At 41.8% G+C, this 72,089-nt stretch overlaps 3 protein-coding genes and 2 long non-coding RNA genes across 7 annotated transcripts in view; 1 reads left to right on the top strand and 4 right to left on the bottom strand.

Annotated features, from left to right (window-relative positions):
* Window positions 1-537, top strand: part of chrm5b (cholinergic receptor, muscarinic 5b) — a 23,773-nt gene extending 23,236 nt beyond the window's left edge. The window contains exon 2 of the mRNA XM_026143507.2: window positions 1-537. This exon is cut by the window's left edge and continues 6,707 nt beyond it. The gene's annotated coding sequence lies outside the window, so the exon portion shown is untranslated.
* Window positions 1-5,009, bottom strand: part of emc7b (ER membrane protein complex subunit 7b) — a 6,920-nt gene extending 1,911 nt beyond the window's left edge. Inside the window, exons 1-5 of the mRNA XM_026143511.2 lie at window positions 3,561-5,009; window positions 1,944-2,063; window positions 1,711-1,849; window positions 1,015-1,095; window positions 633-778 (exon numbers count right to left, since the gene is read on the bottom strand). Coding sequence (XP_025999296.1) covers window positions 633-778; window positions 1,015-1,095; window positions 1,711-1,849; window positions 1,944-2,063; window positions 3,561-3,793 — 719 coding nt within the window. The 5' untranslated portion in view covers window positions 3,794-5,009. The remainder of the gene's footprint in view (window positions 1-632; window positions 779-1,014; window positions 1,096-1,710; window positions 1,850-1,943; window positions 2,064-3,560) is intronic.
* katnbl1 (katanin p80 subunit B-like 1) lies at window positions 4,473-10,337 on the bottom strand. Of its 3 annotated transcripts, none has more exons than XM_026143510.2 (10): window positions 10,149-10,337; window positions 9,478-9,602; window positions 9,302-9,339; window positions 8,295-8,559; window positions 8,054-8,169; window positions 7,907-7,957; window positions 7,413-7,502; window positions 7,026-7,130; window positions 5,616-5,709; window positions 4,473-5,058 (listed from the first exon to the last, which is right to left on the bottom strand). In XM_026143510.2, exons 2-10 carry the CDS (start codon window positions 9,589-9,591, stop codon window positions 5,026-5,028), a joined length of 906 nt encoding a protein of 301 aa, XP_025999295.2. In that variant the 5' UTR covers window positions 9,592-9,602; window positions 10,149-10,337; the 3' UTR covers window positions 4,473-5,025. The 3 variants fall into 3 exon arrangements, with proteins under 3 accessions (XP_025999295.2, XP_025999294.2, XP_080145850.1); XM_026143509.2 differs by having other exon boundaries at window positions 9,478-9,605; window positions 10,149-10,335; XM_080289724.1 differs by lacking the exons at window positions 9,302-9,339; window positions 9,478-9,602 and having other exon boundaries at window positions 10,149-10,335.
* A 38,565-nt stretch (window positions 10,338-48,902) lies between these two features.
* On the bottom strand, window positions 48,903-49,803 carry LOC145420322 (uncharacterized). The gene is made up of 2 exons (XR_013901617.1): window positions 49,424-49,803; window positions 48,903-49,343 (listed from the first exon to the last, which is right to left on the bottom strand). It is a non-coding gene; the product is annotated as an uncharacterized LOC145420322 (long non-coding RNA).
* A 4,076-nt stretch (window positions 49,804-53,879) lies between these two features.
* Window positions 53,880-54,996, bottom strand: LOC113011428 (uncharacterized). The gene is made up of 2 exons (XR_013901616.1): window positions 54,856-54,996; window positions 53,880-54,065 (listed from the first exon to the last, which is right to left on the bottom strand). It is a non-coding gene; the product is annotated as an uncharacterized LOC113011428 (long non-coding RNA).
* Window positions 54,997-72,089: the final 17,093 nt, after the last annotated feature.

Genomic DNA, 72,089 nt, shown 5'->3' with positions numbered 1-72,089 from the left:
CTCAGGCACATAATGTACAGCGTGTGAATTCTAACCATACAGTTCACCACAATTCATAAAATGAGAAAGTCACGTGTTCACTCAAAGAAATGAATGGTGTGAAATAAAAACACAGCTGTCATATACCATGGCAATTTATTTATCTAGGTTTTTAAATAAGAATTTATCTGCCTTAAAATTCAATTTCTCTTCATTCACAGTCGTATTACTGAAGTTACTTAAACAAGAAAATCTCTGAATTGTGTATATATGCTCTCTTTCAGGTAGTGGAAGTAGCAGCAGTGGAAAATATACAATGGAGGTTTTAGCACAGAAAAGACTGATGAGTAGTAGGGTCACCTGTAGAAAGTATCGCGCAAATTAAGAATAACAGCTTTCGCAACAAATGTTATCAGTGCAGTATGAAAAAAAAAACCTAGGAAAAAAAAAAAAAATTTTGCTCAGTTCGTAATAGCATATTAGAAATCCAGATGTGCTCAAAACATCTAATATTAATGAAATCTGTACAATAAACCCAGAGAGAGAGAGAGAGAGAGAGAGAGAAAAAATGACACTTTAAAACCTTGCTTCCATGACATAAATCAAGCTTTTTTCTTTTTAGGTGGATTTTTAGGAGGCATGTACAGTACTACCTCCTCTTGGCAGCTGGCCTGGTGCCTTTGCTGCTGCTGCCTGCCTTGCTGGAGCCTTTGGAGCCAGAGAAGAGCTTGGTCATGAGCTCAGAGACATCAGGAAGCTCAGGGTTGGGGTTCAGCATGTTCATGGACTGCTCCATTTCCTGTAAAGAAAGGGAGGCAGAGAATGAACAGCTGTTTTTGGAGAGAGAAAGGCTGTGTACAGACTCAATGTTCTCTCTGATGTTAAAAATGTATCACAATCAGTCACATCTGTTACAGTTAGCACTTTACCACAATAAGCAATTCAAAAGGAGACAAGGATAGGGTTAGGATTTAAAACATCACAACGTCTGTTGTTTCTTCTATTTAGCTCAGAGACACAGCACAATGAACATACCTTTCTCATCTCTGGGTCATTGGTGTTGACCACTTTGGGTAGCAAAACAATGATAAGCAGGGGCAGAACCATCATCATAACCTGCAGGAGCAACAAAGACATTAAATGACATGTAACAAATTCAGATGCAATCTTCTTTGACAACTTGTTTTTACAGTTCCTTTTTTTCAACGGTTTTATCTGTCAGCACAGAAGCCCAATATTCTCTTTTTGAGTTTGTGGGCCATCCAATCAAGAAAAAAAGTTTGGCATAAGGAAAACGCAACCTTAAAAAGGAAAGGAGCTAAAAAAAAAAAAGAAAAGCAAAAAAAAAAGCTTGTGTCAGACAGTGGATGGCCTGTACTACCCGGGATAAATCAGGTTTATTTTCAACTCTGATTGATAGAAAGCTGCTCAAGAGTTCATAAGTATAAAAATATGCAGTAGAAATGAGTAAAAAAGGTCACTGTAAGGAATGGAAATGTGACTTCATGGTCATGAAACTTCTGTTCATTATCGTCAATATTGTGCACCAGCTTATCAAAATTAATTAACATCTGTAGTTCTCTAAATGGGGCTACAGCCAATGGACTCTAACAGTACAAATGGTAGAAAGCATATGTTTAATCAGAGTATTAGGATAATGGTGGGATCCTAGGAAATGTTTCTTTTGTGACATACACATGCAATTCCCACTTAATCAACGCATTTTCTTACCATTGGGTTCATAAGGAAGTCTGTCCAGCCCCAGGTTTCTCGCTTCATAAAGTAGCTGTGAGGTCCACTACTCCTGATCTGAAGAGGGTACGGCTGGCGAATTACCTCTGACGTTTTAATGTAATTCACAAGTCGCGCTCTGTGAAATCACACATTGCTTCAGTGGGTCAGAGTTGCCACAGGCCAACCGCTAATTTTTGCAAGTTTTGTGTTTTTCACTATAGTGGCCATACCTCATTTTACCCTTGGATGTGATATCAACACGGACAGCTTCAAATCTATAGGTGGGAGTAACAACTTCAACAACATACGACCCAGAGGGGACATCGTTCACAGCAAAACTCCCATCGGTTCTGTAACAAAAACATAAAGCAATTTTTTCAAGACAGCAGCTGCTTATAATTTAAAAAAAAGGTACACCTATATTAGTTCAACCTAAAGTTCGTCTAAAATATTAATCCTGAAATAAATGGAGAATGAACTAAATAGCAAAGTATTATCAAACTATCTTACTAAAGCAGAAATACAAATGGTTAAGACAAATAAATAAACAAATGTGGTAAAAACGTTAAAGGTCTTGCCAGTCAATAAAAATTTTCAATTAAATATCTGAAAGTGGGACATCTACAAAGGTCACCTAATTAGGTGTATAAGTATCTAAGAATTCAAGTAGTATGCTTATTAAGTTGAAATTTGAACTTAATAAGCAAGTTAGTTATGCTTCTTTTCACGCGCAAATTATGAGTTTCTTATATACATGCATTGTTACATTCTGTGATGCAAATAACCTATTAAAAATAAAAATATAGTGATAACTCTATGAATAATCTGAGACTTATTTTTTTTAAATACATTTTGTTATAGTTGCATAGTTAAAAGTGACTACTTCTATACCCTTTATGTGCCTGAAAAAACAAAACAGTAAACAAAATTTGTCTTCATCAAAATCATTCCTTTGGGCACAATCTATGTACATAATTTGATATACTAATAGAGCCAGTAGGGATGTAACAGTGAGACACATAAAACACAACACTACTAATGCCACTACTTCTTCTGCTAATAATAATGCATTTATAAAAACAAGAACCTTAGAATCTCTTTCTAAGTGTGTTCCATCCAATATCCTTGAATTTATACTTGTATCACAGACAAATGTATGTATTAGCCATCATTTATACTCGCATCTTTGGTGAAATACACTACTGTACACTAGTCATACAATAATTAAAACTATTGCTAAGACAATCGATTAAACCCTTGTGAGCTAAGAAGAACACGAATGATTATTTTATTACGGATGATACGGTAACATGGTTAAAGATAACAGGGTTAAATAACATGATATATTATGTTTATTTGTCCATTACTACACACGTGACAAATAAATACTATAGAACATGCTTAATAATATGTTTGAGTATGTGTGTAATATGTTATAATATGTTCAACACACGTTTGTGCAGCAAACCAGTGCTAGTACTGGTGTTTTCTCATAAACATATGCTAGCTGTGGAAACATAATAGATTATATATACACAAGTCTCTTGTGGACGTTTTGTGTTGTGGTTACCGCTGCAGTAGGACCAAAAAGGCCTCATGTTGAAATGAAACGCTAATTGATTGACACTCGGACAAGAGTTACAAAAGGAAAGCTGTGCATGATCTACAACATTTGGTACCTGCCATCTGCCACAGGCAGATGCAGTCGTTATCGGGTTTGACTTCGAGTTTGACCCTAACCACCAGCTAGCAACGGCTAGGTGCTAATGCTACTTACGTAGCATTAGCACGTATTGTAGCACGTACCATGCTAGCTAGTTATCCAATGAACTATGGATATTTCTTACCTCAAAAATCCCACATGTTCTTCACCATCTACTAGCACTCTAGCCGTGGAGACCCAGTCTTGTGTTTTCACTCCGGGAACTATCGCTCTTCCTTCGATTTTGAACCGATCTCCGTTAGTCTGCGTCGACATAGCTGCGCCAGGCCCCGCTTCCATTTCAGTAAAACACCACCCTACGACGAGTACAGACTGGACGAAAGCCAGTAGCAGCGGTATTCTTTCCCTGTGCCACATACTGCCTCGTCTTTAATAAACTAAAATCGTTTTTCACCGTTTCTCCACCAACATGCAGTCAAGAGCTGTTTAGCGAAGGAGCGGAAGCCTCGCTGAATCAGCTGTCTCTGCGGAAAATGACGTCACTTCAAAAAAAACCTTTATTGTACAAACCAGAAGCGCCACTCGCTCGTTTTTGCACAAAGATTCCCTTTTATTCTTAAAACTCAAAATGAAACTCATTGAAATTTTAAATCGAACTAGGAGGCAGAATAAGTATTTTCCTTGAAGGTTTCCCACGTCAGTACATTTTTTTAATTTTGAAAAAGACTAAAAAAAATTATAAAATAGATCCTTTTTTCCGTTTAGCAATGCAGCTTTGAAAACTAATCAATTTTTAATAAAGATTAAAAAAAAATAAATCACGAGGTCAAATTAACGCTGCAGGAGCATGTTTAAAAACTCGTTTAGCCACTTTAACTTGGTGAGCAAGATCTTTTTACTTTTATTGTTACTTTGGCATTCACTATTCCAAAACGGTATTTTCAAAATTTTAATGAGCTTAGCCAGTTAAAACAATAAAAAACAAACAAACAAACAAAAAAACAAAACAAAACTGTGGTCTTATTTCTGCTGCAGTTTAACAGGACATCATCCCAGTACCATTTGATAATCTGAAGACAAAAAACAAACAATAAAATTGCATTTTTAATTTATTTAAAAGATGATTAAAAGAATCACTTGTTTTTACATTTTACATTACACAGTCAAATGTCAAAGGAAGAGGCAAAACGAAAAAACAAGAAAAGCAAGCTCTAATAACTTAAGACTGTTGCAGATTCAAGCTCCTTCTTTCGGAGAACTCAAGATGCAAAACATCAACAACATCCACAAGCGCATCTGCATTCCATGAAAGAGAGTGGTGTAGTGAGAGACAAAGACCTTGGCACTTCATAGAGCGAAATTACACCCAGTCTCATGGAGGTCCACTAAACATGCCCCTCAAAAAAGACAATCCACTTCAATGTGAAGCAGTCATTTGCTGTCCAGGAAGGCTCTCTTCGCCCTCCCTTCAGAGGTTCCAGCTCAAACGTGAGGGAAGTGTTTGAATTGTCAAGTTCAGTCCCAGTTAAGAGGTTTGAGTTTGAAGTAGCAAAAGTAACTGGTCTATTTCTCTTGCACCATTATCAGTTCGAAACATAGTCATGATTGACTGTAGTGGTCACATCCCAAGAGTGCTACATTGACAACTGTCAGGGCAGCTGCGACAGATAAGCCTCGATGCCCTGCAACACAAAGCAGAGATAGCACATGAAAAGTCGTCAGAGCTAGTAAATGCAGATAAACTGGATCACTCAACACTATTAATTTGATGCTGATTTGACATTTCAGCTGCTACAAACATGTAAAAATTAGTGAATGCATTTCCTTTTAAAAGATTTAATAAAACAAATCTTTTGTGGTTTCATTTTCTTCTCCTCCCACTATAAAACAGGATGTGAAGACTGAAAAAAGATCAACCACAAAAGCTTATGGTGGATCTGTGTCTTTTCTTTTTAGGATGGGAGTGGTTGGCTGAATCCACCTAAGATCAACAGAAGGTGAAATAACAGCAGGAGCACCTGTGGAGCCTGAAAACAGTTCTGCAACAGAAATATCAGTGTGACAAAACACTCATTTCTAAAAACGTTAATGCAGCTCTATTATATATTTTCTATTTACTTTTAACAAGAAATCAATGTGGTGCTTTAGTATAAACAATCCATACAAAACAGTAGCGGTCTTCACTCTGACCTATATCACGATGGAAAAAAAAAAATCCCTTATGAGGGATGGTTCTCACCTTTGCCAGCTCTCCCGTAGTTCCTGGAACCAAACATAATTGGGTTCCTTCCTTCCACAAGTCCTTTAGCCGCTGCTTCATGACTTCCATGTTCCTACAATAAACACACAAACATTACTGATGGCAATGACTGATAATGATATATAACCTTAATTAGCTATAGTTATTATTCATTCATCACATGACTGTAATTATTTGATTATTTATTTATTATTTTCTCACATTCTGTATATTTGCATTATACCTATATTGGTATTATATTAATGTCCTGTGCATATTGATGATATCTGATTTCTGGTTAGAGGTTAACTGCATTTGGTGCCTTAAACTTGAACTTGTAAAATGACAATAAAGTTTAATCTAATCTGATTTAATTACTGATCCAATACATGGAAAGTGCAAAAGAGATGCAATCTTGGCACAGTCTTCGTGGAAATGTTTAAGGATACCAGTAGGGCCTGTGCGATATGACCAAAATCTCATATCCTGATACAAGTCATCTATTGTCCCGATAATGAGATAAATCACAAAAATTTAACAGTTTCTGTAAATTCTGTGAATCTCGGGCAGCTCGACTTGCGTGAAGTGTTTCCAGCTGGGAGCCGTGTACCTGGAGTCGAGTGTTTTAACGATGTATGAAACTATACATTTTTAGACATAAGTTTTAACAGCCGCCATTTTCTTTGGGAGTATTTATTACACGGCGTGCTGCGGGGAAAAGCCTGTTCTAACGTTTGAGTCTAAGGTTTATTTTTTAGCAACTGGCGGCTCTTTTTTAATTCTCATCAGTAAATAATCTGCTCTTTCACGTGATTCAGTTCATTTTGAAAAGTCTCAACAGGATCTTGAGCTTTATTGTGAAAGGTTTATGTGGAAAATAATAAAAGCAGACACACGATGGTTTTACCGTCGTTGTTGCTAACAACAACGCATAAAAGCAGGCACTCATCCGTCTATAGTGTGGTTATTTAAAATATAAGAGAAAGAGAGAACTTTAAGAAGTTAATATAGCCACTACAGTGACCATCAAAACGGTGAAAAAAAAAAATCCAGCATAAGGGCGTGGCTGCCTGGATGACAAATGTTTAGAAAATGAAAGCAAGCAACAGGATGTTTCCTGTGACAACACAGGCAACTAGCATGCCCGAATTCAGCAGATTATATTCATAAGATCGAAACAAAAGTGAATAACTAAAAACATTTACTGGATTTCAAATATTCATCTTAAAAATTTAATATCTGTTGGTTTTATCCCCATGCATTCTTTTTTTCTTTAAATTGATCCAACTTTCCAAGATTTATTTAGAATTACTCACCAGACAGTGAAAACTAGAAAAATAATATGATTTTAAACATCTACATTGAAACTCTGGAGGTTGCATTAGGTTTATTAAAGCGCACAGGGCTCACCTGTCTTCTGCACAACTGTCCTGCAGTCTTTTTTCAGTTCTAGAAAGTTCTGGCCACCATTTCCTGATGACGGATTGAACCCAGTGTAAACCCACAGTTATCTGTCTGTCAGAAAACAAAAAACAAAAACAGTTAGTTGAATCCAAAATGTTATTACATATGAGATTTAAAGGTCAAAGGAATTTCTCGACTCCTTCAAGAGGCTTTAGCTGCTCTCTCCTCTGTTCATTATCTATTTATCAGACAAGCTTAAACTTCCCGGAGGAGAACACAATCATCTTTAGGTTTATAAACAACAAATCTAACTGCTTTAAACTCAGCACACCTTCATATAATGATTCATAAGAAAAAAAAAGATAAATATTATTAGAATGAATTGCCACTTACTCTTCATATTTACTGGTGAGGATCATTTTGACTTGGGGCATGAGGTCAACACAGCAGCCAAGTGACAAACATGGTGCTTCTGTTTGAAGGCTGATGAGAGAGGAGATAACACAAGTTCAAATGAGGTGATCATCAGCAATCAGGCATGAAGAAGAAAAATAAGAAAAATGGCCAACATGTCCACCGCAGAACAACAGAAAAATCTAACAAGCTGTCAGAGCTGCACGAGGTTTGGTTTTCACTAGGCCACCATGCTTCAACAGCTCCATATAGGTATCATGGTGCGACTATGCATGCTTGTATACTGCAATTTCAGAATTGTTACCAAAACATGACTATTTCCTGCTTTACAAATTATTGTCTTACAAACTGTACAATCTTTGTAAATTAACAGCTGACTGGACGAATGTGCAGCACGGTCACTGGAGGTAAAGCTGAAACACTAAAAGCTAAAATGTAAATAAACAAAAAAAAAATAAAATAACATTACTTACTTGTTTGTTAAGACAGGTAAGCAGTCAAGCAGCACACCTGTGTCTTGAATTCTGGGAAACCACAAACATGTGATGTGAAGATGACAAATTGTGAGTAATTACAGAATAAACACAACCATCAACCAACAGTAGCCACAAGTGTTTTACCTTATTAGGTAGGCCACTAATTCACTTGCACTTTTTCGCCATAGTGTTAGGGCTACTTTAAGTCGAAGACTTCTTCCAAAAAGAACCTGGGTCATAGCTTCATGGTCCTTTGATAGCTATGTATAGACAAACAATGAAAAAAAATGGAACTCAGTGTTTTCAGTGTTGCAGTTTTCAATCAACAAGCCTTCATATTTCATATGAAATAAAAACAATCAGTGGCTCGAGCTCTGTTTCTCACCTCAGCAAAATCACTGTACTTGGAGCTGGCCCCCGCCATCTTGGAGGCCTCTGCAGAGTTCACCGGAAATCCACAGCCCCGGACATCATCGGAGCAGGTCAGCTCATTTTCCTTGTTGGCCATGCCGGGGTCACATAAACGGCCTACATCTGATGATCTGCGGTGCAGCTTTACGCCCACCTCCGCCAATCCACAACTCTTTCTTTTGCAAGATGTCGCCCGCTTCACTTTTCCTGGACTGTGTACTCTGTAATGCACCTGAAATCTGCCAAATGGAGAAGTTGAGATTGGCCAGATGCAAAGCAGTCACAGGTTAAACCCCCCCCCCCCCCCCCCCCACATAAATACAAATTAAAGCCACCATGATAACGGTTAATGGTAAATGAAAGATGCTTTAATGGTTCAGTGACTGGTTGTACATCCACACTAACATGTTTTTTATGTTGACATTTGTTAATTTTAAGACCCCTAAACATCAAGACTTTGTTTCTGCCCCTCCAGTCAACATCATTTCCCAGACACCTATGTTTGCTTCTTTATCAGTCATAATTATGAAGCCAAAATATCACAGCCACTCTCACATACGTTCTATGATTTCGTGCTTTTCATGTGTATCTTTTCCATGGCGTCATACAGTGACGGCTCCCAGTAGCCTTCTAATATGTTGCTGTATTTGCTTTGCGACAGCTCCCTATTGTCACTGATCCAAGCAAACAAAAAAAAAAAAAAATCTCTGGTCTTACTATTTGCTTTTCCTTCTTCAATATATTTTCAAAAAACAACTAACCCACTGCTTCTTAATTACACCAGTACACAGACCCAGTGTGGGTGAATGGTTAAGGTAATGTGTTTACAGAGGGTTTAGTACAAAAGGAAATTTTACTTTCATATTAAAACAGCTTAAAAACAAAAAACATATTAGTGTGGATGCAAGGATGATCTGTGGGAAACAGGCAGTGAGTGATCATAATTTGATGAACCCCCTCAGATGTGGATCAGAGACTCACCTGTCTTTATCTAATTCTTCCTTATTAATAATATCCACCTAAAACAAAAGGATAGGGGATGAGGCCACTACTGCTACAATGCCACTGAACTGTACTTCACAGTCACCAGGATTTAAAAGACACATGGGCAGCTGTTTACACAATTAGTCATAGTATTTCCCATTATATCCTTATACCTGCTTCATATTATTCTCAGCAGAACTAGGCACGCTGGGTCGCAGAAAGCCATTGGAGTTTTTGTGGTTGACCTTCGGGACTGCTCGTTGCCAAACATGCTTACCAGCTGCCATAATAAGGAACACTGCTGGAGAAACAAATTGGAAAATAATTAAGAGGCTAAGGAGCCAAAAGCCAGGACTATGTTGTGGCACAACTATGAATAGGCCAGCTAAAAGTCAAGAGCATACGCTCCCAGATGTAACAGTTTGACTCAAATTAGCTCAGTGAAACAAGATAAACTAAACCAAAATGCTCAATTTTAGTTTCAAAGGCGTTAGCTCCCATTAGCTCGTATGGCTGAACGTCGCAAAAACATAATATGCTGTAAACGTTAGGGCTGTAAGTTTGCTGCTTTGCAAGTGTCAAAATAAACGATGACAAAAGAGGTGTAAAGTTGCATTTCGTGACGCCTCCCATTAAAATAAATGTCTATAATCTCATTGTAATGTCTAGGTTAGCTTTAACTGTTAGCATTTAGCTCAACTCACAAGACAACACGGGAGACGTAGAAAGCAACAAGCTGGGCCGCTAGTGCGAGCTAGCTAGCTGGTTAGCCTTGTGAACGTATGTCTTCGTCAAAGATAAAGTTGTCACTTTTAACATGTACGCCCCGGAGTTGAATACCAACCGATTCATTTTGTGAGATGTTACGATCGCTCCTCAGATGTGTAAAATCCAAAACGTGAAAAACTGGTTAAACACTAAAGCAACTCCCTCGATGCACGATCGCAAGCGTTTCACAGTTTTACCATTCAAATGAATACACCGCCGGTGCGTGAGGATTGTGGGATTGATTTTGGCAAAGAAAAGCTGCAGTTTTAGCGACGACTGCCGGACATTACAACACAAATTTGTGCTGTGGCGCCACCTGGTGTCAAATAGTGTGATACAAGAATGCAGTCTTGCAGAAGCTGAAATCTTACACCACTAACTGTGAAGTACATATACTTCTTTTTAAATTATTTCCATCCTTAATGAGGATAAATTTAGAAAAAAAACCAATGTAAATAAAAAAAAAGAGCTTATAGTATACTGTTGTTGGGTTTACGTTACATTTTAACAATCACAATGGAAAGGGAAAAAAACCCTGAATAAATGTGGCATTTTTCCATCTTTACTCAAACCTAAAATCTAAAAATACTTAACTTGACATCCCCAGACCTGTGTAGAAAGGCTGGAACCACTCATGACATTAAAAAAATATATTTTTTCTTGAAAAACTGGAGAAATTAGCAAGTTCATTTCAAGTTTCACATTTTGCATAACTTATTTAATTAGATTTTACCTGTATTTACCTGTGTAGCATGTACATTTCTGAAAGCGTCCGGACTCCCACAAACAAATGTGAATCAACACAAGCACTGCTTTAGTTTAGTAAAAGTAAATGCATACATACTGTAAAAACTATAACAGTCTCTAAGACTGTAATTTTCCTTAAAAGTATGCCAAAAGTGTAACTTCCAACATGGCAGCCAGGATGATGGCCCAAAGCCCAGTTGAAATAACACAATTGGTATCTCCTCATTGTATGGACTGCGTGTGCGCTATATTTAGTGAAAGGTGGGTTATAACCATTCTACTATATGTTTAAGCCATGGTTCTATCGGCGAGTCAAAGCCTAACTTTATTTATACAGTACACATTTTCCTTATGAACCAAGTTTTATTTGCGACTATGCACTCAATCATTTTCCACTCCATTGATTAAAAACAGATGACTTTTCTGAGGTGTTTTGATGGCCATGATTAGAAGTGTATTACTGGAACATCCTGACCTTGCTTTCTGTCATTTATGAGAAATGCAGTTGAACCTGTTATCCATTTTTGCATAGTTGCAAATTGTTGCAACTATGCAACAATTTGCAACTATGCAACAATTTGTTTTTCTGCAGATGTCACTACATTATACATTGTGATTAGCAAGCCAAAGTAAAAGAAAAAAAGTGGCTATAAAAACAGGAAGAAGAGAGGAGAGAAGGATGAGTATACACCACTTTGGATTATATGACTGTTGTCACTGACTTTGCTGATGAAGTTCTGATTGCTGAGCAGTTTGTCTTTGTGTTTTGTTAAAGGATTGGAACACTATCACCACTTATATGTTAAAAATATGCATTCATACTGTAGTCCATTTGTTATATATCTAAAAGCTGGTCCACTGGAAATTGTGATTGAATTCTATAACTGAAAGTGCTTGTTTGTTATGATGAACTCGTCCAGTCAGTCTGTTTGGACCTGCGGTTAAAGGGCTTCTCTCATTTGTTCCATGGTTACAGACATTACATTTGCCTTTATGTTATTTCGCAAAGCTCAGTCTGTTAACCGTGACTTAACCTTACACTTCTTGTTAGTTTTAGTTGCTGTTGATGTAAGGTTGCTTCTAGTTAGTTCCCTTTTGTGTTCCTTTGTGTCCCAGTCTCATCTGTGTTCATCCTTCATCTTTCTGTGCTCCCTGGTCCTTCTGCGTCCCTCCCCCATGTCAAGTTAATCGTGATTACCCGTTCTGTTGTGTCTTCCTGTTTTATTTTGCTAACTGTAGTTCTGTGTCTTGTGTTTTGTTTACTTCCCCTCCCTCCTTATGTCTGTAGTTTCCAGCCACTCTGTCCTGTCTCTGTTTCCCTCTGTTCATTGTTGCCGTGCCCCGTCTGTTTGTGCATTACACAATTGATTTCATGCTCCGTCCTTTGAGAACTACAATTGGGTCTGCCACACAGCCATCACATGACAAATAGGTGCTGCACACAGGCTATTCTCTGTGTTTTTTGCTTAAGATTCCTTTCACAGTATGCCTCATTTTAGGCTGCGCGAACGCTTGGTTCTTCTGTTATTTTAATAATTTTAAAAACAGGGAAAGTTTCCTGGCACATGCCGGCTTCACTGAAACTCAATGAAAATGCCAAGAAATACAAAACAATTTGAAGTGATTGAAAAATTTATGTCTTGATGGAGAGGTAATTTTCTTGGAATTGTACTGTCTACGTAGGCTCTGAATGGTCATTGAAAAGGTGAATGAAAATAAAAAACAATGCAAATAACTCACTATGGCTGGTGCTGTCAACCACTCAGGCACCACTCAACTCCTCTTGCAGTGGCACTGGAAACAACATGCTCCACAATTACAAGGAAAAGGTGTAAAAGACTGGAAAATCTCTAGAAGGTATAATAGGTTTGTGAAATGTGTAGAATGCATGCCAGCGCACACTGAAAAGCCTGCAATGGTCCAAGAGTCTGCTAAACCATCTTTTGCCCAGACAGCCACAAAAATTAAAATGCCTGGTGGCTGTAATGGTTGATCATGTCTAGGAATCAAAGCGCAGCTGCATGTACCAACCCAAACATACCAAATCTTGGAAATGTTTTGGTTTGTTTTCATTTTTGAGAGAAACCGAAATGAATGTTCTGTTAATGGACATGAACAGCCTCCAAATAAAATGTTCCCGTTGTCTGACAAAGGCTTTAAGTAAATTTAGGCAAATCTCTGGTAAATTTCTTATATACTTGTAGTCTAAAAGATTCAAATCCTCTTTAGGTATCCAACAAAAGCTGTCAATATTCAAAACAATAGTGCTTTTACAGGCATGAGAAAAGAGACTAAGAATTGGATCAGATGTGTTGTTTTGACAGTTTTCAGACTGAATGCTAGCTTAAAGCGTTGGCTGAATGTAGCATTTGTGCTGCTTTATGCTGACTCTTGTTTGTCTTCTTTTAAATAACCCTGCAAACCTTTGTGGCCCCACATGGCCTCTGACTTTTGCTCGAGGCAAAAGTAAATGGCACAGTAACAAGTCTGAGCTTTAAAACGGAAGGATTTGCATTTGGTGGATTTGCATTAAATCTTCGGAAACTTTTAGGGTCTTACTAGCAGGGAGAAAAGCTCCTTCAAGTATCGACCCATTGTCTTGTCACATTTGATTCTTATCAAATAAGTATCAACGTAGGCAAAAGCTGGAGATAATTCTCTAGTTTGCAGTGAATATGTAGCTGTCTGTGCTATTGCATCCACGCCATATAAATTACACAATGGTGGTGCTGTAACATAAGAGCAGGGCAGTCTTGTGAGCAGATGTTAGCTATTAAAGAGACCATTGTCTCAGTATGAAACCAATTATCATGCAGATGTTTTAGCTTAAAGACAAGGCTGATTTGATTATTGTAACTGAGCATCACCAGTAATGCAATTTAAGCCTTAACAAGTTAGGGAGGCATTCTTTCTTTGATTATTTGAGTGAATAAAATGTTATGCAGAAGCAAAAACAATAAAATTTGCAGACTTACGATATATCCTAAATATGCTCTTTCCTGAAACCAATTATTTATACATTAATCCACATTTCTCAAAAAAAAAAAACCCTGAACTAAATTATTTACAGCAGCTTCACTCCATGAATCTGTTCATTTAAATCATTTTTTACACTGTGAAGGTTTATGAATTGTATAGGATCAGTCCACAGAGAGAACTTGAAAAGCCACAAACTGTGTTCGTTTCTGTCCTCTGGGCCTTACTGTAAACATCATTTTGGAAAAATGAGTTCGAGATAAACATGTAGCACTAAATCAGATTTTCTCAAACAAAAGTAACCACCCACAAAGGCAGTAAGAGTATTATGAGATTTACATTAGCAAGGAGGGATTTACATGACAAGGGTTTCTCCAGACAAATCAGACTGCTTGTTAGAGTCTGTGGGTGTTAGAAATTTAAGCTGGAATTTGCCTGAAGTACAGAAAAATACCCTTCATATTTGTGAAAGGCTAAATCTCTCTTAGCAGGATGTGCTTATTGGTAAGAAGGAGGCTTGCAATAGCGGAAATCTTTGCAGTTAGACACAAATGGGACTACACGGGGAGACTCTGGCTCAAATGCATTCCTGGGCATCAATTAATGCCCTTTTGTGAAAAGCTGCTGGATTTGTCTTTTACACAGATGGTGTCCTTGTGCAGCAGAGTGTGGCACACCAGGTTATGGCATTAGTTAAATGGGCTTGTAACTCCCAACTTCTTAATTTTCAAAGTGAAGGATTACTGTTATGATGAAGTATATTTTACTCTAAACCCCACCACTTGTCCTACACCTAACCAAGACGTTTTAAATGCCAAAAAAAATCTAAGCAGCAAATGGAACCAAAAGTAAATTCTGAGTAAAATCAAACAAATTGGTAAATGAAATAAGTGACAAAATAAAAAGCTTTCAACTGGATGTAAATCTTGGTTTCCTTTCCGGCGAAAGGCTCTAAACAAAAATGAAATCTCTTGGCAGGAAAGGCATCGACTGTGGCTGAATTGTTGTTCTAAGGATGACAGTGTTTGTCTGTCTGTGAATCACTTTGACCGAGACTGAAATAATAAATAACCTGATATCCATGAACTTTGGTTCATGCTGCCAAGAGGATGAATGCTAATAAATTTTAGATTAACAGTGGTTTATCTCCTATCTTTTTCTCCAATGTCATCAAGTGGTTAACATGTTTGGTTTTTGAATGAAACATCTCTCTAGGACTGGATAAACATCCTGACGTTTTATACTCAGCCTTCTCACATTAGCATTTGCCTCCTCAGGTAGCTTCAAAGCACCATAAGGCTGCACAATGGGTTAAAACCCAGGTGGGGTTTTCTATACAGACTTTGCGTGTTCTCCTAGTGCAGGGTTAGTATTATTGTTTGCTTTAATCTGTAGTAAGAATCAAGACATAATTCATTAATGCCTCAATTATATTGGCCTAAAGACCAGTCAGTGACCTCCTGGTAACTTCTGGCCTCTATGGAAAAATGTGAATTCTCTGAGTGGTTGGTAAGTAGTTGCTGGCAACCATTAGAGGAATTGTGGTGCAATGAGGAATGCTGTGCTGGACCAAAAACGTATTTGCAATTGTTTTGGTTGCTAGCAGGTTGCTACGGTCGGTAGTTTGATACTGATTTGTCTGAAAACACTTGCAAACTAATAACTAACACAACAACCAGTCATCAGCCAGGAGGTCACTGACCACTGACCAGTTTCTAGACCTGTGTGGCTGAGGCCTACTGGCACTAGTCTTCTTTGCACTGTAGGGGGATGGATAGGCTGGAACAAAAAATTTGCATAATATCCAATGTCTAGCCACGTTTATCTGTTTTACATTCAAATATCAGGTTAAACTATGTAAACTATGGCCTGCGATAAGAACGAGATGTGATATTGTCTAAACAGGGAGATATAGTGGATATTTTTAGACAGTTTCCTTGAGACATTTATAGAATGTTGCACTTGTCTTTTGCATGAAAAGCTGATTTGCTTCTTGCTGGAGACATAGGTCACACCATGCTTTTTCACTGCACGTGTCCTAATTTTTTTCATTAAGAGGAAGAGCTGGAAGAGGAAGAATTGAAAACTGGAAGTGTCAGTTTCAGAAATGGTCAGACAGCCTCTTTGAAAACATACACAATTATCTATGAGCAATCAAAGTCACTTTAAAGCATAATAAAAAGTAACAGTGAAAGTCTGCAAAGTAATCTGTTGTTATCTTATTTTGTCAAGTGAGAAAGAGGCCATGCTACTGAATACACTACTCCACAAAAGCCCTCAGATCAGGGAATGGAAAAACTCTGGCTGCTGGCCTTGAATTTACTTGTAGCCATCAGAGCTTAATGTTAGTAACTGTGTTCAGGTTATGTAAGACTGTTTTGAGAGGTGCTTCACACACAGCATCTCTGCTCTCACAGCAGCTCTTTGCCCCAATGAAGAGTTCAGGGTCCCCATCCACAAACCACATCAAAATGATGCCAGAGATGTCAGGAATGGAGTGATGGTGGTAATTTCTACATTTTTGTCACATGATTCAGTGACAGATTCCCCGGACAAAGTTTACGAATGTCTCAGGCAAAGCTCTCAGTGCTCTGACTCATCAAGTGAAGGGGTGACGTTCCCAGGAGAATTCTAATAGCCCCTCAAACAAATAAAATTCAATCTCAGATGCTCTTCCTTATAAGTCTATATTTACACCATCCTCAAATCTACTTCTTAGGTAGTGAAAGAGCATATTTAGAGAGATAGAAAGAGACACGCTGATGTCATTTTTACTTCATTATTAAAGCAATGATACCTAATTTGGTGTGGGACTGTTTCATCCTTATTCATGGACTTCATAGAATAGCACTTTTTCAATTCCAATTTTATCTTTCAAATTTTAAAGATGAATAGTTAAAAAAAGCCTTTAATCTACAAAAAATATATATATATATAAAAAATTTGAGTAGTTCTACATAAATGTTTGTAGAAAACGCCCCAAACCTTTGTGATTTCCATTCTGCTTCTCAATCACTGGCTTTCTCAAGGTTTCTACCAAAACACATGCATCAAGTGTCTCAGTTTCTAAACAGCCATAGGAGGCAACAAAGCACAAGTTGCATGTTTATTTTACGGTATAAGAATAAGTCATCATGCAGCCTGTCTGGATTTGTTTTCTGCCAAGTTTGTTTGCAATTTTAGGCTTTAGTGCTGATTTATTTGAGCCTTTAGTCTGCAGGGGAGGTACGTTTGGATGAGTGGCTGAGTTGGGACATAGGTTGCAGATCTCCATGTAGGTGGCCCTTTACAGCAAACAGATGCCCAGGGTATTAGCTCTGTCATCTGTTGAGAGATCATTCCAGCACTAGATGGCAGTGCGTGTCTGTAACTGCAGGACATCTGGGTGGGCGTCTTGACAGAGAAGGTTTGCTGCCAGCTACGGTGAGATCAGATCATTCATTCCACCTCAAATGGTCTCACAAAGATTTTTTGCACAGTCACAGGACTGCCAAAGTCTGTTCCACTGAAGCCACAACAATTATGCAAAGAAAGTCAGTGAGTGCACAGAATGAAAGAAGACGCTCACATCATAAGACATACTGTAGAAAAGATGGCCTGATGTTCTGTCTCACATGATTTATTAGGCTTTAAGATGCCTTTTCTGGGGTTTACACCCCAACAGGTGGTGTTTTTAAAAATAGAAAAGCTTTTGCTTGAAATTTCTTTATGCAACCATAAGTGTTTTTTTTGCAGGGGATTTAATAGATCAGAGTCAGATTTCATTCATCTGAGCTACCTAGGTGGGAAAACCTGAGTGTAGTGAAGTGTTTGTTCATTCATCTGACTCCATATGATCAAAAGAAACATTTAATTCTACATTCTCATTGCTCACTCTTACTATGTACACACTGTGCACTGTAATTATGTTGCTGAATATCAAGTGCTTTGAAAGCGTACACCCACATGGGTGTTATTTAAGGCGGAGATTAGTGTCAGGATGACATTTGGGGGAGCTATGAAAAGAATTTAATGAATTTAACAAACACTAAGCACTTATAAGAATAGCTGAGCGCCATGTGGCTTGTGCACATGCTGTCCACATAAATTGAGTGCAGGTGAAGCTGGCTCTGAAAGCAAATCACTTCCTACGTGCTCCCATGTTAAAAAGTCAAACTTTAGAGCAGAAATAAACACATATTAAGCCTAAAAGTTAGGAAAAGATAAGGTGACAGGTGAGTGCTGACACAGTCTGGTAGGCCTCAGCTAATTCAAATCACTCAACTGGACTTTGAGAGGTTTTTTTTGGTGTCAGTACTTTTTCAAGGAGTTTTAATGCAGTAATATAATAATAAAATAATAATAATAATAATACTGTGGTTTGTTGACTGGTTGCACCAGCATGCTATTCTTTTTTGGTGAGCAAAAATCAATGTTATTCTATTCATCCACTTATCCTTTTCAGGGTCGCGGGGCACTGGAAAAGTCCCAGCTGTCATAGTGTAAGAGGCAGGGTACAGCATGGAAAGGGCACCAGTCTAACACACAGAGACAGATTCGCACAATTTAGATTGTTGCCCATAGGAGACTCCTCCTGAGGGAGGAAGCCAGAGTACCTGAGGAAAACCCACGCAAACACGAGGAGAACATGCAAACCCCAGCCTGGTGGTGGAATTGAACTCTCAACCTTCTTGCTAAATATGCGGCAACAGTGCTAACCACCGTGCCATCGCACTGCCACAAACAGATGCCCATATTTAGCATTATTCACCTAATTATCATCTGTGCATCTGTGAAGCAAACACAGTCTATGGTAACAGCTGTCACTACCTTTACTGTATCGCTCCACCGTCTTTCCCCAAATATGTTTAGTTCTGTTTCTTTCTGACCAAAATGTCAAATCTGAGCGCTCAAAACAACAAGCCATAAACTCTGGTGGATGTCATGATGGTTACTGCTTTCTTTTGTGTAAAGAGTTTTTAGAAAATGATGTCTTAACACTCTCACTCCCATCAGAGTCATGTCTAGAACTGGATGTTCAGCATCATTTTAATTTTAAACCTTCCACATGTTTGCAAAGAGAAAGTACAGTATAATTTAAAGGTTATTCAGAAGATTTATTTTTATAAATCTGTGTTTACATGTTGGCTTTGCTTAATTTAACCGAACTATTTCTTCTGCCAAACTGAAACAGAAAAAAAAAACATGCATAAAAGAAGCTATTGTGTGTGTAGTTGTGGAAGAATATGTGTGAAGCTCGGTCCTCTCTGGCACAGCTGGCTGCCGGCAGAGCCTGCGGGCACGCCACTGCAACCCCCTCTGGCCTCTCATTTGGGGCTCTACTCAGCTCTTCCCAGGAGGGTGGCACGGTTCCCCCCCCTTTGGTGGTCCTCCTCGGGTCCTTTTACTCTGGGGCCTCTGGATATCTGGGGCCTGGATCTCCTCCATACCTGCTTCATACCCTGGTGGACGGGGCTGTGGCCCCCCCACACTCCTTAGCAGATCGTTACATGGAGAAACCTTTGGAATACAAGCATGCTGATCCACACAGGTATGCACAGGTTCACAGACGCGGACTACAGCTTTCTTGGCTGCTGCCTCAAAGCACATTGTGCGCTGTCTATCTTGCGTGCTGCACAATATCGTTTATTATTTAGTATCTACTGATATCTACTGCTAGCTAGTTTATTGTGATGGTGCTTTGTTTTTTTTATTATGTTGCTCTTTGTTGTTTGCTTTCTCTTCTGTTTTTTTTTCTCCATACAGGTGATCCAGGTGTTTTGTTTGTTTGTTTTTTTTCTTTCTTCCCCCCTTCTCACCGTCTCTTCTCCCCTTTGGTTTTCTTTCTTTCTCTCCCTCTCTTTCTTTCATTCTTTCTCCCTGTCCTATCCCCCAGTCATGTCTGTCCCGTTTGTAGCAACCGAAAAAAAAATAAATTCATAATTATAATAAAGGTCAATCAAATGGACCAATATGGCAAGGCCATGATGATCCACTTGGTAAAATAAATCCGCTTGGCATCTTTCTTGGCCTTAAGACAACAATTCTGATGGCTAAAGATCCAAACGGGACAAAAAAAAAAAGAATATGTGTGATAGTGTGAAAAGAGTGAAAAGACATTCATCAGGCACGTGCAATATTTCCTTAAGGTGCGGATGTCTGCCATTACCATTTACAACAAGGTCAAAGGGCAGTGTTTTCAGTAATTACAGCACAGCATGACATGGGTGATAACTCAGAGCCCTCCCTGAAACCATCCTGTTCTAGGCATCCTAAATCTCAGGTGTCCTTTTCACATTTGACCTTTGACATTGAGTTATCACTCATCTTTTTTACCTAACACATTGGCTACTTTTAATGTATCCATTCCACTGTATCTGCTTATTAATCTAGTAGCTCCTGAGTGCTGCTGGGGAATATAATATAATCAAATGCCTTGATTAGGAACAATAACCCTTAGATTCAGTATGTGAAACACAGTCCTGGCCAATAAAAATACCCTTGTGTACCTTCATGCCATGTGCACAGACCAAATGATGATAAAGTGCCCCCACACTTGAAGGCTAAAAACACATTCCGTAGGATGCGCGGACCATATGGTTGCACTGAGGTTCTCTTTATATTTGTTCAGCCAGAAATGTATAGGTTGATTTTGTGAGATGTATATTTTGGCTTGAGGTTTTGTTCTCAGCTTTGGTTATTCAAAGCACAGACCATGAAATTACATGAACTGTATGTGCTGTGACTCTCAGATGGATCACAGTAAGTCATACAGTCATGATAAAAAAAACAAAAACTGTAATGCTGTGATATCAATAATGTAGCGATACCATGTGCCATATAGCACACACAACAATGAAACGAGCCCAGACACATCTCAGACTTAGAGCAGAGTGTAAGGCTCTGATGGCAATTACATAAAAAAGGAAACTGCATCAACAACCTCCAACAAAGCACCGTACTTTACAAACTATGAAAGAAAACTGCTTCTGGTGAAGGTGGAAACAAAGCGCTTATTTCACCACACAAAAACACACCTTACCTCTTGCCCAGTGTTGATATACTTGATATAGTCCTAAGCCCCCTGTGACCCTTTCTGGATAAGCAGGGGTCACAGGGGAATGAAGGTCTTTCACAGGTCTTATTAGCCCATGATAGCATCCACTACTTTCATTGGAGAAAATACTTAAATTGCACATAATATGCCTTGTTAGTACAGTAAAGTAATTCAAACTTCAGTATGGTTCCCAACTACTAGCATGAGAGGTAACAGTAGAGACGGCCTTCACTTTAAATTCATTACATGTTCTTGATACATTGCATTAACTTTACACACATACAGATGTTTGAATTAACAACCTGCTTTCACTGGGATGAACCACTAACCTTAAGCTCTAAAGGTAGCAGGAAAAAGTGGTCTTATTGCCACTTAGCTTCCCGTTTTTGTTTCCCCCAGCTTGCTAACCTACAGGCCAAAGAAGAAGGCATGCAAGGGTGGCCGTTTACAGGAGGTTAGCTGTCTAATTCCCAGAATTCAGGAGTTAAGTCACTATTCCACACAGCTATATACAGCTCACTTTGTATATGGGTGAATAGAAATGACTACCATCCCCTGAAAGAGAGATTTGCTCCAATGACTACACCAAAACAGTCTCTAATTTTAAATATAGGGCAGCAAGAGGGTGTTGGACTGTGAAGCTGATGCTAAGTGTTACTTTGGGAGTCAGGATTTTGCTTTCTGAATGTGTGTGCGGATATATGATTTCATGCACGCATCCAACCATGCATATAAACAAACTTAAATATAGCAGTAAATTGGTGGGAAAATACACAGAATTACAAATAGAGTACTCAGAAAATGTTGAACACTGTACCTAAACAGTGATCAACAGTACATAACAGTAGTTAGCATCATATATTGTATCGTTACCTAATAGTAGAGTAAGGTGTCATTTCAGGTAACAGCAGGTAGACTGTTTTGTAGCATTTTGCTGACAGGTTTTTTAATATCTATGTTGCTTTCTAAAATGAGATCATCCATAGCAATTGGCGGCCCTAAGTTAATAGCATATTTTTCTTCAGATGTCAGGAAAGCTCAAAGCTCATTGATTTTAGAACGCTCATTAAAAAGTCATTTAAATTGTCACAACCCAGTGGCGCCTCTCCTCCTGTCTTGTAGGCCTTCCTAGGAGCTAAAATGGGTGATAGGGGAGAATGTTAACTAATGGAGTTCATTTGGGTCTTCCAGCCTGACCGAAAAAGCTTACTAATGTGCTCACATTCTCTCATTCATTCAACTTTCATTCACTGTTTTTTATTTATATAATATCCCTATTAGAGCTATAGAGAGCTCAGGCCAATGTTTTGCTTGAATGTATTGAGCCATATTCAAAAATTTTGTTATGATCTTTAATTTGTACCAAGTTTATTTTGTAATTTACGATATTAGATATTAATTAATCTTGATTTTGTGAATCCAGTTTTTTTTTTTTGTTGCTGTTGTTCTAAAGCACAGGTGTCGAACTCCAGGCCTCGAGGGCCGGTGTCCTGCAGGTTTTGAATGTGTCCTTGACCCAACACAGCTGATTCGAATGGCTAAATGACCTCCTCAACATGTCTTGTAGTTCTCCAGAGGCCTGGCAATGAACTACTCATTTGATTCAGGTGTGTTCACCCAGGGTGTTATCTAAAACCTGCAGGACCCCGGCCCTCGAGGCCTGGACTTCGACACCCCTGTTCTAAAGTGTACCTAGCTGTTGTGAAGTGGTGTGTGTAGTTGGGCCAGCATGTATAGATTTTTTAATACTGATTGGCATTAAAGCTGCCTCCTAAAAGGCCCGAGTCAGAAACTGTATGTGCTGCAGAAGCAGCGAAGACTTCGTTGGCTTAGTTTTATTACATTATAAATCCAAGTTCTTAAATTTGATTGAATTCAATATTGCTTGTCCGTGTCCTTGTGGGTGTGCGATATTAAAGAAGCTTGAGTAAGCTGACAAGTAGACTGCCGTTATATGACTTGAAGAAATAATCAAGGCAACTCATGAGTAATTTCACTGAGTAACAAATTATTCAACCACGTATGTTTTATTCCTCGGAAACAAGAACAGAAGACGGCCACACACAAGTTTCTCAAAATTTCACCGCTGACAAAAATAAACGACTGTAAATGTGAGAGCAAAACGAAACAGTTACCGAGTTTATTCTTTTTTGCGTGTCTCACGATGGAAGCCCGTGAGGCGTTATATAATTTCCTTGCATATAACAGTCTTTATTTTTTGAGTGCGGAGGTCTGCAAAAGCAATAAAGAAGATTCATGTCTGAGTGGCTTTAGAGGTTTTAAGCAGAGGCTGGTACTGTCAGAGGTCTCACCTCCACGAAACACTACACTCACTGCTTGTGGTCTGAGTGTGTATGTGTGCGCATGCCTGTGTGTACATGTGCATGCACATGCTTGCCTCACAAAACACATACGCTATTTGAAATAAATTTCCATTTGGCATTTTTCTGGAGTCCTCCCACTGGTGGTACGTGCCTCGCCTGACAACTTCACTGGGTCTCTGGAGAAAGTTACCATCTGCACGTTCATGTACTAGTCTCTTTGGCTTGGTTAATTTCAAGTTGGAGGAGTATTTAAAAGACTGACGTCCAAAACTGATATCCTGTGAGAGTCAACAACCAATCCCTCAACTCTTCGGCCTCATGGAAAATCACTTCACAACACACATGTGCATGTCATAGCCAGTTCAAGCATTGCTAATCAGTTTACTTTACTGCTAAGGAGCAAGACGCTGTTTGGAGAATACACGCAGGAATGTTTGAATACAGTAATTTGATAATGCATCCTTGTGTAGGTTCTCATCTTACGATAAACAGTGGATTCTTTTAACAACATCAACAATATCAGAGTGGAATACACAAGCAAGGTCATCGCACTCGACATTGGTTTCCATTTAATCACTATAGCTCCCATTTCTGTATGTGTGTTGAATGCTTGGAAAAAAACTTAAACCTAACAGTAGCTTGCAATTAACGCCACTGTAAGATCATTGCTGATGACATATTTTGTAACATAATCGAAACATTTTGTCAAACAAGATTTAGCCACAGTGTTCCGTCAGACTGTGAAGTCAACCTTAGCTGCAGTCCCGGCAGATCAGGTGATGTTAAAGCCAGCACATGTCACCTGAGACCCCTATATGCTTCCAGCTGACAAATCTAATATTGGGGGTTTGCAGACATGTGAACATTAACCATGTGAGGTTATTTTCTGCCATTCTATGACAATCGTGGTGACAATGTATGCTCAAATGAATGAGACCTCAGTCACACAGGCTTACAGACTGGTCTGTGACTAACTGGCAACCACTGTTTGTGAGGGAAAAATCTGTATTTCCTGACCGGTTGTGAGTGTTTGCTTGAAGTTGTTGGGAAAATAATTGATAGAAGGCCCAGTCAGACAGGCTGACAGACTGGTCAGTACCCCCGGCAAGCCCCCTGTGTAAAGGGAAAAATGTGTGTTTGCACTGGAAAAAAACCCTTTGAGATTGGTTTGGTTGCTAGCTTATTTCTGTAGTCATCGTTTGAATGGAAGTGACGGACTTGACTACCAGTACTGGCCGGATACTCTCTGAGCTGAAGCGACACTGAAAAGCGGGTCACAAACCAAAAGATGGAGACTATTTGACTTCAAAGTAAAAGTTATGCCCTTTGAACCATGTTGGCTGTGCAATTGGCACAAGTTGAATTATCTCCATTTCTGGATTGCTTTATCAAGTTGTACATGTATCTCCACTAGGCTAGTGGTTAACAATTATAGACAAATATGAAAAACTACAGGCAACTGTGGCAATCTGCTCGCAAGCAAAGTATTCACTAGGACCACTGCCATTGCCAACCATGTGTATGCCCATGGTACTTTCTGAAACTACCCTCAATATGGCAGACGGCAGTTGTGCAACCTCATTAGGGAAGTAACCCCTCAATTCTTCATACGTATCATGTTTGTCTGTGAAAGGGAAAGGATCCAAAACAGAAGACTGTGGAAAGCAGGGGTGCTGTAGCAACTCTGCAACACTTTAAACGCTACTCCTCTCCTTATTTTTGTTCAAAATGAGCAATTTAGGAATTTGTGCAGGACAATCCCAGTAGTGGTTTGAGCATCAGGTGGTCGTATTGAACTAGTCTACATAGGATTGCTGCCATTTGATTGCCTGACTAGATATTTGTGCTAACAAGCAGTTGAATAGGTACGCCTAATGAAGTGGCCATTAAGTGTACATAGTCCTTAAGTGGCTCTAATGGGTATAAAAGAGGAAGTCAAGCACTATACATAACAAGTGGCTGGTTCAACAAAACTTTAGCAGATCATTTTTTCTTTCAAACCTTTAATTGGGACTGTTTCAGTTACTAAACCATTACTAAAATGAAAAGTTATTGTATCTATATAATGATACTTCCTGAAAACAAACCCAGTTTAAACTTAATGGCCTGTTTACTCTTGCACTTTTACAGAAATGTGAAAGTTTATTTATTTTCAATAGTGTTTCAGCTATGTGTTTGTTGTAGCAAATTTCCTTCCACAGGACATAAACTGAACTGCAGTTAACCTGTTGCATATTATCCATTTGTCATTAAAGACTCCAAAATCAGTTTGATGGATGACAGCCCACGAACATTCCTCCATCATCCGTCCTCTCCTGCTCGGTACTGGACTCTCACCAATGTACCATCCAGCCATGCTGGACTGCAACAAGATTTCCACTGCTCTCTCACTCAACCTTCAAAGGGCTAATTGGACACACCTGGGAAAAGCACGAATCACGGGCCACTTCACCAAAAAAATATCTGACTACAATTTAAATCAAAAGGCAGAGATAAAGGGAGTAAATGGCTAAGGGGAGAGGGGGCACACTCAGCAAATACAACTATCAGAACACGCTACAACTTCCCATGCAGAGCTAAACAGCTCTGTCAATGAGCCACAAGAAAGTATCAGGAACAGACTGTGACTTCTGCTGGATGGCGTGTCAAGCCATGAGAGTGTCTGGATGAGAAGTCTTTTAAAATGTGTGGGCTGACACTTTGCCCTCCGAAGCTGAGCAGGTCGCCTGCACATTGCCCTAGTCTAACTCTGCGTGCTGTCACCACCAGCTACTGGTCAGATGACGACCCAGCCAATGACTTGGAACTGAAAACGTAGCAACATGCTTGACATATGTGAGAAACCTGCCTGTGGCTCTCTGTGGTGCTGGAATAACACTCTGCAGAGCAACACATGAAAAAGAAAAAAAAAGCACTCACAGTCACGTTCTGAACAGCATGCCAGGCATTCGGCCCCATAGTTTGGAAAGGTCAGCTGAGAGAAGTGGTAAATGTTGCTGCTCTTTAAACTGTCTGCTGGAGCGTCTTTAACTAATGATAGGGCACAGAGTTAGAATACCTCTTATAGACTAATACCTACAGTGCACTAGATTGGGTGACAGTGGATTCCATTCACACTGCACACACTAGAGACTCATAATATAAGTGATAAACACTTTCATATGCACAAGGTTAAAATGACACCAGGCCCCATTCCACTAAGCCTAAATTATGGTTTGTGGCAAACACTGGCAGTCTGCTGCTGCATCGGTGCGAGCTATGCTTTTCAGAGTTTTACACTAGTCCAAGCACGTGTTTCAAACCGGCAGCCACTAAAAGAAATAACTGCTTTGACTAAGTTGGAAAAAAAGAAGTGTGAAACAAAACTATTATAAACGATCCTAGGCATCTTTCTTCCACTCTAAGCTGGTGGCATTCAGTCTTGGAGATGGGAAATTTACACAATGTCAGAAAATAAATCTAAAAGAACACAAGAAATGTCAGAAAATAAACATTTGTTACATAAAGTGTTCTCAACTGAATACATTTAAATATGGAGGCTGCAGCAAAGCACACAACCAAACCACAATTTGTAATGTACTCACATTCACAGAGCACTCTTTCCTGTCATTAACTTAATAAAATTTGACTTTGCCTTGCACTTGGTGATGTAAGCCGCTTGATTTTAAAAGTGATGGAAACACATGAAATCAATGATTTGGATGAGTGAAAGAATACTTTTGGCAATATAGTGTAACTTGAGCTGCTGAGTTCAAGTTCAACCAGAAATCTTACAATGTCTGCCAAATTATTAATACATTTTTAAAATTAATATTAATTCATTATTATTAATATTAATAAGTAGCAGGAGCAAGCTTCACCATTTCAGAATCACCAAATACCTCAACATGTCTTTGGACTGTGGGAGGAAGCTGGAATACCTGGAGGAAAACCCACTAAGGCACAAGGAAAACATTAAGTTCAACAACTGCACACAGAAAAGCCCCAACCAGGGTTTGAACAGCAAAGCTGCTTTTTGTAAGACAGTGATAACCACTCTGCTACCCTGTCACTCAACAGAAGCAGCAGCAAACAGAGGAATAAATAAACAATATATACACACACACACACACACACACATATATATATATATATATATATATATATATATATATATGTCTGATGTGTAGCCAGTATTGTGTGACAAATGCCAGGCACCATGTTTGTTCATTGATTTGTGCAGCTCCCATCTGGATAGCATAGTGGTTAGACTACACGCCTTTGGAACCCAGGATCGCAAGTTCGATTCCTGCCTGGGGCGTCTGTATCCAGTAAGGGTCCTAAGGCTAGACCCCCTATGCTAAGCGAGCCTACCGCAGACATGAGCGAGACAGATAAATATGAAGGCATGCCGGCTCGGACGTCGCCCGGATCAACAAGGTCCGCGTCAGGTGTTGAGGAACCAGGGCACCCTGACGAAAAGTGGGCTACTGGAACAAGAAGGCATTGGTGGGCAAGAGACGAAAACAGGGCGTTGTTGGAATGCTACTACGCAAGTAACCCCGGCGGAAGGGGCTACATGAATAGGATGATGGACCTATGGATTCTTTGATACCCAACATCCACAATGACGGCGAAACAACTAGTAGCTCAGTGTTCCAACATTCAAAAGAAGGGACAGCTAGAGATTGACGAGGTACAACACAAATGCTACGGCAAGGAGGAGTCAGGATGCCAGGTCAGGGGGGAGATATCATCACCCCCACCCGAGATTGGGTACATAGCCCCAAGTGCGATAGGAGAAGGATCGTTGAGTGCGAGAGGAACTGACCTGAAAAATAGGATAATGGCCAAGCTTGAAACCTGGATCCCCCGTAGCCGGTTACCAAGATTACGTGAAGTACCCTCAGAAGGTCTGCTAGATGATGTTTTTTTTTTTTTTTCGCCTGTCCCATTTGGTTCTTTAGCCATCAGAATTGTTGTCTGAAGACCAACAAGAATACCGAATGGATTTACTTTGCCAAATGGATCATCGTGGCATTGCCGTATTGGTCCATTTGGTCGATCTTTGTTTTTATTATTTATTATATTTTATTTTCAGATGTTACAGACGGGACAGACATGAGTGAGAGATAGGAAAGGGAGAAAGAAAGAGGAAGGAAAGGAAAAACAGAAGGGGAGAGGGACAGTGAGAAAGGGGGGGAGAAAAAAAAAAAAAAATCTCCTGGATCACCTGTTGAGAGAAGAATAGAAAACAAGCAAAAAAAGACAAAAAAAAAACAAAAAACAAAGCAACATACTAAACACAACACCATCGCATTAATCTAGCTAAGTGTAAACAGCAGTAAATACTAAATATTCAATGTTGTTGTGCAGCACGCAGGACAGATGTGCTTCGAAGTAGCAGCCAAGAAAGGTGTAATTTGGGTCTACGAGCAGTGAACACCCGTGTGCATACCTGTGTGGATCAGCGCGCTTGTATTCCAAAGGTTTCTCCATGTAACGATCTGCTAGGGAGTGTGGGGGGGCCACAGCCCCGTCCTCCAGGGTGTGAAGCAGGTATGGAGGAGATCAAAACTCCAGACATCCAGAGGCCCCCAGAACACAAGAAACCATGGAAGACCAACAGAGGGGCAGCCGCGCCACTGTTCCAGTAAGAGCTGAGGAGAGTCCCAGATGAGGGTTCACTCAGCAGCCGCGGAGCAGAAGCCAGGGGGAGTTGCAGTGACGCGCCCGTGAGCTCCGCCGGCCGCCAGCTGTGCCTGAGTGACCGAGCCCCAGGCCGAGAGGCCGGGGGCACCCCACCCCCGAAGGGGCCCGAGCGAGCCCCAGGCTCCAGGCCCCGATAAGCGGCCGCCAAGGAGTGAGCCGGTGTGTACCTGGACGCCCACCCCCAGACACAAAGAACCACCAACGCACCGACACCTGAGGGAGTCCGCCACCGGCAGGGGAAGTGGTGGTAGGTGGAGATAGGCCTCCAAACCTTGGAGGGCCTGAGGTGTCCCCAGAGAGGTGGCGTCTGATACCCAACCTGACATATAGACACAGACATACAGGCACACACAGACACAAAAACATCCATTCCCCCCCTCATGCTCTCATATGCACTCACTCCACACTCAACCAACGTGGAGACAGACATAAAGAGACGTTGTACACACGATCACACTCCCCAAGCGTACTCTACAAACCGGGTCTAGGTACCCTTGCTCCTGGAGGGGGGAACTGCACCCAGACCCAGGTGGTGTTACCCTTTTCCCTGCGGTGGGGAGAGGCAGACCACCCCGACTCCGTAGCAGCAGGGAGGCCCCACACTCCAGACCGCAGTCGGACGGCCAACTCCACCTAGCCCTCCCGCTCCAGCAGGCTGCAGAGAATGGGGGTGGGAGAAGACTCCAAACCTCCCTCCACCCGCTCATTGTAGTGTTGATGCATGTGTGTTCTAAGGTGCAATTAAAACCCAGGAGGGCATGGAGCTACCTGCCAAGGAGCAGCAGGTAAGCGCATAGTCCCTCCTGATAGCCCTCAATGTCTAAGTGTATTTAAAATTGAGAGGTGGGCAACGACGCCAGGGGTGAGGTGTACACCCTGATGGTAATTTGGACTCCGTGATTGTGCCCACCCCAAGATCCTATATGTATGTGTAATGAGAGTATGAATAATGTGAATGTCTAAGTTGTGGGATAAAATTGAGGCAGAGGCAGCCAGAAGGGGACAGAGGGGGGGGTAGCCTCCTCTGCACCCTGGTGACATACCCCTACTCCAAGGCCCTGCATGTGTGGGTGGTTGTGGTGGAGCGGGAAGAGAGAGGCAGCTGGAGATGGGGAGGGAAGGAAGGGAGGGGCAGGTAACCCCTCCCTGGGGCCAGCTCCCCCGCTGACCCCAGTAGGCACTCCCACACTCCGCGACCCGCCAGGGAAAGGGGGCCCAGGCCCATCCAGACCGGGGCCCAGTGCAGCAGCGCCTCCCGGCCCCACAGAGCCCGGGACAGTCCACCCAACCCCACCACAGAGAAAACTGCACCCACCCCACCATCCACTCATCTTCCAGACTACATAAGACAGTAAACGCCCAGGCTGAGATCTTCCTCCACCTCTCCTGTATCTCCCCCTCCTGCAGAGAGAGTTCCTGAAGAGAGGAACGCTCCTGCAAGATGTGACCATCTCCCCCACCAGTTGAAGAGCCCCCCAGGTGGTTCGACGCACCGGCGGCACCCCGCTCCAGGGCCGGGCCCCCATGCACCCACCCGCCCACAACCCCGGCAACACACCAACCAGGATCCAAGCCCCCGAGGCCCGGCCCGGGCCCCAGCCCAGAGACGGAGCGCCCCCAGAACCTCACGCCCATCCCGGACCCACCCAGGGCCAGCCAGGCTACCAGGTCAGTAACCCACGTCTGTCAGCACAGACCCTCCCCTAGCCCCGCTGCACGCAGCCGCGAGGAAACAGTCACCTGAGAGCCAACAGAGCCCCCAACCGGCTGCTAGATGATGTTAATGCAGCACTACGGACAATACCTACAACCACGATTACCGACACTAACAAGCTGATCTACAATACGGCAGCAGTGATCAGTGAGATGCTTGGCTACAAGTTGAACAGCCACAAGGGGCAGTACCCTCCATGGAGAAGGAGGCTAGAGGGCAAGATCAAAGTAGCACGGAGGGAGGTTAGCCAACTAACGGAGTTGCAGAAAGGTGCGACAAAGAAGGTGCATAAGAAATACAGCAAGCTGTCCATACCTGAGGCCTTGGAAACTGGCAAGCAAAGACTCACAGCCTTGGCCAGCCGCTTGAGGAGGTACACCAGAGAGATAGAAGGCAGGAGAATAAACCAGCTGTTCTCCACAGAACCAGCAAAGGTGTACTCTCAGTGGCAAGGGAACAATAATAAGAGAACAGCACCACCAAGGCTGGAGACGGAGCAATACTGGAAGAGCATATGGGAGAAGGACGCAACCCATAACAGCAATGCTCAGTGGCTAGTGGATCTGAGGGCAGACCACAGCGACCTCCCTGAACAGGGTCCAGTAACCATCACAGTGGCAGATATCCAAGAAAGGGTCTCCAGTATGAAGAGTTGGACAGCACCAGGGCCCGACATGGTTCACGCCTACTGGCTAAAGAAGCTGACTGCACTCCACGAGCGTCTGGCAGCACAAATGAACCAGCTGCTAGTTAACGAGAGACACCCGGAATGGCTAACCGAAGGTCGGACGGTCCTGATCCCCAAGGACCCCAAGAAGGGACCGGTCCCCTCCAACTACCGACCAATAACCTGCCTCAGTACTACATGGAAGCTCCTGTCAGGCATCATATCGGCTAAGATGAACAGGCACATGGGTCAATACATGAGTGGGACACAGAAAGGAATTGGCAAGAATACCAGAGGCGCAAAACACCAGCTACTGGTAGACAGAACAGTCAGCCGAGACTGCAAGACCAGACTGACCAACCTGTGCACTGCCTGGATTGATTACAAGAAGGCCTATGACTCAATGCCCCACAGCTGGATACTGGAATGCCTAGAATTGTACAAGATCAATGGGACCCTAAGAGCCTTCATCAGGAACTCAATGGGGATGTGGCGTACAACACTAGAGGCCAACTCCAAGCCCATAGCACAAGTCACCATCAAGTGCGGGATCTACCAAGGAGATGCTCTGTCCCCACTGCTGTTCTGCATAGGCCTGAACCCCCTCAGTGAGATCATTAACAAGACTGGCTACGGATACCGACTACGGAACGGAGCAGTTGTCAGCCACCTCCTGTACATGGATGACATCAAGCTGTATGCCAAGAGTGAACGAGACATCGATTCACTGATCCACACTACCAGGCTATACAGCAATGACATTGGAATGTCGTTCGGACTGGAGAAGTGTAGTCGGATGGTAACAAAGAGAGGGAAGGTAGTCAGAACTGAGGGGATTGAACTACCAGAAGGCAACATTGCAGACATAGAGGACAGTTACAAGTACCTGGGGATCCCGCAGGCAAATGGGAACCATGAAGAGGCCGCTAGAAAGGCTGCAACCACCAAGTACCTGCAGAGGGTCAGGCAAGTCCTGAGGAGTCAGCTGAATGGTAAGAACAAGATCCGGGCCATCAACACGTACGCCCTGCCTGTGATCAGGTACCCTGCTGGGGTAATAGGCTGGCCAAAGGAGGAGATAGAAGCCACTGACATAAAGACAAGAAAGCTCCTTACCATGCATGGAGGGTTTCACCCCAAGTCCAGCACCCTGAGGCTGTACGCTAAGCGGAAGGAAGGGGGCCGGGGACTGGTGAGTGTCAGCACCACAGTCCAGGATGAGACAAGGAACATCCAAGAATACATTGGGAAGATGGCCCCAACTGACCGAGTGCTCAGTGAATACCTCAGGCAGCAGAAACCCAAGAAAGAGGAGGGAGACGAGGAACCATCATGGAAGGACAGGCCCCTGCACGGTATGTACCACCGGCAGATAGAGGAGGTGGCTGATATCCAGAAATCCTACCAGTGGCTGGACAAAGCTGGACTGAAAGACAGCACAGAGGCACTAATCATGGCAGCACAAGAACAAGCTCTGAGTACAAGATCCATAGAGGCTGGGGTCTATCACACCAGGCAAGACCCCAGGTGCAGGCTGTGTAAAGATGCCCCAGAGACAATCCAGCACATAACAGCAGGGTGCAAGATGCTAGCAGGCAATGCATACATGGAACGCCATAACCAAGTGGCCGGCATAGTGTACAGGAACATCTGTGCCGAGTATAACCTGGAAGTCCCGAGGTCAAAATGGGAGATGCCCCCAAGGGTGGTGGAGAATGACCGAGCTAAGATCCTGTGGGACTTCCAGATACAGACGGACAAAATGGTGGTGGCTAACCAACCGGACATAGTGGTGGTAGACAAACAGAAGAAGACGGCCGTAGTGATCGATGTAGCGGTTCCGAATGACAGCAACATCAGGAAGAAGGAACACGAGAAGCTGGAGAAATACCAAGGGCTCAGAGAAGAGCTCGAGAGGATATGGAGGGTGAAGGTAACGGTGGTCCCCGTGGTAATCGGAGCACTAGGTGCGGTGACTCCCAAGCTAGGCGAGTGGCTCCAGCAGATCCCGGGAATAACATCGGAGATCTCTGTCCAGAAGAGCGCAGTCCTGGGAACAGCTAAGATACTGCGCAGGACCCTCAAGCTCCCAGGCCTCTGGTAGAGGACCCGAGCTTGAAGGATAAACCGCCCGCAGGGGCGTGCTGGGTGTTGTGTTTATATATATATATATATATATATATATATATATATATATATATATATATATTGTAACGATGGTTAAGTGTTACTGGACAGTGACATGTTGGTTTTCTCTGCACACTGTTGTTGTTCCTTTAAGATTCATGTTTGGTTGGGCTGCAGAAAGTAGTGAGGGTGGTGTACAGGAAGGGGTGGGGGGACCTGGTTTCTGTGTGTGTGCGCCAGGCTGGAGAGAGGAGCTGTACGAAGGCGCTCTCCCCGGAGTTAGCAACCCGCTTGCTTATGTGCAAAATAAACGGACAAACTGAGACCCAACCGTCTGGTTCTTGTGAACGTTACATTGGTGTCAGAAGTGAAGAAAGAAAAAAGAACCCCAGAACGCCCGAGACCCTGTTGCCGGCGACGCTTGCCGTTACGAGACGAGGATGTTGCCGGGCAGGATTAAGAAGGAGACGGAGGAGACGGAGGAGAGGGAGGTTCGTCCGCGCTCGCCCGCCCATGGAGTGAGGGAAACGGCGCTGCGGCTGTCTGCCGAGGCTGGATTTTCTCCAGGTTTGACTAGGCTCGGGAACTGTTCGCACAGCGGCCGCGATTCCGGCGGGAAGGAGTCGACCTCGCTTGGCGCGCCGTCACGTGATGTAAACAAACATGGCGGCGCCCAGCAAGCTGCAGCGCATATAAAAACGCCTAAGTTCAGCGGCAAGACGCCATGGGAAGTGTTTATCGCACAGTTCGAGCTGTTAGCTGTTGCAGCTGGCTGGTCTGAGGAACATAAAGCTCTCCAGTTGGCTTTGTGCCTGTGTGAGGATGCAGCTGCATGCCTGCTGCTGCTAACCGAGGAGCAGAGGGGAGATTATAATGCTCTGGTCGGAGCACTTCAGAGGCGCTTCGGGCAGTATAACCAACCAGTGCTGCTGAGGTCGGAGTTCCACAACAGACGCAGATTGCCAGGTGAGCCCCTCCGCATTTTGGCCCATGAAGTCGAGTGCCTTTGCCGGAGGGCGTATGACAGCATGCCACCATCAGTGCAGGCGGAGTTAGCTCGGGACCAGTTCCTGCAGGCCCTGAGCCCTAAAGAGCTCCGTATGCAAACTCAGCTTGCTCGTCCAGCCACACTCAGTGCAGCCCTGGAGCTAGCGTTGGAGAGGGAGATGCTTGCGGGATCCTCTGGGGGCGCTGACGACGCACACGTGGTGAGGGCTGTGTCAGCACCTGTGGAACAGACGGAGACGCCAGCGGGCCTGTGCAGTTTGGTGCAGGCGGCTTCGCTGCAGTCGCCTTCCCCTCGGGCTGGCCCACACCGCCGACCGCGGAGCTGCTGGGGATGTGGACAAGTCGGACACCTCATCAGGCAGTGCCCCAAGCTTGCAGCGGTTCAGGGAAACGCCCACGGGCCCGTGTAGGCGGGAGTACACGGGCCTGGGAGAACGACATCCCCACACCACCGCCACCTCCACCCGGTGCGGCCATCACTGTGGGCTGGACCCAGGTTGGCGGCTTTTGCCATGTTCCAGTGACGATTGCGGGGGTGTCCTGTACGGCCCTGCTGGACACGGGATCCAATGCAACGCTGGTCCGACCCGATATTGTCCCAACCGGAGCTGCTGTACAACCGACTAACGTGCAACTTAAGACTGTGACCGGTGATCTGGCCCCAATGAGAGGGAAGGGAGTGTTCCAGTTCAAGGTGGGGGACCTCGGTGTGTCTTATGCTGCCTGGGTGGCTGACGTGCAGGACGCCTGCATCCTTGGGCTGGATTTTTTACGAGCCATTGGTGGTGTACTGGACTTAGGCAAAGGCCTCCTTGTACTCCCTGATGGGAAGAAGGTGCCGCTTATTCCTCCCCCGGTCTGCACAGCATCTGCCGCGGCGTCCACCTCCACCGCAGAGACCCCTGCAGACCCGCCAGCAGAACAGCGAGCGGAGGAGGAGGAGGAGGAGAGGCTCTCAGCAGTGAGGAGTATCTGGTCAAAGAACTGTGAGGGGCTGACTCCACAGCAGCAAGAGAGTCTATGGCAGGTACTAAAAGAGTTTAGTGACATTTTTGCCCTGAAAGAAAGTGATGTTGGCTTGACACACTTGGTAGAGCACGTCATTGAGACCGGGGATGCCCAGCCTATTAAAGTGCGCCCCCGCCGCCTGCCCCTGGCTCATCAGGAGGCTGCAGACAGGGAGCTGTGTGAAATGATGAAGGCGGGCATCATAGAACCATCTGATAGCCCGTGGGCCTCCGCGGTGGTGATGGTGCCTAAGAAAAAAAGTCCTAGGATGCGTTTCTGTGTGGACTACAGACCACTCAACAAAGTGACGAAGAAAGACTCTTACCCCCTTCCCAGGATTGATGAGTCCCTCGACTTAGTAGCCGGGTCCTCCTGGTTTTCCACCCTGGACCTGCGGAGTGGCTACTGGCAGGTGCCACTGTCCCCGGAATCCAGACCGAAGACAGCCTTCTGCACTAACAGGGGACTATGGCAGTTCAAAGTCCTGAGTTTTGGCCTTTGCAACGCTCCTGCGACCTTCGAGAGGCTCATGGACAGTGTGCTGGCTGGCGTCCCACGGCAACGGTGTCTGGTCTACCTGGATGATCTTCTAGTGCACGGGAGCTCCTTTGATGCTGCCCTGGATGCCCTGAGACAAGTGTTGGAGAGGGTGGCGGCTGCAGGCCTGAAGCTGCATCCCGACAAGTGCCACTTCATGAGGAGGGAGGTGGAGTTTCTGGGCCACAAGCTGGGTCGTGAGGGCATCAGCACTTTGGAGGAAAAAATTCACACCATTACCGAGTGGCCCACACCAGCAGACCAGAAACAGCTCAAAAGCTTCCTAGGACTGGCGTCTTATTACAGGAGGTTTGTGAAGGGCTTTTCCTCCATAGCCGCACCACTCTTCCACCTGCTGCAGAAGGACCGTGACTTCATCTGGACCCAGGACTGTCAGCAGGCGTTCGACACTCTCCGCAGATCGCTGACAGAGTCCCCAGTCCTTGCCCCCCCTGACCCCGCCCTGCCTTTTGTCCTGGACACTGACGCAAGTAATGTGGGGCTGGGAGCGGTGTTGTCGCAGGTTGGACCGGAAGGGGAGAAGGTGGTGGCGTACTTCAGCCGGGTCCTGAACAGGAGCGAGCGGCGCTACTGTGTCACACGACGAGAGCTGTTGGCTGTGGTGGCGGGGGTGAGACACTTTAAATACTACCTGTGCGGCACAGCATTTGTTGTCAGAACTGATCATGCTGCCCTTCAGTGGCTGATGTCTTTCAGGGAGCCAGAGGGACAGGTGGCTCGCTGGCTGGAGGAGCTCCAAGCCTTCAATTTCACCGTGGAGCACAGAGCAGGGACGCACCATTCTAACGCAGACGCCCTCTCTCGCCGCCCATGTGCTGCAGCTGGCTGCCGTTACTGTGAGAAGCGAGAGGAAATAGAGCGGGAACTCACGACAATAGACGGAGCAGCACAGCTCGCCTGCAGGGCTCTTCTGGTGGTGGATGCAGCGGAGTGGAGGGCACGGCAGGAACAAGACACAGACCTGCTGCCGGTCCTGCAGTGGCTGGAGAAGGGGGAGCAACCCCTTTGGGATGAGGTCACTGGGTTTTCCATCTGTACCAGGGGGCTGTGGGCCAAGTTTGCAGCTCTCAGGCTGAAGGAGGGGGTGTTGGAGCGTGCCTGGAAGGATCCTGCCACGGGGGAGGAGAGGTGGCAGGTTGTGGTGCCAAGGTCGCTGAGGTCAGCTGTGCTGGGAGCCTGCCATGGGAGCACTGGCTCTGGCCACTTTGGGGTCTCCAAGACTCTTCGCCGCCTCCGCCAGGGCTATTACTGGGGTCAACAGCGGAGGGATGTGGAGGACTTTTGCCGCAGCTGTGATGCATGTTCCTCACACAAAGGGCCACAAGACCAGTCCCGGGCTCAGCTTCAGCAGCAACCAGCAGGAGCCCCAATGGAGCGAGTAGCTGTGGACGTCATGGGCCCATTTCCTCGCACAGACAGAGGAAACCGCTATGTTCTTGTGGCCATGGACTATTTTACCAAGTGGCCGGAAGCATACGCCATCCCAGATCAGGAGGCTGAGACGGTCGCTGATGTATTAGTGGAGGGGATGTTCAGCCGCTTTGGAACAGCAGAGACCCTCCACAGTGACCAGGGCCGTAACTTTGAGTCCAAGGTATTTGCTGCCATGTGTGAACGCCTTGGGATTAAGAAGACCCGCACCACCCCACTTCACCCCCAAAGCGATGGGCTGGTGGAAAGGTTTAACAGGACGCTGGCCCAGCAGCTAGCCATCCTTACCTCAGAACACCAACGGGACTGGGATTACCATCTTCCCCTTACCCTCATGGCCTACAGGTCGGCAGTACAGGACTCCACCCAATGTACGCCTGCCCTGCTCATGTTAGGGAGAGAGCTGAGAACTCCTGCAGAGTTGGCTTTTGGGAAGCCCCCGGACGCGCCAGAGGCACCACCGGGCCGGGACTACGCAAGGAAGCTGCAGGACCGGCTGGATTCTGCACATTCCTACGCCCGGGAGCAGCTGGCGAAGGCAGGCCTGCGCCAAAAGAGGAATTATGACATCACCACTAAGGGGAGGCACTTCCGTGCTGGGGAGCTGGTGTGGGTCTACAGCCCAAAGAGGAAGAAGGGACGGTGTCCTAAACTGGATAGCAGCTGGGTGGGGCCTTGCAGCGTCCTAGAGCGAGTGGGGGAGGTTGTTTACAGGGTGCAGTTGCCTCCTAGGGGGAGGATAGTAGCGCTGCACAGAGACCGGATGGCCCCCTACAGAGGACAGTCCCTCCCCTCCTTTCCAGAGGGACGTGTACAGAGCGTCCATGACCCTGCTCAGAGGGGCCCCCGACCGGGGCTGCGTTCCCCCCCTCGGACTCTTCACCCCAAAGCCCCGAAGCTCCGCGTCCTCCTCAGGGGCTCAGGAGGTCAAGGAGGGAACGTAGGCTACCGCCCCGCCTCAGAGACTGTGTCGTTCCCTCGGGGACGAGGAACTTATTGCTGGGGGGGCAGTGTAACGATGGTTAAGTGTTACTGGACAGTGACATGTTGGTTTTCTCTGCACACTGTTGTTGTTCCTTTAAGATTCATGTTTGGTTGGGCTGCAGAAAGTAGTGAGGGTGGTGTACAGGAAGGGGTGGGGGGACCTGGTTTCTGTGTGTGTGCGCCAGGCTGGAGAGAGGAGCTGTACGAAGGCGCTCTCCCCGGAGTTAGCAACCCGCTTGCTTATGTGCAAAATAAACGGACAAACTGAGACCCAACCGTCTGGTTCTTGTGCTGCTGGGGTATCAGCAGTACAGAAAAGAAAATTTCTATTGCTGCAACAAAAGCTGATTGCCTAGTGGAAAAAAATCCTGCTGGTTAAGGACACTTACTAGACATGTTTTCACACTGCTGGTGACTGAGTATAAAATAAACACCAGCCCTTTGAACTCTAAGTTAATCTCTCTCAGTTCTAGAAACTCGAGGAGGATGAAAAAGGACCACCAATGTGTGCATTTGTGAGTCACTGTGGAGGGTTATCCTTAGCGGTGAGAGAGATTATAAACATGCCTGCTTAGTAACACAGACTCTGCCAGGATGCAGCTCGAGTTCACTGGTTAGACTGGCAATTCATAGGACACTTGATAAGATAATAAAACTTGTTGAGCTCCTTAGACAGAGTGTGATTAACCCTTCAGGACAACATGCCTGGATCTACAAAAATTGTACATAAAATACAGTAGCGCAATATTTTCAAAAGCTTTCAATAATACAACACAGACAAACTTCAATACTTTGAAGTCACTCAAAATTCACCATGATAAAGCAGTGTGGTCAGACTGAGACTAAATAAATAACCATGGAATTTTATTATTATCATCATTGTATCACTGTATATAGCGTAATAGCAAATATGGCTGTCTATAAACACCAAACAAATGAAAAATGACTTTGTAAATATTATTTACAAATATAATATATACATTTGTAAGTGCGTAATTGTAAATGGTATAAATGGTCCCAGTACCCTAGATAGTTTATATAGTAAGTTTTATTCATATTGATTAATGGGGCTAGGAGGAATTAGGGAACAGACATTCATATGCTACGATCATTATAGTAAGATTTTTACCTAGACTACTCTGTCACAAACAGCTTGTGGATACTTTATCAGTTCCAGTCTAATAAGAGACATATAAACACACCTGCCCTTAATATCTCTATTTATAAACATAATTGATGCCCCAGGCTACTTTGACAGTAAACAGAGGTATTTTAAGATTTTCAACTTTAATATTCAAAGTTGAAGAGCTTCTGACCGTTGAAGCAACAATAGCAACAGTTATAGCAGTGGAACCGACTATACACATTTAAACTTATATAAATACATTTAAAACTTAGAATAAATATCTAAAATTTAACAAAATGAGGGTAAAAACTACTGTTTATTTTCCTCTCTGCATTGATTGTCTATAAACTCAATAAAGGTTTGATAGACTGGGGCCGTCTACAATCAAAGAAATTCTTTTACCCAGTTTACTTTTTTCCCTAAATTTAGTCAAGTAGTTTTTTTTTTTTTGCCAAAGCAGATCAAAGCTCTGATTGAAAACAGAAAACGACAACAATAATGCACTGAAAAATAATAAGTCAGCAATTGCTTTTGACTTGCACGGGGGACATGAACCCAGACCCTTACATAAAAGTCTTATCCCATGGCTGATGTTGATGTATTGGTCAGTGCCTGCACAAACTTGGACATCACACAGTTAAATCTTTTTTCTGGTAATTGTGTTGCAACTCAGACAAAAAGCAAAAAAGCAAAAACACAGGTTCAAAGGTGAAATGCGAAAAACTTGCTTACTGGCAGAAAATGTTGAATTACAAAAAATCCTATATAATTTATACGTTTCTTATAACTGAAATACATGTAAATACCAATGTTTTGGAACCATTATGCTTTTATTCGGTCACATCGGCTATGAAACACACCAGTTTGCATCATGTTTGATCTCCAACAAAGCATTTTCCCTATGGAGACTTTGTCATTCTTCATAGCTAATTGTAAAGTTCTAAAAACACATTTCTACATGGAAAAGTTTACCTTCAAACCTTTTTACTGGAAGGCTGTCCAAGACCTGGTTAGAGTTAATGGCCTGCATTTGTATAGTGCTTTTCTAGTCCCTAAGGACCCCAAAGCACTTCACACTACATTCACACAGTCGCACACTGGCGATGGCAAGCTACATTGTAGCCACAGCTGCCCTGGGGTGCACTGACAGAGGCGAGGCTGCCGGACACTGGCGCCACCGGGCCCTCTGACCACCACCAGTAGGCAAACATGGGGTTAGTATCTTGCCCAAGGATATTTGGCATGCAGCCAGGAGGCAGCCTGGGATCGAACCACCGACCTTCTGATTAGTGGCTGACCTGCTCTGCCAGGTGAAAGAGTGCTTTTAAGCCAATCTTTTGCCTTAAACTTAACCTTGCAGTGTTTTGCCGAAATCTCACCAAGTGAAGTCTAAGAGAAAGTAGTATGACAAAAAGCTATGGTAGGAATCTCACAAGACAAACTTCTCCCATTAGCAGGAACCAGCCCAGTCATGGCTCCCAGTGGGGAAGTTTGACTATACCATGAAAATAGAAACTGTATCTTCGCCTCTTTTAACATGTAATCAACCCATGCCTCAATCTAGACTTCTTTTTGCACTTTAGCCATCCTACATTCCTTCTGACCCTTATTAGTCACTAAGCTTTTCACTGTTATTATTGCAAGAGTATCTCAGGTCATGAGACTTAAACTCTAGCAAATTCCTGCCCTCTGGACTCCCCCATGCTTCTTGTTAGGCTCTGTCCGTTAATGCTGTAAATTACAGAGCAATCCCAAGCATGAAAAGAATGGAAGAGAGTTATTCCCATACAGCTTATGACAAAATTTGATCCGAAGTGATTGATGGCCCTAATCACGACCTTTTGACCTCCCGCCCCTCCCCTCCGTGGGAAACCCCCCGCGTGACGAATCGTATCCGGAGAAGGGGGGGCGAACCCCCCGCGTGACGAATTATATCCCGAGAAAGGGGGGCGAACCCCGGAAGCGCGCCATCTGTTGCTAACCGTAACGAATTGCACCCCGAGAAAGGAGGGGTGAACCCGGAAGCGCGTCATCTGTTGTTGGGGGAAAAAAAAGTTTTTAGAGGGAGGGGGAAAACCTCCGGAAGCGCGTCATCTGTTGTTGGGAAAAAAAGTTTTTAGAGGGAGGGGGAAACCTCCGGAAGCGCGCCATCTGTTGGAGGGGAATAAAAAAGCAGAGAGAGGAGTCCGTCACAATTTCTAAGGCACAGACACAAGATGGATTTCCTTCTGCAGCCCCGCAGCGGTCCTGTGTCCGATGAGATCTGCTCTCCCAAAGAAGAAGGTTTTGAATATGACATATTCAAATACAGCATATTTACTATGGAAGGCATCGATCCGGACCTTATGACCCTACCGGAAATACTCCGGAAGTGTCTAGTCATTTTCAGACCTGTTGCGTCATGTTCCCTAAGCACAGCGGTGATGCAGCAGCTGATTCTGTGATGTATAGAGAGACAGAGCGGATGTAATTTTACTTTCTTAAGCTGCACCGGCGTTTGTAATGGAAATAAAGAGTGACTTCCTGTAGAGATTTCAATAGTAATTTTATTTTCCTATAATACAGACGCAGTAAAAAAAAACAAAAAAAAAAAACCTTTAAGATACACCATAGCTTGTGATGAAAAGAAGAACTTTCTATCCGCTTGTAACCTACAGGCTGCCTATGTGTAAAAAAACGGATAACTATCCCTTAGTGAATACTACTTTTCCTTTTGAGGGACTGAAAAAACAAACCAGCGACAGGCGATCTTGTTTCACACACACACACACACACACACACACACACACACACACACACACACACACACACACACACACACACACACACACACACACACACACACACACACACCCCCCGCGGGGCAAGGAGGAGTTTTTTTCTTCATTACTTTTTACAATAAGTTTTCTCAATAGATAGAAAATGATGACGCTGAGGAGTCAACATCCGATATTATCATTGCTTGTAACCCGGTTTCTTACATCTCCCCATAAAACAAGTCTTAGCGAGGAAAAAAAGCTCATATTCGAATAAGTTTATTCCCCTCTGTGGGAAAGTTTTTTTCTCAGAGTCAACCATGAGGCGGGTTTTGTCAACAGCAAGAACAAAGCCAGACAACTGTTGCCCATAAGGTAAAACAAATATCCGCCTCTAAGACGTATTTTACCGTTGCAGAATGTGGAAAACAGACAGCGTTCACAAGTAGGCATTCAAAAAAAAGGAAATTGGATACCCCAACTCTCCCGACTGCACACACACACACACACACACACACACACACACACACACACACACACACACACACACACACACACACACACGCTTGCATAGATAAACTCTGAATATAGTAGTGGGACTTCAGCTGTTTATGTAACTTACTATCTTAAGACTTTTGTGTCTACAATAATTAGTTTCCTTGGAACCAGATCCCTACCTGTTAATAATTCTCCACTGTACCCATGGTTCAGAAAATTACAGTCAGCCTGCCAGGGACACGTCACTCAGAGAGCTTTTAGAAACATGAGAGGCATCCATACATTTAGAGCACGGGCCTGTTATCAGAAAAAAGTACAAGCCGGAGTTGAATGGTGTTCAGTTTCACCTTCCTTCCTGTTGCTCTATGACGTAGTTTGAAACAGAAACCACAAGTGAGTCAGTCTCGGGTCGAGGTTAGGATTTCCAAAATCAGAGTTCACACACATGTAGCTCTTGATCATATATGTTCATATGTTAACAGTCTTTTTCTTCCCCTTCTTTATTTCTGCGGGAGTCAGGTGGCAGGAGCTCTGTGGAGGTATTTCATCTCCAAAGGCATTGAGTATCTGGACACTGTGTTTTTCATCCTGAGGAAAAAATTTAACCAGGTCACCTTCCTGCACGTCTACCATCATTGCTCCATGTTCACGCTCTGGTGGATTGGCATCAAGTGGGTGGCAGGAGGACAGTGTGAGTAGCTTACAACACAGCAGACATCAGCTATATGATATATATATGAATTTATCAGCATTGCTGTTGATAAAGCCTTCACCGGCTCTGTAGTTTTGTGGTTTATACTGGGTGAGGGCTGGGAAGAGACACAAATGCCTTGATGGATGCTTCAGGAAGCTAAACCAAACATGTGGAGCTACTTGTCTATAAACCTTTTATTCACTACTGGTTAATGTATTCATTATTGTTGTTTGTTGAGCTTATTTTTATTTTTTTTTAATAATATGCATCTGCATATTAACAGCCATGCTAGCAACTCTGTAAAGGTATACCACAGGCAGAGGAGCACTTTGAGCTAAGTGCTAATGCCAACAAGGCAACATGTTGAGAGTAATAGCATTTAATCGCTGAAGTTTACTATTGGGTACAATGTTTATCATGTTCACAGTATGTATTTAGCATGATAACACGCTATCACTTGCTAATTAGTAAACACAGGTGCAGCTATATGTATATTTGCAAGTAGATGATTGTGACTGAGAGTAAACTGAGTCTGAACACTGATGAGGAAGCTAGATGACAAATTTCACTGAAACCCACAAGCATAGTATCGTCATATGTAGCTTGGATAGTTTAATCTGGATTCATGGGCCCCTGGACCTACACTTGTTTGTATCTCCCACCCCCCTCAACTATTGTCTTTTTATTGGATACAGACAGCAGGAGTTCAGAGCAACTCAGTTTAAGATTTTTTTTTAACTATAGTAAGCAGAACAAAATTAAAAACTTATTGTTTCTTCTACTGCAGCATTCTTTGGTGCACATATGAATGCGATGATCCATGTCCTGATGTACCTGTATTACGGTCTTGCCTCCTGTGGACCTAAGATCCAAAAGTACCTGTGGTGGAAGAAGTATCTGACAATTATCCAGATGGTAGGTTGATTTCCAGGGTGGCTGATTTTGAAATTAAATATACTGATTGTAGGGATCATTTGACTGAAAATCGTTCTTCTTGCTATGAAAGAACGGTGAAAACACAATATGGTGCAAAAGCATAACTCTTATTCTCTCTTTGGGGCTCAGATTCAGTTCCATGTCACCATCGGTCACACGGCCTTGTCTCTCTATCTCTAAAGACAGAGCACATATCTGAACCACTGGAACACAGAGGTAAGAGAAATCTGTGGAGATACATGCGAAGGATTAAACTATAAATTAGTTAATATTAGATTATTTCTGCCAAGAAAAATGTTGCCTGAGTTGATGTAGCAGTAATCTTGTTTGCGTTGGCCATGTTTCTTTTGATTTGTGTTACCTTACCTGCTTTTCTTTCATACTCTCTTTAGGTAATAAAGCCACATCTTTACCATGAAGCTACCTTTGGCTCTGGTGTTTGCACTCACCCTCCCCATCATCAGGGCTCAGGTTCCCCACTGGGGCCCGTGTCCAGAGCCTGCTGTTCAACCCCCCGTCAGCCTTAAACAGGTACCAGTGACGATGCAGACTGTGCAGAATATGCTGAACACATTAGGCGTGAATGTCATGAGATACTTCTTCTCTCGCACAGTTTGAAAAGGAAAAAGCTGACACCACAAACATTATCAGAGATTTCTGTTAAACGAGAATTTATTAATATAAATATTGTTTTCATGTGAAAAAATAATTTAATTTATTAAAAGTACTTTTTATTTATATAGTTTATAATATATTATTTTTTTTTTCAGCATTTCAGCATAATCTTTGTTGTAAGTCAACTCAGTACCCAAAGTATTGTGTAAGTAAAGCTTTTCAGTACCTTTAATAGCATAGAAATGTGCATACATTAGTACAATAACTGAATAAATGAAGACAGACTTTTTCCCAGAGGGGAAACTTGGCAAAACATTGTGTTTAATTACTTCCTCAGCTGGTGTAGAGTAGGTTTTTATAAAACACATACCATATATCAGAGTATGTAGATTTATTCATAGTCTGCCGACCCCCTCTTCTTCTTCTCTGTGTTGGTGTTGTTGTTCGTGTGCGTGTGTGTGCGTGTGTGTGTGCGTGCCTTAGAAGTCAATTAATACATTAGCCATACTTAAAAAACATCTGAATTTCATTTAGAACTGAGATTCTAAGTTGTAAGCAGAAATCTTATGCACAGCCAGAAACATGTTTCCCCACTTTCACAATGCTGAGGTGTCAAATCCACAACCCCCAACAAATGGTTTGTTACACGCGGGTGTGAAGGGCAAGCTTTACTTACACAGCCTCACACACAGTAGATTTTTAAAGTTTTTTGGGTACAGGGGTTTAGCCACAGATGCAACATCCACTTTTGATAAAGATCCCTCCACCTGTTTATTTCTTAAGAAATTAAGCATCTTTTATTAAGCTCTTATTTATAATTGTCTACACAATAATAGACACCGTGTGCTCTGTGACATTATAGTCTTCTACTGCTGCTTCCATCGGTTTGCATTTTAAACTCCCAGCCTTTCAGTTTGTTATGAACGACTTTATATCACAAAATGTTAGAAATATAAAGTGATCCATGCGACTTTTTAATTTTTTTTATTTTATTTATTTTTTTATTTTCTGTTTGATGGAAGGACTTAAGACACGAGTTATTTAAACAATTCTAAATGACAGTGTGATGGCCATAGCACTTTATGCGGGTCAAATGTGTTAAGGATAATGTTTATCAATGTAAAATTGCAAAGAACTTGTGGATAGATTATAACATTTTGTAAACAGTTACCTCAGAAGCTGTACTGGTAGATCTATGTATGTAAGGTAAAACTATCCACAGTACTTCCACTTAAGTAGCTAAACACATAAAGTCACCCTTACCAATAATCCGCTGCTCCTTGAAAAAGTAGCGCAAACAGACAACTGACTGAGCAATGATAAGTAGAGCTACCCGAGGCCGAGACTCAAGCAGAAGAAATTAAAAGTTGTTGTTTTTGTGGCTCGAAAAATTAAAGAAAGTATGTTTAATAATTCAACAAGACCCGCACCTTCAACACATGTACATTCAAATTTTGGAACAGGCTCAACATTGCTGCTGTTCAATAGTTTTTATCCGTTTGAAAAAGTCATTTTACGGCTTTAATGTTTCCAGCTGATAAGGAGAATGAGTGCGTTTCAAATGTGCGTCCAAAGGCTTTAAACATCTGCTTTGTCTGTAACGACAGTATCAAACTACAGAGCATTGTTTTTACTAAAATTCAACATTTTCCGATGAAAATTTGGCTACTTTTTTTTTTTTTCTTTACTGTAACACGCACCTCAATGCCATTTTTAGGATATTCTTGGTGATCACATTTTTTCATATTCATGCTTTTGGCACTGAGGGTATCTAATACGCATGTTGTCGCTGTGTTTGTACTACCAGCTGTGAGGGCTCTGCTTTTGCTTTGAGCAGTCTGTTTTTATTTTGTCTCGTGAGTGTGTGTGTTTTTCAAACGAGATCCTCGTCAGTTTGATTTTGTTACCACAAACTTTGTGTGAAGTTCACAACAGAGGTAAAGAGATTTAAACACCCCAGTTTAAGGAGGCAGGCAGGGGTTGAACCAGCTGCACAGGGCTGGTGAAGCAGAGAGTGTCCAGGGAGATGTGCAACAGAAGCAGAGGGAACATTTTACAAGATGATAAATGGCAGATTTAGATGATTAAGGATTTGTCGACAAGATTAAAAGACACGTCCGTCAGAGTTCAACAACATTACAGTTTGATTAAATAAAAAAGTTTTTAAACTACACAAGGTTCATTTTCTCCTCTGATAGTAATCATATTAAACATGTCAAGAAAGAAAGAGTATAAAGAAAATAGTAAATGTGTGTCTAATTAAACTCTTCCTGTGAGCCTTATATCATCCTTTAAAATATGTTTGGTGTTACAAACTTGAAGAAGCACGGAAAAGATCATCAGACATTAATCTAATCAGTTTTCAGCCTTCATTCATATTGAAAAGTTGAAATCTTCCCTGCTAGACCCAAGTGCAGCGTTTAACACCGTCGGCCAGAACATTTTATTACAGCTATTATTAAATGGAGAGTCCTCTTCACACACTGAGGTTAATTATGAAGCTCCACAGGCTTCTGTGCAAAGACCAGATTTGTTTACATTATACGTGCTTTAGAAGACATAGCATACATTTTCACTGCTATGCATAAGATACCCGCTTTTATTGGTTAAACTGCCGGGATGTCTTAGACACATAATGAGCTTTAATTTTCTGCTTCTAAGTTCAGATAGAACTGAGGTTATTGTAACGGGGCGTAAAAATCTTAGAAACACTGTGGCTAAGATCCTTACTCTGGACGGCATCGCCTTGAGCCGCCTGTTGTAGTGATTTGGCACATTATAAGTAAAATTGAAACATACAATCCCATAGCACAACATCAACATTTATTTATATACAAAAATAAAAATGCTTTTTCAGAAAAGAATTGTAACTTCACAATTCATCACCGATTATGTGGTTACATAGGGTAAGTCCTCATCATTATCCCATAGCTGTTCCGGTAATCTCTCGGGGCCTTGGAAGGGTGGCCATGTCCAGTCTACCTCATCAATGTCGGGAGAGTCGCCGAAATACAAAAAATCTTCCTCGTTGTCAATGTCCATCGTCCACAGCTGTGGTGGTGAGGGGGGTGTGCTCCACTCTGACACTTCACTCCAATCTTCAAATGTAGGGTTCGTGGCTGGATCTTCAGAGACTAAAGATTGCTCAGTATCCCTGGTACCAAGTACCAAATATGTACCAAGTTCTGTCACTCTGATGGTTGATTGAGCAGAAGGGCTGGAAGATGCCATTTTCATGGAGAATTTCAAGCCCAACAGATGGGAATTACCGTTCTTTTCCAAAGTTACAGCTGCTAGAGACGCAGTGGCCGACTCTTCGGTTTTTGAAAATAGCTGCCACACCTACCCGCACCCTTTAAGATCAACCCACTTCCAGACCACGCCCTCTTCTGTTATTTAAAAAGAAGACCGCTGTCTCATTCCTTCAAACCTTTTTTTTTTTTTTTTTTAGCTCAAAAACAGAGAGAAGTATGGCCTCTACAGCCCTGCGCCACCCTGCGGAGGAGGAGGAAAGTTCTGCGGACGAGGGGACAATATTACCTGACACTAGTGATGGGCAGATGAAGCCCCATGAAGCACTGAAGCTTTTCATCCAATTGGTTCACCCCAACGCGAAGCTTCATGAAGCTTCATTTGCTCTAGTAGGACACCTACTGGACGTAAAAATAATAGCTGGCATGAATTTGAAGAGTGTGGCATTTTGCACACAGCCTGTAAATGTCAACAACAAAAGGAGTGTGTAAAACATGTATATTGTAGTGATGCAGTATACTGTGTATATTTATAGTGGCAGTATGGGAAATGATTATTTGGAAATGCTTGAAATGGAAATGATCATTTACTGTGAGGTGAGGTGTGGTTGGGGTGTGGACAGTGGTTGTGCTTTTGTAACGTTGAGGTATGGACAGCTACACACTGAGGCTTTGAGCCTCAGTCCTGCCTGTTCACATTTTATTCTGTAAAAACTAAATTTTCACTGCTTTTACGTCCTTTTTAGTGGGGAGAACATAGCTGGGATTTAATGATTTAACAAATCTTTTGAATCCTTTGTCCTCCACAATGCTAAATAGCTGGGAGTCCTCAATCACCATGCTGACCAGGTCTTCATCTATTTGAGATTGTTCTCCTGAGGAAAGACAATAAAGACAAAGCACAAATATAAATATCACACACGTAACTTATAACAGTTGTATAATATTGTTATATCATTTAGTAACATTACTGCATCCTATATTATCATTGCATTTGATGGCTCACCTGGTCTTGCTCCACGATCGGTGTCCCCCTTATTCTCATGCAAAGCTCTGTAGTGCCTAAGCATGGATGAGGTGTTGTTGTTATATCCCAGCTCCCTGGCACATAGCAAACACTTCACCTTGTACAAAAGTCAAGACAGCTCAACATAAATTGTATTGCACCATCAGTATCATGAAAATACATCTTCTGTAGAAATACCTTGTTGGGAGGAATAAGATCAAAATGTTCCCACACAGGGGAGGACATCCTCCTCTTCTTAGCTGGCTCCATTCTCTCCTGACTTTCTCTCCTCACTCTCATAAACCTCCAAACTGTCTCCAAACTCTCACTAACCGCAACTCTCCATCAAACACCCACATTTTTGAATGAAGTCTGAGGGGTTTATATCGCTGTCATATCTCGCGGCAAAGTTCGAACCACTTCATGAACCAGTCACGTGGTACAGCCGGGCAGCGAGGCTTCGGACGTCATCATTTTCAGCTCCTCCCATAAATGAAGCAAGCCTCGATACGCGCTTCGCGGAAACGCCCCCTCCATTACTCGACACACGCTCCGAAGCCTCGATACAGAACGTCCCATCACTACCTGACACGTCCGGTTACTATCGCCCCTTGGAAAAGCAGCAGCAAGAGGACGAGCTTGACGGTTGGGCATCTTCTTTGTTCATCGATACCGTGAAAACCGCGGTGTATCATCTTGTCAACCTCGTAATCAACAAGTACCTCACTGACACATGCAACGATTGTATGGCCGATCAACCCCTCCAGAAACAGCATGAGTGTTTGCGAGTGTTGGAGGATGACTTTTACGCTGAAAATTATTACAGCATCAGAAAAAGACTCCTCACCCCTCGTTTCATTCCATCCATTCAACGGCTGCTGATTGCTCGCCACATCAAAATGGACGACGTCAAAGTCTGCATGGTGGCGGAAACTCTCTTGCGCGAACTGAAATCGGAAAGGAAAGTCTTTGACGCCATAGCCGAGGCATACCACAATCTGGTAGGGTTGGACATGGTGAAAATCAGACAGCTACGGTTGGTCGCAGAGTTTTACAAAGGAGGCTGCTAATTTTTTCTCTGAAAGACTGATTTTTTCATTCTTAGAACGTGTAACCAGCATTTTACCAAACAATGTATTCTACATATAGTGCATTTAAAAAAAAAAAAAAAAATGTACCCACATAATCGGTGATGAATTGTGAAGTTACAATTCTTTTCTGAAAAAGCATTTTTATTTTTGTATATAAATAAATGTTGATGTTGTGCTATGGGATTGTATGTTTCAATTTTACCTATAATGTGCCAAATCACTACAACAGGCGGCTCAAGGCGATGCCGTCCAGAGTAAGGATCTTAGCCACAGTGTTTCTAAGATTTTTACGCCCCGTTACAATAACCTCAGTTCTATCTGAACTTAGAAGCAGAAAATTAAAGCTCATTATGTGTCTAAGACATCCCGGCAGTTTAACCAATAAAAGCGGGTATCTTATGCATAGCAGTGAAAATGTATGCTATGTCTTCTAAAGCACGTATAATGTAAACAAATCTGGTCTTTGCACAGAAGCCTGTGGAGCTTCATAATTAACCTCAGTGTGTGAAGAGGACTCTCCATTTAATAATAGCTGTAATAAAATGTTCTGGCCGACGGTGTTAAACGCTGCACTTGGGTCTAGCAGGGAAGATTTCAACTTTTCAATATGAATGAAGGCTGAAAACTGATTAGATTAATGTCTGATGATCTTTTCCGTGCTTCTTCAAGTTTGTAACACCAAACATATTTTAAAGGATGATATAAGGCTCACAGGAAGAGTTTAATTAGACACACATTTACTATTTTCTTTATACTCTTTCTTTCTTGACATGTTTAATATGATTACTATCAGAGGAGAAAATGAACCTTGTGTAGTTTAAAAACTTTTTTATTTAATCAAACTGTAATGTTGTTGAACTCTGACGGACGTGTCTTTTAATCTTGTCGACAAATCCTTAATCATCTAAATCTGCCATTTATCATCTTGTAAAATGTTCCCTCTGCTTCTGTTGCACATCTCCCTGGACACTCTCTGCTTCACCAGCCCTGTGCAGCTGGTTCAACCCCTGCCTGCCTCCTTAAACTGGGGTGTTTAAATCTCTTTACCTCTGTTGTGAACTTCACACAAAGTTTGTGGTAACAAAATCAAACTGACGAGGATCTCGTTTGAAAAACACACACACTCACGAGACAAAATAAAAACAGACTGCTCAAAGCAAAAGCAGAGCCCTCACAGCTGGTAGTACAAACACAGCGACAACATGCGTATTAGATACCCTCAGTGCCAAAAGCATGAATATGAAAAAATGTGATCACCAAGAATATCCTAAAAATGGCATTGAGGTGCGTGTTACAGTAAAGAAAAAAAAAAAAAAGTAGCCAAATTTTCATCGGAAAATGTTGAATTTTAGTAAAAACAATGCTCTGTAGTTTGATACTGTCGTTACAGACAAAGCAGATGTTTAAAGCCTTTGGACGCACATTTGAAACGCACTCATTCTCCTTATCAGCTGGAAACATTAAAGCCGTAAAATGACTTTTTCAAACGGATAAAAACTATTGAACAGCAGCAATGTTGAGCCTGTTCCAAAATTTGAATGTACATGTGTTGAAGGTGCGGGTCTTGTTGAATTATTAAACATACTTTCTTTAATTTTTCGAGCCACAAAAACAACAACTTTTAATTTCTTCTGCTTGAGTCTCGGCCTCGGGTAGCTCTACTTATCATTGCTCAGTCAGTTGTCTGTTTGCGCTACTTTTTCAAGGAGCAGCGGATTATTGGTAAGGGTGACTTTATGTGTTTAGCTACTTAAGTGGAAGTACTGTGGATAGTTTTACCTTACATACATAGATCTACCAGTACAGCTTCTGAGGTAACTGTTTACAAAATGTTATAATCTATCCACAAGTTCTTTGCAATTTTACATTGATAAACATTATCCTTAACACATTTGACCCGCATAAAGTGCTATGGCCATCACACTGTCATTTAGAATTGTTTAAATAACTCGTGTCTTAAGTCCTTCCATCAAACAGAAAATAAAAAAATAAATAAAATAAAAAAAATTAAAAAGTCGCATGGATCACTTTATATTTCTAACATTTTGTGATATAAAGTCGTTCATAACAAACTGAAAGGCTGGGAGTTTAAAATGCAAACCGATGGAAGCAGCAGTAGAAGACTATAATGTCACAGAGCACACGGTGTCTATTATTGTGTAGACAATTATAAATAAGAGCTTAATAAAAGATGCTTAATTTCTTAAGAAATAAACAGGTGGAGGGATCTTTATCAAAAGTGGATGTTGCATCTGTGGCTAAACCCCTGTACCCAAAAAACTTTAAAAATCTACTGTGTGTGAGGCTGTGTAAGTAAAGCTTGCCCTTCACACCCGCGTGTAACAAACCATTTGTTGGGGGTTGTGGATTTGACACCTCAGCATTGTGAAAGTGGGGAAACATGTTTCTGGCTGTGCATAAGATTTCTGCTTACAACTTAGAATCTCAGTTCTAAATGAAATTCAGATGTTTTTTAAGTATGGCTAATGTATTAATTGACTTCTAAGGCACGCACACACACACGCACACACACGCACACGAACAACAACACCAACACAGAGAAGAAGAAGAGGGGGTCGGCAGACTATGAATAAATCTACATACTCTGATATATGGTATGTGTTTTATAAAAACCTACTCTACACCAGCTGAGGAAGTAATTAAACACAATGTTTTGCCAAGTTTCCCCTCTGGGAAAAAGTCTGTCTTCATTTATTCAGTTATTGTACTAATGTATGCACATTTCTATGCTATTAAAGGTACTGAAAAGCTTTACTTACACAATACTTTGGGTACTGAGTTGACTTACAACAAAGATTATGCTGAAATGCTGAAAAAAAAAATAATATATTATAAACTATATAAATAAAAAGTACTTTTAATAAATTAAATTATTTTTTCACATGAAAACAATATTTATATTAATAAATTCTCGTTTAACAGAAATCTCTGATAATGTTTGTGGTGTCAGCTTTTTCCTTTTCAAACTGTGCGAGAGAAGAAGTATCTCATGACATTCACGCCTAATGTGTTCAGCATATTCTGCACAGTCTGCATCGTCACTGGTACCTGTTTAAGGCTGACGGGGGGTTGAACAGCAGGCTCTGGACACGGGCCCCAGTGGGGAACCTGAGCCCTGATGATGGGGAGGGTGAGTGCAAACACCAGAGCCAAAGGTAGCTTCATGGTAAAGATGTGGCTTTATTACCTAAAGAGAGTATGAAAGAAAAGCAGGTAAGGTAACACAAATCAAAAGAAACATGGCCAACGCAAACAAGATTACTGCTACATCAACTCAGGCAACATTTTTCTTGGCAGAAATAATCTAATATTAACTAATTTATAGTTTAATCCTTCGCATGTATCTCCACAGATTTCTCTTACCTCTGTGTTCCAGTGGTTCAGATATGTGCTCTGTCTTTAGAGATAGAGAGACAAGGCCGTGTGACCGATGGTGACATGGAACTGAATCTGAGCCCCAAAGAGAGAATAAGAGTTATGCTTTTGCACCATATTGTGTTTTCACCGTTCTTTCATAGCAAGAAGAACGATTTTCAGTCAAATGATCCCTACAATCAGTATATTTAATTTCAAAATCAGCCACCCTGGAAATCAACCTACCATCTGGATAATTGTCAGATACTTCTTCCACCACAGGTACTTTTGGATCTTAGGTCCACAGGAGGCAAGACCGTAATACAGGTACATCAGGACATGGATCATCGCATTCATATGTGCACCAAAGAATGCTGCAGTAGAAGAAACAATAAGTTTTTAATTTTGTTCTGCTTACTATAGTTAAAAAAAAATCTTAAACTGAGTTGCTCTGAACTCCTGCTGTCTGTATCCAATAAAAAGACAATAGTTGAGGGGGGTGGGAGATACAAACAAGTGTAGGTCCAGGGGCCCATGAATCCAGATTAAACTATCCAAGCTACATATGACGATACTATGCTTGTGGGTTTCAGTGAAATTTGTCATCTAGCTTCCTCATCAGTGTTCAGACTCAGTTTACTCTCAGTCACAATCATCTACTTGCAAATATACATATAGCTGCACCTGTGTTTACTAATTAGCAAGTGATAGCGTGTTATCATGCTAAATACATACTGTGAACATGATAAACATTGTACCCAATAGTAAACTTCAGCGATTAAATGCTATTACTCTCAACATGTTGCCTTGTTGGCATTAGCACTTAGCTCAAAGTGCTCCTCTGCCTGTGGTATACCTTTACAGAGTTGCTAGCATGGCTGTTAATATGCAGATGCATATTATTAAAAAAAAATAAAAATAAGCTCAACAAACAACAATAATGAATACATTAACCAGTAGTGAATAAAAGGTTTATAGACAAGTAGCTCCACATGTTTGGTTTAGCTTCCTGAAGCATCCATCAAGGCATTTGTGTCTCTTCCCAGCCCTCACCCAGTATAAACCACAAAACTACAGAGCCGGTGAAGGCTTTATCAACAGCAATGCTGATAAATTCATATATATATCATATAGCTGATGTCTGCTGTGTTGTAAGCTACTCACACTGTCCTCCTGCCACCCACTTGATGCCAATCCACCAGAGCGTGAACATGGAGCAATGATGGTAGACGTGCAGGAAGGTGACCTGGTTAAATTTTTTCCTCAGGATGAAAAACACAGTGTCCAGATACTCAATGCCTTTGGAGATGAAATACCTCCACAGAGCTCCTGCCACCTGACTCCCGCAGAAATAAAGAAGGGGAAGAAAAAGACTGTTAACATATGAACATATATGATCAAGAGCTACATGTGTGTGAACTCTGATTTTGGAAATCCTAACCTCGACCCGAGACTGACTCACTTGTGGTTTCTGTTTCAAACTACGTCATAGAGCAACAGGAAGGAAGGTGAAACTGAACACCATTCAACTCCGGCTTGTACTTTTTTCTGATAACAGGCCCGTGCTCTAAATGTATGGATGCCTCTCATGTTTCTAAAAGCTCTCTGAGTGACGTGTCCCTGGCAGGCTGACTGTAATTTTCTGAACCATGGGTACAGTGGAGAATTATTAACAGGTAGGGATCTGGTTCCAAGGAAACTAATTATTGTAGACACAAAAGTCTTAAGATAGTAAGTTACATAAACAGCTGAAGTCCCACTACTATATTCAGAGTTTATCTATGCAAGCGTGTGTGTGTGTGTGTGTGTGTGTGTGTGTGTGTGTGTGTGTGTGTGTGTGTGTGTGTGTGTGTGTGTGTGCAGTCGGGAGAGTTGGGGTATCCAATTTCCTTTTTTTTGAATGCCTACTTGTGAACGCTGTCTGTTTTCCACATTCTGCAACGGTAAAATACGTCTTAGAGGCGGATATTTGTTTTACCTTATGGGCAACAGTTGTCTGGCTTTGTTCTTGCTGTTGACAAAACCCGCCTCATGGTTGACTCTGAGAAAAAAACTTTCCCACAGAGGGGAATAAACTTATTCGAATATGAGCTTTTTTTCCTCGCTAAGACTTGTTTTATGGGGAGATGTAAGAAACCGGGTTACAAGCAATGATAATATCGGATGTTGACTCCTCAGCGTCATCATTTTCTATCTATTGAGAAAACTTATTGTAAAAAGTAATGAAGAAAAAAACTCCTCCTTGCCCCGCGGGGGGTGTGTGTGTGTGTGTGTGTGTGTGTGTGTGTGTGTGTGTGTGTGTGTGTGTGTGTGTGTGTGTGTGTGTGTGTGTGAAACAAGATCGCCTGTCGCTGGTTTGTTTTTTCAGTCCCTCAAAAGGAAAAGTAGTATTCACTAAGGGATAGTTATCCGTTTTTTTACACATAGGCAGCCTGTAGGTTACAAGCGGATAGAAAGTTCTTCTTTTCATCACAAGCTATGGTGTATCTTAAAGGTTTTTTTTTTTTGTTTTTTTTTACTGCGTCTGTATTATAGGAAAATAAAATTACTATTGAAATCTCTACAGGAAGTCACTCTTTATTTCCATTACAAACGCCGGTGCAGCTTAAGAAAGTAAAATTACATCCGCTCTGTCTCTCTATACATCACAGAATCAGCTGCTGCATCACCGCTGTGCTTAGGGAACATGACGCAACAGGTCTGAAAATGACTAGACACTTCCGGAGTATTTCCGGTAGGGTCATAAGGTCCGGATCGATGCCTTCCATAGTAAATATGCTGTATTTGAATATGTCATATTCAAAACCTTCTTCTTTGGGAGAGCAGATCTCATCGGACACAGGACCGCTGCGGGGCTGCAGAAGGAAATCCATCTTGTGTCTGTGCCTTAGAAATTGTGACGGACTCCTCTCTCTGCTTTTTTATTCCCCTCCAACAGATGGCGCGCTTCCGGAGGTTTCCCCCTCCCTCTAAAAACTTTTTTTCCCAACAACAGATGACGCGCTTCCGGAGGTTTTCCCCCTCCCTCTAAAAACTTTTTTTTCCCCCAACAACAGATGACGCGCTTCCGGGTTCACCCCTCCTTTCTCGGGGTGCAATTCGTTACGGTTAGCAACAGATGGCGCGCTTCCGGGGTTCGCCCCCCTTTCTCGGGATATAATTCGTCACGCGGGGGGTTCGCCCCCCCTTCTCCGGATACGATTCGTCACGCGGGGGGTTTCCCACGGAGGGGAGGGGCGGGAGGTCAAAAGGTCGTGATTAGGGCCATCAATCACTTCGGATCAAATTTTGTCATAAGCTGTATGGGAATAACTCTCTAATGGAAGTCCAGACTTAGGCTTGCTGAAAGGCTGCATTTCCTCCTCTGTTGTTTAGAGGCTGTCTTGAAATTACATATCGTGTAGGCTGCAACCTTATGCAACCTGGTGGAAATTTTGTGAAATCCATAGTTACTTGATTACCAGAGTTATTTGTGATTCAACTGAATGTTTAGAGCTATTCTAAAAAAATTCCAGTGAGGAAATTTTTTTTGGAATTTACCGACCCATGAAAGAGGGTTTCTTCTTACTCTCGATCAACAACTCCATGGATTTCCATTTCATTAGAAGAAAAATGCTGAAGTTGGGCCAAGTGTAGACTTTTTCCAGCAGCACTACACCTGTTTTAAGATTTGTTGTATGTCTTTAGTTAAGTAGATGAGATCAAGAGTTTGTTTCCACAAATTCCTTCGTGTGCAGTCAGGACTACTTGCAAGTGATTCCTTTAATTACAATAATTTGAATTTTTCTTTAACTGGCTTAAGATTGTTTGACAGTGTAATTTTGCCACAAACAGTCCCTTATTGTTTCCTTCTTGCACACGTGCATAGAAAACACATGTTCTTGCACAAACAAGACCCCAGTCGTTATTTAAGTGTGCCAAGTCAGACAAGCAACACTAACAATTACGTTCCTGTTCAAAAAGATGCGAGTGTTGCACTGATAAGACCCTGGGAGTGAATTATCACAGCTTTGATCAGAGAGGCAGAGCTCATGTTTCTCGCGCCCGATGGATCTTTGGGTTTTGAAACACACATGACTTAATCAGGGACATTCATGAAGCGGGGATCTTTGGAGTCACAGGATCACATTACCTAGGTAAGGCCCAGAGGAATGCCGACTGTACATGTTATCAACTCATGACCAGAAGTTGATGAAAGGCTGACCTTTTTTTATGATTAAACATGATGTAACTGACAAAAGAGGCCACATGATGCTGGAAATATGAAGGTGGTAGACCGAGCCACCTGGCTGCTGAAGCCAGGATTTGTCAAAGTGCTGAAAGCTGCACACGTCCAGGTTACTCACATCTGTGATTTCAACAGACGTGAAGTGACCAGTCAGATCTTAGCAGGTACAAACTGAGATTGATGTATTTTATTTGTAATAAAGCTAACTTACTAGCTTACAACAAAGCTGCATTGGTTTCAATAGCAACTAAAAAAATTGCAACAAGGGTGGCTGAGATCAATACAGATGCTGCTGCAAGTTGACTTAATGAGCAAACAACCCTTGGGTCAACACATTTCTTTGATCAGTTTGAAAGACAGCAGGCCCACAAACAACCACAGCCGCTTCCATTTTGAGAGTACACGAGACGCTACTGGTTAGCATAAAACAAAACAAAATAACCCCAAATCTCAACAACAAATCAGCTAACATTAACAGAATGTCAGGCTGACTGAATAAAATATACACAGATAAGCCACAACATTAAAACCACCTACGTAATATAGTGTATGTGCTGTTAAAACAGCTTTAACCAGTGGAGGTTTCTTGTGGTGTCTGGCAGTAAATAGCTTGGCTCCTGTGGGTTGCGCGGTGAGGCCGCTGTGGATGCTTGTTCAGATTTGGATAAAGGGAGTTTGGAAAATGGACCACTGATGTTGTGTTAATAAAGGTTAAGACACTATGTCTTGTTAATACAGCTATGGCATGTATTTGCACAGATTGTGTTAGCTGTGTTGTCGGCTTTGAAACATAGCACGAGGATGCTGACATTTTTAATTAAGACTCTTTTTAGCTTAGGTTCCTTAATGCACAGTTCTTCAATCTGTACCATAATCCACCAAAACAACATCCTGTCTCATTTCTTTTTAAAGTAGCATGAACCAAATGTTAAATGATACTTATATGGATCACATGAAGGAGGCTAGCCCACTGAAGAAGTCTTTGAGATGACATCTGCCTCATCATCTTCTATCTGCAAGTCTAATCCTCTTACTCTGTTGGCGAATCTGCTCTGCTTTAATAAGCTTCCTTATTTACCAATTTGAAGTGCTTACCTTCAATCAGTTAGTCAACCTGTGTTTACAAAAGTCGCTTATTAAAGAATTAAACCTCTTAGGTGATCACACATACACAATAGTGTTTAGTAGTTTTCACGTACAAGCATTCAAGTTTAGTGGTTTGCTGTAACACCAAGATGATTGTATCCATTTATAATGCAGAGAAAAGGTTATTTTGTTGATATCAAGCAGGCTGGTTTAGGAACATTGCCAAAGAGAGAAACACAGACTGAGAGATGTATTTTTTAGTAGATTTTAGAGGGTCATATATCATAATTGAGCCAGTAGGGGTTAGAATGGAGTTCTGGAGGGCAAAAAAAATCACAGCTCTCTATTGGCTTTGTATTGCGTAAAGGTGCCTGTCAGGCAATGAAAAACAAGACTCATAAAAAACATAAAGCTCAATTTAAAGTTTCTATGTGGAGATGATATACTACCAACTAACCACAGAAATAACATGTTTATGAACTTTTTTAACAAAAAAAAGGAGCCTTGAACACTGGGGAAAGAAGATAGTGGCAATAATACAGACACACCAAACTGTAATAAATAATACATTTAAAACCAAAATTATTTGATAGTTTTTCCGCCCGTAGGGGCCTATTGTAATATTTTTTACTCTATTTAGTTTAGTGTATTAGTCAGTTCTTCAATAAGTTCTCAAATGCCAATATTAATTGTGGTCTTATGCTGCTTATACAGCAGCATAAGACCACACCAGGTGCCGATCATGCCAGCTAAGAAAAGGAAACTGAGGCTACACTTCACATGGTATAAAATTACTGGAAACACATTGCCTGGTCTGAATCTTAAATTCAGCTGAGACATCTAGAATGTGGTGGAAAACAACATGACTCCAGGCTCCATCATGCTTTGTATCAAAGGCTCAGGCTGCTGTTGGTGGTGTATTGGTGTAGGGAATGTTTTCCTGTCATACTCTGGACACTCATCTTCTGATGGGTAAGTAATGTACTATGCCTCAAGGCTTTACTTTTTTGAGTAAATGCTTTTCTTGAACATGACACTGAGTTCACTGTACTTAAATCATCTCCACAGTCACCAGATCTCAGTCTAACAGAGTACCTTTGGGACCTGTGGTGAAACAGGAAATTTACTGATAAATCTGCTGTTATTGTGACTCTATCATGTCAATACGAAACAAAGAAATGTTTCCAGTGCCTTGTTGAATCTATGCCAGGGCAGTTCTGAAAGAAAAAAGCATGTCCAATCCAGTGTAACTAACTGTTCTTTGCCACCTTGTGCGACCACTTGTTGCATAACCATAACACTTATGCTAAACTGAATAAATTAAATAGACTTCCTAAACCCAAGTTTAGTTATAAATTGAGAGGGAGAGGAAAAATGAAACTCCTTTGAGTGTCTATTCATGTTGAACTAGCACACATCATTCATATGATGCATTAGATTTAAAAAAAAAAAATGCAAATATTGGTTTATGCAAATTGGAAAGGATCAGAGAGACTGTTGGGAACACCTTCGCATTCCTCCACACCAGATTCCACAGTTTGTTTGCGTTTTGCAGCTTCCCACCCTAAAAAGCACGAGGACACACCAGAGTAAACTGTAAGGAAAATTATAGAAAATATGATATTGTTTTTCCCCTTTTACATCAGAGTTTACTGTTAGTTTTTCATGAGAAAGTACGAGTACTGACTGTTTGGGCTTAGTCACGGCTGTGAGGTTAAAGTTTCAACTTGACAGAGCCATCCCAGAAGCACAAACATAGATCAGTACTTCCCTGTTTAACTCGTTTAAATATTTTGAAGTTTAATGCTTACCTTTTTTTGGTTTGATTTTAGATGATCATCTAAAATTGTTATTGGCTTCCTGTGAGAATATCTGTAAACTAAGTGCAGTAGTTATTACCAAACTGAAGTCAGATATGTCTGTTAAAGACTAGACCTTGTGTGTCTCCAACATTCCTGCCTTGAAGATCCAATGTGGTTTTGATCATTATTATTTTAATTTGCCAAGTATCAAAAATGATGCTAAATATAAGCAATGTGTGTATTAAATATGAGAATTATATATATTTTAAAAAGCCACACACACAATTGGCAGGTCTGAAAGTATTTGTCATTAGTGTTGGAATGAAAGGCAAAAAACATTATACAACTCTCTGCACATGTCTTTGGGTATGTTATTGTTTTTTTAATTTATTTTTTGATATTTTGTTTTATTTATACTTAGAACTCCAGAAGCAACTGTTTTGTTAACAAATGACAGCAATATCAGAGTTTATGTGATACTTTCAGCATTAGTTGAATTGAGCCACTAATACCGGGAAAGCTAAACTCAAGGCTCAGACGTTTGCATTGAGATTTTGAACCCTCTTTGATTCCCTCAGCATCACGAGCTGATCCACAGATCGCCAGGCAACGTGATGTAATCCTATCGGGGCCAGCCAGCCAGTTTTGTGGTTGGCTTCTGGTCACCGTCTTGCATCATCTGGCAGTGGAGCCTCTGTATATAAAATCTGCAGGCAGGACTCTCTGTCCAAACCTGTAAAGGGCTGAGTAAATTCACGATATTGAATTTCCAAGGATCAAAGATTAACTGGCCAAATTCAAGTGATGGCTCCCTGATGGAAACGAACAAACAGGCAAAGTGCTTGCTCGGTTTTCTTACACTGGCTGAGGAATTTGTCTGAACGGTGGATCACTCAGTCACTACCAGTGTTGGTCAAGTTACTTGAAAAAAGTAATCAGTAATTAATTACTGATTTTCTTCCTGAAAAAAGTAATCCGGTTACTTTACTGATTACTTATTTTCAAAGTGATTAGTTACTTAGTTACTTTTTAAAACATGATTTATCCCCTAAATAGGTGATAAAGTGATAGATCTTTCAGCCCAATTCTACTTTTTCTGCATAATCCATCATATACAATGTAATCAAATGGAAAAGTCTCTTTTTGAAACTTTTTATATTAGTTTTAATCTTTTAACTTTATGCATCAAGCAAACATTAAATTATATGCACCATTCTCTGACTGGAAGAAATTTGTTTAACATTTAAACCTATTTTCTGCACATTCCAGCACATAAAATAAAATATTTTTTTGTGTTTACATCTCACTCTTTCAAATAGATGCACGTAAAACACAGCAGAAAATAAATAAAATCAAAGACTCAGTGGTCCTGTTGCTCTATTTTCACCTGTATAGCAGGAGTGGGGCAGGCGGAGGTTTGCCCTGGTGCAGGTGTGCCGCAGCGGTCAGTGGAAGGATACGGCAGTTTCTCTGTGAATTTCACATTCCAGCAGCAGCGTATTTGGTGCTTGCTCGGAAGTTTAGGGGCTTTTTCGCTGTAAAAATAAGTTTTCTTCCCACGCAGCGAACAGTGGACGCTAATGTTTTTGTCACTTTTTACGGAATCAAACTCAAACTAAAGTCAGTGCTTCCACGCTTTAAACGTGCTTTTTTGTCATACTCTCTCCCGCACTCGCTTACCTCATTTTCATGAGACACTCGCAAAAAATCACGGTTTTAGTAACGCAGTAACGCAGCATCCTTACGGGAAAGTAGCAGTAATCTAATTACCTTTTTTGCAATAGAAATCCCTTTACTCGTTACTCGAAAAAAGTAATCGGATTACGCGTTACGGCCCATCTCTGGTCACTACTCAGGTATTCCAAAACAAGGGAGGTAAATCTTTCCAAAACCAATTAAAGTGATCTGCTATAGTTAAATCACAATGACACCCTAGTCAGGTCAGCAGTCTGAAGAAGTTTATTTAAATGCAAGTGAAAGCTGAGTTAAGTGATACACACTCTCAGTGAAGCGGAGAGAGTAAAGGGTAAAGTTAAAAACAGGCTGCTGGGAGGTTTGTCAAAGAAATGAAGAAAAAAGATGAATGAAGTAAAAATGAAGACTGACTGAGGCCTCATTTCCAGGTTTAATTAATGCTTAATTAATGTTATCTAAGTTAATAAAGGAAAGTCAGGCATGAGGTATAGAATAAGGGAGAGCAGGAGGTTTCGGATGGTGTGGGTTTGTTTGAGTCTACTCAGAGGATATCATACAATGCCCCTCTCTGTCTGTACTGCTCAGCCAGCTATGGTCTGACTCTCAGTCACATACCCCGTTTACCACCAGATATGCTCAGGGGCTAAAGAAACAGGAGGGGCTCTGCATATTTTATTTTTTAAGCTGAGCTCATTCTCCTCAGTAAAAAGTGCTGTCTGGTGACCTTGTGGTCAAATCCACTTTTTTGTCCTAGAATGAACATTATCCACCTTCATTATACTTTGTGCAGGGAATGTGTCAATGCACATCTTGACACACGGACCAGAAGGGCACCAACCGAGTACCTCGCACATTAATCGAATTCCATTTAACTCTGTTTTATTTATATAGTGCCAGTTTTACAACAACAATCACCTCAAGGTACTTTATATTTTAAGGTTAACACCCTATGGTGTTGGAAAGAAAACTCCTGACAATCAGTGTATACCCTATCACAAGAGTGGGAAGAAAAACTTCCTTTTAACAGGAAAAACTTGAGCACAAACTATGGGAGACAGAAGATAAAGCCAACATGTATTAGTAGTATACAAGCTAATGAGGAGTGAAAACAAGTGCTGTCCTTAGACTCTCCTCCAGCAGAGCCTAACTAAACTAAAGGGTGGTTCAGGCTTCATAAAAAAGTACATTTCTTTTAAAAAGTAGAGACACTGTCTGTCTCCCAAATCGAATCTGGGAGTTGATTCCACTGATGAGTGTCGCATACTCTGTGCTGCAAACAGCGTCAAGTAAGTGGAATCAGAGCTCCTCTGCTGGACAAACTATGCAATAAGACACTTTTAAAAATATGCGAAGAAATCTTTCTGCAAATGTACATTAAGAAAGGTTATGGGGTATGACAACCAGTTTAACTTAACACACTGGTTACTGCGACAACTACACATGTTTCTTTTCCAGCTATTTATTAATGAGTGACTTATGTATATATATATATATATATGTATATATTGTACTATTCTTAGTTAGCGTATTGTCTGTCTTGTTAATGTTGGTTTATGTTGGTTTATAATGGAGCACTGTAACAAAAAAATAATTTCCCCCAGGGATCAATAAAGTATTCTGATTCTGATTCTGATTAGTTTTTGGGCAGTAGTTTACAGTCGTTTACCTACAGACTGTAAATAAAGGTAGATGCAGCCTCTGTGTTGTCACCAGTTGCTTTGCAAAATCCAGTTTTCTTAAGCCTTGATCTTTCAAGGCCTTATTTTGTGCAATCGCCATCAAAGGTTTTTAAATCAGGCATAACTACACACCCACATGGTAGCAACTTATGAGTCATAAGGTAAGTCCGACCTAAAGCATACTCCGCTTTCTAGACCTGTTAACTCCACTCCACCTGCAATCTTGTTGTGTCTGTCTGTGTGTGTGTGTGTGTGTGTGTGTGTGTGTGTGTCTGTCTGTCTGTCTGTCTGTCTGTCTGTCTGTCTGTGTTTGTGTGGTTTTAGTGTCAGGGTTACAATTATGTTATGGTTAGGGTTAGGCATTAATTTTTGGGTAAGCAGCTATGGAAAGCATTATGTCAATTAGATGTTTCCACAAAGATATAAAACCATGACTGTGTGTGTTTGTTATGTGTTTTATAATTTGCAAACAGAAGTTCAATCTGCAGCTACTGCTCAGTAGGCCTCTTTTCTTTTTTTTTCTTTTTTTTGACTGTGGCAGACACACACCACAACTACTCTGTATCAGGTATCTTCTGGCTTTTGTTGTTATTGCAGGTATCCTCTAACTCCTAGGTATTTAAAGTGGAAGAGTGCAGGGTCATTCTCATGAAAGCTGGATGTACCAGGTTTTGATAAATTCTCCACATGTGCTTGATCATTATAGGAACATGTGATCCACGTGTTTCAATGACATCCATCAGCTGCTATTAGAGAAGCAAAAGAGCTCGGTCAAAAGACCATCACACTGAGCATCTGTTGAGCTGTTATGCAACGTTTAATGAGCCTGCGGTTTTTAGGGTTTGGCTTCTCACAGTGGCAGTTTTGTATTGAGACTGAAGGAGCAGTACTGGCCTGTCACACCTGCCTCTGTGAATTTGTGCGCGTCTCCATGACAGATGAGCATAGATATGCAAACATGCGCACAAACACACACTGGCATAAGTAGTACTGAGGCATTTCCAATTTCCATATATGCCCAAATAGCCTTATGACCACAGAACCAATAAAGCCTGGACACACCTATTATTATTCACTTATTTTTTTCCCTTATGGATATTGCAGGAACATGCTGCAGACATCAACATCATCAAATAAAAAATGTAAATCAATTCAATTTGCAGATTCTTCCAACTACACGTTTTGCACTTTTGGAATTCACTTAATCAGACGTCCTCAATTTGAGTATTTTTGCAAAATAGTTTAGGATTGGCACCTATTGAGGCCACCTTATCAGACAATTGTGATCAAAGAACTCATACTGAGTCAGACTTTTAAACTCTTCATTATCTTGAAAAAAAGAAGATGAGTTGGGATGCTCAAAATGATGGGTTGGTTGTGTTACCTTCACCTTCCCTCCATATGGAAACAGAAATGTTAAATTTGGAATCATCACGCTAAAGTCCTGATTTTCCCTTGTATTAATGCCTATTGCTTATGTCTTCCTCATTACTTCACTTGCAACAATCCAACCATGAATGTCTGATTCAGCCTAATCCCAGCTATTGGTGTTGACTTTGGTCTACCAGTTGAACCCTGTGATGTGTTCATGTGGGCTCTGATTTGAAGCTAAATAATTTTTCTCAAAATAGTTAAAATATATATCCAAAGTGAAAGTTGTGACAACATCAGCAAGTTCACCATCGGACTTCCATAGACTTGAAGATCACCTAGACACACCAAAGTATTGTGTGCTTAAAACTGAATTTTATTATCCTTTTACGATTGGAAGAAAATGAAACAAGGTATTATAGAGTACGAATATCAAAAATAAAGTGTTTACATTGCATAGTTTGTCCACAAGAGGGCACTCTGAAATTTCGATTGTTGGGGTTTTCTCTGTATTATTGTAGGGTCTTCACCTTACAATATAAAGCACCTTAAGGCCACTGTTTTGTAATTTGGTGCTATATAAATGGAATGGAATTGAATTGTGTCCAGCTTGTCCAGTGCTTGTTGTTACCAGTAATAATAAAAAGAAAGAGGGTCAAAATAATATGGAAGAAATATAGTATCATCAGAATTCAAGTATTTTTAGACATTGAATTTATGACACTGAATTTTTATCCTCCAAATTTCCCTGCAAAAATATTCACCTGCAAAAATTCACCTGCAAAAATTCACCTGCAAAAAATTCACCTGCAAAAATTCACCTGAAAAAAATTCACCTGCAAAAATTCACCTGCAAAAAATTCACCTGCAAAAAATTCACCTGAAAAAAATTCACCTGAAAAAAATTCACCTGCAAAAATTCACCTGAAAAAAATTCACCTGCAAAAATTCACCTGCAAAAATTCACCTGCAAAAATTCACCTGCAAAAATTCACCTGCAAAAATTCAACTGCAAAAGTGATGAACTTTAATGACCCAAGCCAGAGCAATCAGCACCAGATCGAGTCGAGTGGCTCTCAGCCAATTAAATTACGCTGTTTGATCACATGACACCGTTAGCCAGCAGTGTGTCTCCTAAAAGAGAGCTGTTTAAAGGTGAGAGATTAAGTTTTTCTCCTAAATAGAGATCATTACAGAACGCCCAGTCCTACTTAAAATCCCATTTTTAAAAAATTTTTTTTTTTATCATCTACTCGAACTAAGGAAAACGTTTGACTAACTCAAAGACAATTTCCACGCCTCCCATGCCTGTCTGCAGAAGCAGTTTTGAATTTAGGAGCGCCAAGATGGCAGCGGAAAACCCTGGCGGCTCTCCGGTGAGTATATATATTTTTTTATCTTCAAGTTTGTCTTTTGAAACCTTAATTTTATTTAAATCCGTTGCTCACGTATAAAGTACACAGACGGGGTCTTTGCTCAACTCGTCTGAGGCGTGTCTCACTAAGCGCTACATGCTAGCATCCTGCTAACCGAGCTACCCTTTACATGCTGTGCTTTAGAAAATGGGATACTCGTTAAAAAAAATACTCCGCAGATATTGATAGATAGACGAACACTGCAAATATAATGTTGGAAACGAGAACGGCCTTTGGTGAAGGGGTAAAATACACCATGAATAAAGCCATAGAGTGAATGGCTGCCATGGTTGCAGAACGGCCTGATTTAATGACAAGAATGGGGAAGAGTGAGGTGAAGTGAACCACAGCCACAAAACACGGTCAGACAAGGCGGCAAAAGGGCAGTGATCTGTCCGTCAGTATGAAGTTGGTGTGTGCTTTGGTGAACAAAAACTCCAGACTGGTAGCAGGAAGATGGGAGACTCGTGTTTCACTGGAATAGTGGTGAATTAAAACATCCTTTGTTGGGGACATTTCGGTGTAAATGCATCCATACAGGCAAGACAGAGGCAGACTAGACAGTGAAGAAAACAAGGCAAACATTAGAAATATAAAAACGGAAATATAGGATGAGTCGGGGATGAGTTCCTGCCCCAAGTGGAGGAGTTCAAGTATCTCGGGGTCTTGTTCGCGAGTGATGGGAGAAGGGAGCCGGAGATCGACAGACGGATTGGGGCTGCGGCTGCAGTAATGCGGACGCTGCACCGGTCCGTCGTGGTGAAGAGGGAGCTGAGTGTAAAAGCGAAGCTCTCAATTTACCGGTCGATCTACATCCCTACCCTCACCTATGGCCACGAGCTGTGGGTAGTGACCGAAAGAATGAGATCGCGGATACAAGCGGCAGAAATGAGCTTCCTCCGAAGGGTGGCTGGCCTCTCCCTTAGAGATAGGGTGAGAAGGTCGGCCATCCGGGAGGGGCTCAGAGTAGAGCAGCTGCTGCTCCACATCGAAAGGAGCCAGCTGAGGTGGTTCGGGCATCTGACAAGGATGCCCCCTGGGCGCCTCCTGGGTGAGGTGTTCCAGGCATGTCCCACCGGGAGGAGGCCCCGGGGCAGACCCAGGACACGCTGGAGAGATTATATCTCTCGGCTGGCCTGGGAACGCCTTGGTGTTCCCCCGGATAAACTGGAGGAGGTGGCTGGGGAGAGGGAGGTCTGGGCCTCTTTGCTTAGGCTGCTGCCCCCGCGACCCGGCCTCGGATAAAGCGGATGAAGATGGATGGATGGAAATATAGGATTAATATAACATACAATTAGGGAAAATGTAAGGAACACAATGTAAATTATATTGTAAAGTCATTAAAACAGCATACTCTGATTAAAAGAAACACATAATTGGGTAGGATAATAACAATAATAATAATAATAATAATAATAATAATAATAATAATAAACAAAAAAAAAAAACATGTACAAGATGGGTATGTATACTTGTAGCCAGAATTTAACAACTATAAAGTTGTAGCATGTCAGTACCTTACCCCATCCATTATATCCACACTTTCAGAAAAGGATATGGTCAATATCTTTACAAATACTATCTAAACTTAAACGGGATATTCCCTCTGCTTCTTCTGCTTCTCGTATACACCCTCAGGGTTTGTGATCAGCCAGCGGCTGATATGATCATTAATCCTGTAAAATAATATTCTTTCGGTTTATGAATCTGTTTGCATGGATTTCTTAATCAGAATTCCAGCAGAACAGTACTGCTGGAAATTTGGAGGATAAAAATTCAGTGTCATAAATTCAATGTCTAAAAATACTTGAATTCTGATGATACTATATTTCTTCCATAAAATAATACTTCATCTGGTTTTAGACAAACAGCAATTAGTTGTTAGTTTGGTCACACTTCTCACTGTAAAATATTTTGCATTATAACAGCAACAACATTTAACACAGAGGTGTGTGCATGGGCTTAGTTAATAGAGTGTGTGCTGTATATTCAACATTATGGTTTACATTCTCGATAAAAGGCTGAGTAGACCCCAGGGTACAGTAAAGTGCAGACCAATGTTGCATAACAGAGAAAAGCCAGCTGGTCCTGTGTAGACATACCAAAGACCACTCACTTTACTCATCTTTACTCTCTAAATTTACAGCTCCAAACACACAGACCACCAGTGTGTGTTAGTGTGTACATGTCATTTATTCACTCAACCCCTGGAGCATTGAAAACAGACACTGGAGGTGGTCAGCTTAGAGGATGTCTGAGAGAATAGAAAAACAAATGGGACTGATCCATACAAAAAAAAAGAAGTGCTGAAAAAACTGGAAAAGTTGCAGCTGAATAAAATGTAAAAAATGTGTGGATGAGTGACCCCACAGTTTTTAAAGTTTCTTTAGTACTGTTTTAAAGAGAGTCCAAAACACTGAAGATTTACAAATTTTGGGAATCTTTTGTACAAAGGCTTTAATATTTAAAGAACATTAATGATTTAGGTATATCATGACTTTTTACACTACTGTTTTGATGAGCTCATTTGAATTTGAATTTGAATTCTCATTTGAATCCTATCATGCAGACATCACAACAAGCTGAACAAGGAAAACAACAGAAAAATTCACAAGATATTTGAGCAGGCACCAACACATGATATATCCACATGTTGACTCCAGACACGTAAAACAGGGAACTATACAAAAACTCATGGTGATGTCTAGGAACCTGAAATGTTAGTTCAATGCTAATTGAGGACTAAAATTTTGAATATCAGCAGATTATGCTCACCTTGATCTTTTAATGGACCACGGAGAAATCCCTGTATACATATCAAAAGCTCACTGCTTCAGCTGATCTGAGATTCCTACAAGTAAACTTATAGACGTTTTATTTGGGTCCACCTAACTGACTTGCTTCACTGCTAATTGTGGAAAACATACTGACATTTGAGTGTTTTCTCAGTGTATTTAGCAGTTTGATGGATGCAATTTATCGAGATGTTTTCCCAGCTGTTAGTATAGTGAAGTTGTACTTGTCTGTTTTGCTTTTATGGCCCTGTTATTATCTTTTAAAAGAAAAAAAGCTTTAATGTAATGACTGCTCACTATATGACCAGTATCACTCTGCAGACAAGGCTGGCAGACAAAGAGCCGGATGTTTTCATTGGGAATGAGTACACAATAAATAAGCATGAATAACTATGTTCATCTCAACAACTGTATAATATACGGTCATCCACCTTGTTACAGAGATTCAAAGTGGACAATGAGAATCAATAAAGGCAGGTTTAATACGTCTTTTTAGTTAATAAATTAACGTGCGAATCATTTATGAAGAAAAGCTGCCGTTAAAGTAACAGCACATCACTTGGAAAGTCTAGTGAACCCTTTTTTCCAATAAATTCCTTCTCTTTCTCTTTTATAAACTGTCTCTGAGTGCCACTCCAGTGAGACAGAGGGGGTTCAGGGAACAGAGGGCGGCCTTCAGCCTGCCTCACTGTGGCCTTTGGCTGAGTTGCGCCATACTCTCAGGAGGCCTGGCCCACTGTTCTCTTTTCCCCGCTTCCAAATGAAGTGGGCAAAGTCAACATGTTTGTAAAGAGGAGATCTGTGAGGCAGGCCTGTGGCTGTGGCAGTCGGAGGGATGTTTGCCAAATAGTGACATGGTGTGAGTGTGCGAATGAACAAATCACGGAGGGTCTCTTTATAGACTAGCGAGGGCGTTGCAGCATCCAGGACACACAGACACGGCAGTTATTCCTTACACTGCTTCTTCTGCTGTGATAAAAAGGAGAAAGAGTTATATGCATATGCTTTCTGCCACATAGTGCAAGTTTTGACCCAGTGAACTGTAAATGCAATATTACACAGAATTTACCATGTTCCATATAAAGCATCAAAACATGTTTAACAAAGTTTAATTAACTTCAATGTCAAAGAAAAAAAGGGTATACATTCCTCTATATTTGAGCACCAGATTTTTAGATATGGTCATCCAGAGTTCACACAGGCTTGAGTGGTAAAAGAAGGGCAGTATTACAAATGTTTTAGTTTGTTCACCAGCCATGTACCAGTCAGTAAATACAGCAGAGAGGTATGTGCCACAGTAACGGTGCTGCTGAACCGAATCTGAAACAGACATCCTCACGACTACAGAATCTAATTCATATTCTGTTCACACCAGCTGCAGGAAGTGGATGTGGAGGACTGGAATGGTACTACACCACAAGGGTGGGATTGTCTCCTTTAAGTGTCTTCATTTTGGTTTAAGAGGTGAAACCCCCCCTTTGGATTATATGGAAATAATAAATTCACTTTGACCAAGAAGCTTATTGTGCCTGACTAACAGCAGTTTGCTTAAATACCAGACTGATTCTAATCACAAAGGACTTTATGTGTTCTCCACAGTTTTTCCTCCTGATGGAGGCCAATGGAACATCATGAAAAAATAAATGTCATCTTTATTTGACTTTTTTCTGATTTATTTTTGTTTACTTTGATTCATAAATAGTCATATTTCGGCACTACCACTTCTGAATGGTCCGACTGAAGGGGATTTGTTATGCTTTTTCATAATGCCACAGATTTCACAATTTTTGAATACTCATATAAAAACATGACCAAAAATACAAATAATTTGTCCGCAACACATTTAAAACTTCCACACTGACACCACTCTCCTCTGTTTCACCATCACTGGCAGTGACTGTCACTCACTGCCTGTCCCCAGACAGCAGCCCATGTTCAGCTTCCAGCTCTGAATGTCACAGTTTAAGCCTCAGGTCACCTATGTTAGCCACCGCTGCTAGCCCAAACTCAGGAGTAATCGTCTGTCATAGTATCGTCTGTGTTTCATGTAATAATCATCATTCCCCTGTTCATAGTGTATTGTCCATAGTGAATTCATAGTGTATGTTACTATCGCTCCAAGTACCCGCACTGCTCATAGTTGTATTGTACATAGCCCTGTCCCATTCATTAGTCTCTCGTAAATAGATGTTGTTAATTCAACATTGTGTACATAGTTACTGTTTTACGTTCACAAGCGCTGTATACAATCCCACATTCTTTATTAAAAGATATTTCACGCAGCTCCTTGTGTCTGAGTTTTATGTCAGACATGTTAAAGAACATGT

Source organism: Astatotilapia calliptera, chromosome 15, assembly GCF_964374335.1.
Source record: "Astatotilapia calliptera chromosome 15, fAstCal68.1, whole genome shotgun sequence".
Lineage (NCBI taxonomy): Eukaryota > Metazoa > Chordata > Actinopteri > Cichliformes > Cichlidae > Astatotilapia > Astatotilapia calliptera.
This window is presented reverse-complemented; position numbering and strand designations above follow the sequence as displayed.

Excerpts from the sequence above, each read along its gene's own strand:
- katnbl1 (XM_026143510.2), bottom strand. The coding sequence starts at position 9,591 with ATGGCAGCTGGTAAGCATGTTTGGCAACGAGCAGTCCCGAAGGTCAAC. Across the intron at positions 9,340-9,477 it reads CTGAGAATAATATGAAGCAG|GTGGATATTATTAATAAGGA; the intron begins GTATAAGGATAT and ends CTTTTGTTTTAG. Across the intron at positions 5,059-5,615 it reads CTACGGGAGAGCTGGCAAAG|GGCATCGAGGCTTATCTGTC; the intron begins GTGAGAACCATC and ends TTTGTGTTGCAG.